Source organism: Cyprinodon tularosa, unplaced genomic scaffold (genome assembly GCF_016077235.1).
Source record: "Cyprinodon tularosa strain WSP-4 unplaced genomic scaffold, ASM1607723v1 ctg372, whole genome shotgun sequence".
Taxonomy (NCBI): Eukaryota; Metazoa; Chordata; class Actinopteri; order Cyprinodontiformes; family Cyprinodontidae; genus Cyprinodon; species Cyprinodon tularosa.
Window position 1 is genome coordinate 337,782 of NW_024039088.1, and position 72,089 is coordinate 409,870.

General features: G+C 35.7%; 3 protein-coding genes across 3 annotated transcripts in view; 2 read left to right on the top strand and 1 right to left on the bottom strand.

The window, feature by feature from the left end:
- The first annotated feature begins 3,033 nt into the window (after nt 1-3,033).
- Nucleotides 3,034-10,646, top strand: prokr1b (prokineticin receptor 1b). Its single transcript, XM_038296596.1, has 2 exons — nt 3,034-3,555; nt 9,878-10,646. Exons 1-2 carry the CDS (start codon nt 3,089-3,091, stop codon nt 10,575-10,577), a joined length of 1,167 nt encoding a protein of 388 aa, XP_038152524.1. The 5' UTR covers nt 3,034-3,088; the 3' UTR covers nt 10,578-10,646.
- A 23,531-nt stretch (nt 10,647-34,177) lies between these two features.
- plek (pleckstrin) lies at nt 34,178-42,354 on the bottom strand. The gene is made up of 9 exons (XM_038296589.1): nt 42,218-42,354; nt 39,894-40,049; nt 39,471-39,652; nt 37,872-37,963; nt 37,572-37,756; nt 36,114-36,218; nt 35,820-35,903; nt 35,667-35,736; nt 34,178-35,521 (listed from the first exon to the last, which is right to left on the bottom strand). The coding sequence occupies exons 1-9, from the start codon at nt 42,257-42,259 to the stop codon at nt 35,382-35,384; spliced, it is 1,056 nt and encodes a 351-aa protein (XP_038152517.1). The 5' UTR covers nt 42,260-42,354; the 3' UTR covers nt 34,178-35,381.
- A 19,881-nt stretch (nt 42,355-62,235) lies between these two features.
- The window catches only part of LOC119790846 (protocadherin-15-like), a 308,278-nt gene continuing 298,424 nt past the window's right edge, over nt 62,236-72,089 (top strand). The window contains exon 1 of the mRNA XM_038296569.1: nt 62,236-62,682. The gene's annotated coding sequence lies outside the window, so the exon portion shown is untranslated. The remainder of the gene's footprint in view (nt 62,683-72,089) is intronic.

A 72,089-nucleotide genomic window follows, 5' to 3' on the forward strand; every position in this document is an offset into this window, starting at 1 on the left:
AACTCTCTCAGTCATGAAAACAAAGAAAGGATAGTTTAAACATTTGTACTGTACTGCTGCTACTACACGGGTACTTTGTACTGCTTATAAATATGTCAAGTACAATGTAGGGAGATTTAACATGAGCTATGACATTGACACAGGCATAATGACATTGTGGATTCTATAAGTTTAGGTTATTGATTAATAACTATGACAATTCCTTAAACATTTCAATCTGTTTTGCTAGACAAGTTGAAATGCTGTTACAAATCTACTACTGATGGCGATTCCTATACCAATAAAAAATTCTAGACCCATCAAACTTAAGATGTATGTTAATTTACCAAAACCGCTTCAAATTCAAATTCTAAGGTTTTGTGAGTGTGTTACATAAATGAGATAAATAAAAAAAAACTAAATGTGTCTTGTGTATGTTTGAAATAAGGGCTGACATGTTAGGTACTGTATTCAAAGCTTGTGGGTAGGGAAACTGTCAGATTACATAACTAGAATAATTTCACATCCCACATGGTCAGTGACAGCAATGCAATATTAAATAAATTGTGTTTGCAGACTTGATACCTTATGAGTTCGGCTTAACATTCTAGAACCAACTGTTTTGATTTTAACACACCAACAGTCAACAAGCTTAGCAAATCACCTTTTTAAAGTATTTCTGAGTGAACTGGGTCAGAACCAACAATAGCCATGAATGAAGGCATAATCTGAGGTTAAAAATGGGAGCATATCATTTACCCAAAAGGGCTTTGCACCATTGCAACTCCTGCTGCAAGCCACAGTATTCCTTTTGTGGAAACAGTGGATTTATCACTATAAAAAATGGAAAACATGTTTCATATATTATAGGAGAACTTCAAACAACAGAGTGAAATCAAACAAAAAATGGATGCTCATTAATCATTGGGCCTTTTTTTTTAGAGGTCCACTGATATAGTGAAATTGGTTGTCATTTCCAGTCTTCAGCATCACATACATTTTGTTTTCCCTTCATACCTTGCTTTTTAGATAAAAACCTTCATTTCAGTGGAGTGAAGGTGGCGATAAAGTGGAGGAATGTTGCAGTTTGACTGGAAAGCAAAAGCATCCTCAGCTTTGAGGTTTAAATGCAGTCTTGAAAGATGATTGGCTGTGGTGAGGGCGTAGACCTGCAGTGACAGGCTAGAGTAGGGGCGCAAAAATAGGCAATTTGTAGGCAAGTTATACTCTTGCAGCGGAATTTATGCCTAGGCTTCATAACACAAACAGAGAACATATGAAAATAAGCATAAGGAGACACTTAAAATAATTTGAAACACTATCATATTTTAATATATTTTCAATATTTGATGTGCATAAACAGGACAGGACTTCCTGACAAATGGATTAGTGCTTACACTGAAAAATTTTATTCCTACAACCTACATGTTACCTGCTAAATAGCCATAATTCACAACTTAAACATTAGCTAAAAGTGTTGCAGTCAATGTGGAGAATAAATCCAAAAAATTATCACTTAGTTTCGGTTTTAATCAGAAATTAATCTGGCTCACATGACCTTGCTGATTGGAGAAGATGCTGATCATTTGGCAGGGATGAAGAATGGGCATCCTGGAGGAATGGAATTCAAAAGTATCACTTGATTTTAATTGAGGAATGCCATGAAAACATAAATCAGAAGATCAGAACAGTTGATTTTCTCATATAGGTGCAACAAATATTCAATTCCTATGCACATACTAAATGATTTGTCTGAGCAAACCGTGTTAATTAAGTGTTAATTAGTTTTAAACTAATTGTTTGAAGATTGTTGGAATAATCTTTAAAAATATTTAAAGAATTATGTCCATGAAAAAGCCATACTTCTACTCTTTTTTGATTTCTAAGTGAATAAAAATATTCTAATTTGACCAAGATTATAAAATTAATTCAGAGCATTTCATAGCCTCGACTGGAAATGTCTACACAAATCTGTGTAAAAAGGAAAAAAAAGAAGGGGAAAAAAATCTGATTTAAGAGATCCATACATAATAGCACATTTCTTTATGTTTAACGCGTATTTTTCTGCCACTAACACTGATGTGGTATATGTAGAGCAAACCAATTGTCATCGTGCAGCAAAAAAGGATCAAAGTGAACTCTTGCGTGTGCGCACCGCCCTTCGTGACAACTCACGAAAGACCGTTTCTTGGTCTTGGCAGCCGCCCATTTTATTTATCACTTTAGGAAGAGAGGCAAACGCAACTTTTTGCTTGAAAAAAAAAAAAAAAAGAGCCTGGAAAAAAACAAGAACAGCACCAGCAGAGCAAAGGAGCGGAGTGGAGCGCTCTGACAGCAGACGCGGGCTTTGAGCGGTCAGGCTGATGGTGAGACGTTCTGCCTCCAATCTTTCAAATGTTAATTTGAAGAAGCTTTGCGCAGCTTTTTAACCGAAATACATTTTAACCGGACAGATAAATTCTTCCAGGTAGGTAATCAATTAATTGATGATATTCATAATGCATACTTTAATTAAACATCTGTTAAATATGACTATATACATTTATATTAACAATCTGTCGAGTCCCAATTAAAAAAAGCACGATTTTTATTTAATAATAGATATCTATTTGTAAAGTTAAAAAGCATGGTTATATTCATTAATCTTTTTGTAATACATTAGAAAAGAATCTCAGATTTTCAGTGTTTGAATATATGATTTTTTTCTGATGTCCAAATGATTTCTTTCTAAAAAGTAAATATGTGTTATTCCTTTCTTTCATGCATTAACCTAGGGTTTTTACAACATAAAGTGGCACTTCTCATGCACTGACTTCAGTCTGTCTAAAAACAAGGAATAATGTAAAAGCAACAAGAAGTAATCACTCCACCCTTCATTATGATTCATCAGAAACATATGACACATCCCACTGCAATTATAATAACTTGTTTGCTCTAATATTGTGACTAAGATGGCAACTCTCTGTTTCAGGTGGAGATGGCTCTCTGTTTCTGAAGAGGATTCTTTTGATTGAGATTTTTAAGATTTTCATTTTTACACATTTTTTAATAAAAATTGTTAGAGTAAAGCTGTTCCATTTCTACCAAAAATAAAAGTGTACTGTAAGACATGGGGGATCAAAATATCAGCCACTGGATAGCAGCTTCTTCAGAAATTCAGTACAATCACCTGGATGACAACTTGGATCACTATACGGACAGCTATGACCTGGACTATGGAGTCCCTCCTGATGAGATTCCGGACACAACTCAGGGTCAGGCCTTCTATGTGGCCACCATTGTCATTGGCATTGTACTTGTGTGCATCATGCTTGTGTGTGGGCTTGGGAACTTTATATTTATTGCAACCCTGACGCGCTACAAAAAGCTGCGTAATCTCACCAACCTGCTCATTGCTAACCTGGCCATCTCAGACTTTATTGTAGCAGTGGTTTGCTGTCCCTTCCTGGTGGACTACTATGTTATGAAACAGCTTTCCTGGGATCACGGACTGGTGCTGTGTGCCTCTGTGAACTATCTCCGCACTGTGTCACTTTATGTGTCCACAAACGCACTACTGGCTATTGCATTTGACAGGTATGATGATGTTTTAAATTTCCAGTGTGCATGAGTTTGTGCTTGTAACCATTGCAGGTCTGTGAACATTTTCTTTGACGGGCTGCATGTGTTCAATATACCACTGTTTCTTAAAAAAAAAAAAGAAAATCTCTTGCATTGTCTACTGAGAGCTGGATCAATACAACTTCCCAACAGTGTTCGTATAACAGCATGCTCTCATTCAAGAACCACACACAAAAAACTCACAAAACAAAAAACAAAACAAAGACAACAAAAACAGTCAAAATAAAAACCCCTCAAAATATTCACATAAATTCCCATGGAGCTTTTGCTAAAAAGGCCACAGAGAAAAGTATTCTAGGTGAGAGTAAAAGAGTGTGTTGATTCTGCTTGTACACTGTGCTGGCTTTTCCAGCGTTTTCTCAGTCTAACAGTTGGTAGCATATTGTTTGGGTAATCCAAAATTTTTAGACATAAAAAAACACATGAAGGTGATAAAAAAACAAAACATGTTTGACCTTTTTAAAGTTAATTAAGTCACAGAGAAGATACATGAGTCACAAAAAAAGCAAGATATAAAGTCCCCTTCTGTTAGAAACTGGGCTGCCAACATTTGATTCCAGCTTTGACTGAGCAACCCTAAGGGCTCAGTGTATAAAGGAAACAAACAAAGCGACAAACAGAAAATGGATCATTTTAAACCAAAACAACCTTACTGAGGTATTTCAGTTGCATGGTCTAAAGAACATAAACTGACGCTAATCTCTTTCTGTGTTGCATGCATGCCTGATATCTATCTATCTATCTATCTATCTATCTATCTATCTATCTATCTATCTATCTATCTATCTATCTATCTATCTATCTATCTCTGTCTGTCTGTCTGTCTGTCTGTTCGTCCGTCCGTCCACCCTTTGCTTGTGGGAAGGCTGTCCACATGGTTTAGCAGTGTGTTTATAGAAATAGAAAAAGTGCATTTCTGAGGTCACACACTAATGTTGGACAAGAAGGCCAGGCTCTCAAGTCTCCACTCTAAATTCATCCCAAAGATATTCTATCGGGCTGAGGTCAGGACTCTGTTCAGTCCAGCGGAGCTGATTCTCACAAGACTTTGCTGTCCATGTCTTTGGGTGGACCTTACTCTTTGCACTGTGCATGATCATGTTTGGAAGAAGAAGGGACAAGCTCCAAAATGTTTTCGCGCAGTCGGGAGGAACAAAATGTCTTGGTGTCCTGAAGAATTGAGAGTTCCTTTAACTGGAACTAAGGTGCCAAGCCCAGCTCCTGAAAAACAACCCCACACCATGGCACCCCCTCCGCCTAACTTTACAATTGGCACAATGCAGTGAAACAAGTAGTTTTTTCCTGACAACCATCACACCCAGACTTGTTTATCAGATGTCCAGATTGAGAAGCATGATTCATCACTCCAGAGAATGCATCTCCATTTATGTAGTTATGTTGCATTTTTATTGTTAGATAATGTTGTATGTTACATTGTCAAAAATGTATACATTTATAGCCTAATGATGTAGATGGCTGGAAGAATAGCTGCTGCTCCATTTGTAGCTATTGTGGGATCTAAAATAAATACAAAAACAAACTGCTCTGGAGTTCAGTGGCGGCTTGGTTTAGACCTCCGGCACTCTGAAATGCACTTGTTGATGTATGGCTTTGATAAAGCTGCTCAACCATGGAAACTGTTTCCATGAAGCTCTCTGCCCACTGTTCTTGAGCTAATCTGAATGCCACAGGTGTGCAGTGAGTGAATCTGCATAGAGTTGATGACCTCTTCACACTATGCGCTTTAGAATGAGCTGACCCATCTCTGTCAGTTTACATGGTCTACCACTTCATGGCTACACCGCTGTTTTTCCCAAACACTTCCATGTTCTGATTATACAGCTGACAGTTGACTGTGGAATATTAGAACAATCTTTTTCACAACTAGATTTGTTACACAGGAGGCATCCTAAACACTTGATTCCACACATTTGTATAGGTGAGCAAATACATTTGTAGATAGATAGATAGATAGATAGATAGATAGATAGATAGATAGATAGATAGATAGATAGATAGATAGATAGATAGATAGATAGATAGATAGATAGATAGATAGATAGATAGATAGATAGATAGATAGATAAGGCCTTAGTACTGCAGCTTATCTGTTAATGATTTTTAATTTCTGTGACAACTGAGTATCTTTTTACCTTAAACAGCACTGAATTACTGATGTGCATTCAGGTCACGTTTGCATAATCTTTATGCAGCCAATCCCAGCCTTTAAAATGTTTGCACTTACAGACGAATTTGGCTTTTTAGCTAATAGGTTCAACAGATTTTAAACTAATTTCATTCATTAAGGCTTAAGCATTGTTAAGAAAGCAGACACACTGGCTGCTGGGTGAAGAAATAAAAAGATAAATTGAATTAGTTTATGAGCAAACCTGCATGCAGACAACTTGGCAAGTGTTTAGTCATATCCAAGTCAATTAAAGAGCATTATTGGGTTGCTTCATAATATGGTTACAAAAGGACACAACACTATACATTTGATGTACCTATTGTTGGTATTAAATAGTTACTGCAACAGTACGGTAGTTATGACAATTAAAAATACTTTCTAAAACCTGAAGGAAATTGGAGTAAGCATTTAGGAAGGAAAACAATTTCCTTTCTCTTGCTTTTATTATTTTGCTATAGTCTATTCCAGTGATTCACAACCAGGGATACGCATACCCCTAGTGGTCTGTGAGTGCATTGCAAGGGGTACATGAAAATATTTTATTTCTTAGGTAGTAAAATAAAATATGACTGGGATCTCTTTTGCTTTATGAGGACCCAATTGAACCAAGCTTTTATCAACCAAACAGTAAGTTTTTCTTATATGTTTGATTTCACCCTTAGATTTTACACACATCCAAACCAAGCAGAGGAACAGACTGGATGTAGAGAACAGCCTGGTATCAGCAGTTTTTTACACTCAGCTGTCTGAGCTTATCAAAGCAGCTCAGGTCTCTTGATGAAAAGAAAGTAAAACTAATTAAGTCAGTCTGACTATAATATTTTTTTCTGTATTTTGTTACCAATTCATCAAGTTTAAATGTGAATATAAGGGAGATACTCAGAGGAGCAAGAATAAAATGTCTGAGTTAAATGCTCAGGTTCAAAGATTTTGTAAAATAGTTATTTTTTTCCCTTTATAATCAGTTATTTTACTTCTACTTTTGGACAATCATCAATACTTTTGACTGAGAGGGGACACATGTCAAAAAGGTATTCCATTAAATACCAATAATATACATTAAACTTGTGAAAGAATGTAAAAGTTGTGTGTACAAATACTTTTACAACTCACTCCAAATACACACATAAATTATAAAACAAGATTTTGTTTTATTTTATGACATGATAAAATATTCACATATAGTATAATCGTAAACAGAAAAATTACTAAATACTACATGCAACCTCACATCTGAATGCCCTATTATATATGGTTTAAAATTATCAGTGGATGAGTCACCTCTCTAAGGGGAAGTCAAAAGACAACGCAAAAATAATGTATGTAAAAGTAACTTTGACAGAGTTAATGGGAATCTGAAGGGGTTTATTTGTAATGTGTCTAAAATGCTACAGAAAGCTAGATAATTGGTGCTAGCCTGTCAAACCCATTATTTGAAATAGCTAAACAAAGAAAAGCCTGCTGAGTGCAGTTTCATGTGGAGAATCCCAAGGCTTGCTGTCATGCAAGAGGGCAAGCATCTTTTTAGCTCTTTGTAGTGTGTGGCACCTATGAATACTTATAATATTCTTAAATATACTTATAACAAAAAAGAGAATGCACAGCACATAGCATTATGTTGATATTTTAGTAAATACTGAATCTATGGTGGCCAACACCATGCAAATCCAAGATTTAAAAACAATTATCAATTGCATGTGCTTCTCCGTTAAATGTGTTTTGTTTGTCGGTTAAAAGTTTGATTGCTAGTCTCATTTCTGCTTTTCCGAGTGTAATTTTTAAGTGTGCTAGTGAATTATTTGAGTTTTTGTTACCTTTGGAATTTGATTTGAATTAATAGATTTGTATATTGTTTGCATCCCTTGGAAATATAACATATCCTTAAAAAAATAAAAACCATAAAACCATATAAAACATATAAGTAAATAATAAGTTTATCAAAGGTAAAAGGCCAGAACATCACAAAGCTATCACCATAACAATAATCAGAAATGGGAAGTAACGAAGTACAAATACTTATATTTTTACTTTACTTTACTACTTATTTTTATGGCGACTTTTTACTTCTACTCCTTACATTTTTACACAAACATCTGTACTTTCTACTCCTTACATTTTAAAAAAATTGGCTCGTTACTTTAGTTTTGAATCATTTCAATGGAGTTACCGTTATTATTTTTCACGTCATCAATACCAAATTCAATCTAATTGGATGGGAATCTACGTTGCATTTGACGCACCACTACAAGATGAATCAACAGATTCGGCGGTATTCATTCACGGCAAATCATTGCAGCTTGGTGGCGGTGGCGTTAGCATAGTAGCATGGACGACGAGATGATTGAAAATGAACACAATGGAGATCTAGTCCTATTGGCAGACATCCATTTAAAATGTAGGGAACGGCATGAAAAAAGTGGTTTCTACTTTTACTTTTATACTTTAAGTAAATTTACAAGCCTGTACTTTGTTACTTGAGTAAAGAAGTTTAATCAGTACTTTCACTTTTACCAGAGTATTTTTTAACACAAGTATCTGTACTTTTACTCAAGTACGGAAAGTGAGTACTTTTGCCATCTCTGACAATAATATATATAAGAAAGGGAGACTGGGCAGTATGCCTATAAAAGGTATTCCGATTCTTTTTCTTATTGTTGAAACACAAAGTCTGATCTTAACTAAAAAGTTCATGCTTCAGCCTTTAAATTTATTGCCTCAGATTGTGTAATAGGTTATTTTGAGTTTTTTTAGTTTGTTGGTTCATCACAGTTACATGCTTTTTCTACTTGCTTATACTGTCATAGCAAATGCTGTGATTTAAAGACTGCTTCAAAACTTTTAAAATGACTTTTTATCTATTTCTAAAATGAATTTGATTTTGTTTCTTATCTGTTTTTGAATTTCTTTACATGGTCACAGGTTTACATTGGTAGATGAAGTGTTTTTGAGATCTTTAGCCTACCTCATGTTGTCAGGAAGGTTCTATTAATTTAATCCAGTTTATTTAAATAGCTGCATTTCACAACATATGTCATCTCAAGGCACTGTTTAGAGACAATATAGTCAGGTTGGTTGAACGTTTCTGTCAAGGAAAACCAGCTAACTGCATCAAGTCATTGACTTGCAAGACATACTCCTCCTGGATGAGGAGTATGGATGGATCCATCCTCCTGGATGGATCCTTGCGGCGACAATAATCGCCTTTTTTGTTATTAAGTCTTTAGCAATCCCTCACACTGAGCATAAATGTAGCAACAGTGGAGAGGAAAAGTCATTTTTAACAGGAAGAAAACTCTTGTAGAACCAGGCTCAGTGTGAGAGGCCATCTGGTGTTCAAGGAGGCAGAAGCAGAAATACAAAAGATAACTGTTAACCAGCTCTACATGTGGCCCAGTCCAAAAAAAGACACTACCAAGCAGACAGGCTCCAAGCTCATTCTCATGTCAGAGGATGAAAGAGAGCATATACAGTTCGTCGTAGTAAGAAAAACGGGACTACACTGAAAAACAGGCTAAGCTCCAGCATCTATAAACAAAGACAACAATGGCAGCAGCACAGCTAATATTTCAATCCGGGAAGGAGTCCCGGATATAAAGAAAAGGGGAGAAATAATTTTTTTAAATACTGTAGGTAGTATGGTTGTTAAACTTTTTAACCCTGAATTAAAAAAAAATCGCTGGGTATGGTGTAGTTTTTGTGTGTTTGTTTGTTTTTACTGAGTTTGTATTAGCCTTTAAAAACTAGTTTCGGGTGTGCTTTGGTGGTGCAGTGGTTAGCGCACACAACCCATGTATGGGGGCCTTAGTCCTCGACGTGGCCGGCTAGGGTTCAAATCTGACTTGTGGTCCTTTGCTGCATGTCTCTCCCCCTCTCTCAGCCCACTGTCCAAAAAACTGCCACTAGTGCTGTTAAAAAATAAAAAAAATAAAATATACTACTTTGGTAATAAAGACATGTAAGGACCAAACAGTTTTCATGACACCACATGTACTTGCACCAATAACATATTGGGGTTCGATGACCTATTGATTTTCATAAATGTATTTCCTGCCTTGTCAATGATACAATGTTTTGTCTCCATTCCCATAGGTATATGGCCATAGTACATCCTCTGAGACCTCGTATGAAGTATCAGACAGCCTACTGCCTATTAACTGGAGTCTGGATAGTTCCCATTCTGATATCAATTCCTTCTGCCTATTTTGCTTCTGAGACTATGTACCCTAATGGTGGCAACTCTTCACCTGCTCAAAAAGTGTTCTGCGCCCAGATCTGGCCTGTAGACAAGCAAGCCTACTATCGATCCTACTTCCTTTTTGTTTTTGCTGTGGAGTTTGTTGGTCCAGTGATTGTTATGTCAATGTGTTATGCCCGTATTTCTCGTGAACTGTGGTTCAAAAATGTTCCTGGTTTTCAGACCGAGCAGATAAGGAAGAGGTTGCGCTGCCGTCGCAAAACAGTGATGGTTCTTATCGGAATTCTGACAGCGTACATTCTGTGTTGGGCCCCATACTACGGCTACACTATTCTACGAGACTTCCATCCAACACTTATCTCTCGTCAGAGAAACTCATTGGTGGCTTTTTATATTATTGAATGCATTGCCATGAGTAACAGTATGATTAATACCTTCTGCTTTGTCAGTGTCAAGAATAACACTGTAAAGTATCTGAAAAAAATTGTTCTGTTGCGCTGGAGGTCAACGTATATCCCTAATAAGAGTGTCGATGAAATGGATATAAGAACCTCCTCCATGCCAGTAACTGAAGAGATTGAATGCATCACCTAAGTTGATAAAAGTAAACTTTGGTAAAACTTCCTTTGAGCTTTTCAACTGCTTTATCACATTTTAATTACATTTGGGCAGAGATGGGAAGTAACGAAGTACAAATACTTTGTTACTGTACTCAAGTAGATTTTTCTGATATTTTTACTTTACTTTACTACTTATTTTTATGGCGACTTTTTACTTCTACTCCTTACATTTTTACACAAATATCTGTACTTTCTACTCCTTACATTTTAAAAAATTGGCTTGTTACTTTAGTTTTGAATCATTTCAATGGAGTTACCGTTATTATTTTTCACGTCATCAATACCAAATTCAATCTAATTGGATGGGAATCTACGTTGCATTTGAAGCACCACTACAAGATGAATCGACAGATTCGGCGGTATTCATTGGCGGCAAATCATTGCAGCTTGGTGGCGGTGGCGTTAGCATAGTAGCATGGACGACGAGATGATTGAAAATGAACACAACGAAGATCTAGTCCTATTGGCAGACATCCATTTAAAATGTAGGGAACGGCATGAAAAAAGTGGTTTCTACTTTTACTTTTATACTTTAAGTAAATTTACAAGCCTGTACTTTGTTACTTTTACTTGAGTAAAGAAGTTTAATCAGTACTTCCACTTTTACTAGAGTATTTTTTAACACAAGTATCTGTACTTTTACTTAAGTACGGAAAGTGAGTACTTTTGCCATCTCTGCATTCGGGTTAGTATTTTGACACAACTTTTTCCTCCATATTTTAGAAAGTTCAGTTCAAAAGTAAATGAAACTTGAAAAAAGCCATGTGGAGCAGCTGTGACTGACAGAAATAGTAATTTTTCAATCAAAATTTTTCCCTCCTCACAACATTTATCTGAGCAAGCCACTTTATGTTACAGTGTGCATCTTGTGTAAAAGTGCTTTCTGTGGTCAGCAAGTATATGTATTGGGAACAAAAACAACACAATCTGCAACAAAAACAACAAAGTATAATAATAATAATAATAATAATAATAATAATAATAATAAATAGAGCAAGAAGTGGTGTACAAAGTTTGTGGGGTACTTAAATGTTAATTGTAATGTGAAAAAAGTGCAGTCCAGTTTTGTGGTTGGGTTGGAATATTGCCAATCTCTCATTACAAAAAAAAAAAAAAATAATAGAAAACATAATTGTTGTTTTTTAATGCTGTATCTCTACAAATATTTTTGAGCAAAACACCCAGTTATTAATTGCTCACTATTCCTTCTATATTCTCACTCTTTGAATTACTTGCACTTTCTTCCAATATAGTGATCTTATGTGTGATCTGGCTCTGTATAGTTGAATTAAATATATTTACCGGATTTATTTTTGTTAAGATGTTGCATGCCTTTTTGTATACAACAAGTTATGAGTTTGTTGTAATAAATGTTAACACACAAGAAGCAAATGGCTCCTTTTAATTATGTTTTTTTGTGCTTTTATTCTATACAAGTGAATTCACAAAACTTAATGTGTAACATTTACTTGTTTGATTCAGTATTTGTTTCTATTTTTAAGGAACCCTGGATGTGTTTCCAGTTTTGTTTTTCCATATGAATTGCTCTCCAAAGAAAAAAATCTATAGACTGCATGGGTCATTGCTATTCCCAGCCTACACAATGCAATGGTAACACAAGTTGTTCTTATCTCTGTAGAAAATCAGAATAAGTTATTAGCTTTTGTACAAATTTTGAATGAGGAGTGGATGCTACAAGCATTTTTGAAAAGTCAAGACATCTGTAGACTAGTGGTGGTGGTGGTGGGGAGGGGTGTTAAATTATGCTTTACAGTCTGCTTTTGTTCTGGACACATAGAGCATAATGCAATAATCCTCATCAGCCTTTTAGATCTCATTGTTAAAAATTTCATTAGAAGGTCTGCTCATGAATCTTCAATTCTTTATCTGTCGGTTTCTAAATCAAAGCAGCACCATTATTACTTTATATCTCTTTCTGATGACAGAATGGGGATATTCTATAAGTCACTGTTGCCAGAGTGATCGTCTCTACCACTAAGCAAACATGTAACTATAGAATTCACAAGAAGTAAGGATATTTATTGATGATTTAAAAAATCTGTCAATGAATTTAAACTTTAAAGAATTTTGGATCACAGCTATCAAGATTATTAACGTTCTGTTAATATCCTTTTTTTTTATTTAAACAATGTTATTACAAGTAACGTCTTTACGATTATAATGATCAACTTACAGTACGATATCGGCAGCTGCAGCAAGACAGTTTATTTCAATATGCAGTGAGCTATAATGTTAGGCAAATTTCCTTGCATCTGTACAACTTTATCAGTTGCACTGTCAGCTAGAAAAGTTATCCTGACAGATCTTAACCTATGCCTGTTTAAAATATGGATCTGTGATCTAAATTTTGTCTTGTTTTTTTTTCAGTTACTTAATAATTAGATTTATTGTTTGAAAAATCCTAACCTGTGACCATGTCCACAGGAAGGCCTGGAGTTCTGCTCATAGTCTTTTAGTTTTTTATTAATTTAAAGACGAGGAAAGATAAAAATCTGTATCCCACTAATTGGCTGTGACTGACCATCAAGGAAGACAATTTGTCTGATAAAGATGTACACCAGTGCTGTTAAAAGCAGATAGTCTATGTTTTTGGAAGTCAGAAAAAGGTAATGTAGTTACATCCTCTGCTGGACAATATATTTAACCTTAAATAATAATTAAAAAAGAACACTTAAAGGAAATCAGATCACAACTGATGTGTTTGCTTTGAACCTGAGTAGAAAGTAAATCAAAAAATGCAGCGGGGAGGACCGGAACACAGGAACGCAAGTGAAGCACACAAGAAAAGGAATTAAACTCATGCAAGCATTAAGATAATTTGGCAGTGACCGACTGTGAGAGGTAAATATTAATAGGCAGATAACGACTCAGAAAAATAAGGGTGATTAGGATAACAACTGGTGTATCCGCTCACTCTAGTTAAGGGAGTGGAGCACAGCCAGCCTGCCCAAATACAACAAAATAGAGGCAGGCTGCAAAATAGAACCACTTAGAGCTCAATCATCCGATGATCCCCCCCCCCCCCAACTTTTCTTTGCTTCTCTTCCATAGCCTGAGAAATTCAGTTTGCTGTTAATTCGTGATGGAATCCAATGGAATCCAAGGGTGGCAGTCTGGATTATATATTTTTGTAACAATGACTTCTGTTCCTTTTCAAAAAGATCTATTTGTAGTTTACCAGACAAGGCAGACTTATTTATTTAGAACACTTTCATATCATGACATTTCAAAGTGCTCTAGATGAGAATAAAACCTATGAAAGGAAATTGGACTGAGAGATTAAGTAAACCAAATAAAAACTTTTGGCATCATGAGAAACCAAAATTTGAATATCTAACTCATAGCTTTTGAATGTCCAACAGAGATGGACTGTGTTGTTATTCATTAAGTAATTATTACTCATCTTTAAAGAATGAATGAGTGCCAGGCCTTTTCTGTGAACATGGTCACAGATTTTTCAGTGTGTCCATTTCATCTGTAAGTAACTGATGGAAAATAACCCACTGATTACAGGATCCAACCGTGCAACAGGTAGATTTGTAAAGATGCAAAAGAATTTTGCTAAACTCCTTACTGTTTACAGCAAATTACAACTCACTGCACATAAAAACTAATTATTTTGCAGCAGCTGCCAGCATTATACTGCAAGTTGTAAACATAATCATAATCTTCATGGTATAATGTGCAATACACTATTCAGATTTGAACAGAACCTTGATAATTTTTTTATATCTGTGATCTCAAATTGTTGATGGTTTAATAAAAAGTAATATTTATATAAAATATTATTTTGTGACCATTATGTGGTTAAAAATTCAGGTTAGACCACACAAGTAAGGTTCTAGACTGGTTTACTGTATACCTTCAGACAACAATCTGATAGACATAATAAAAGTATTCCTTAGATAGCTAAGAAGTTTTATTGCCATCACAAGCACAGCCAACACATGATCCTGTCCAGGGAGCTGCTTTTGACATTAACAAGATGCTGCTGATTCTCTTTGTTCTTCTCTTTGCAAAATGGTCTTAGATTGAACTAGACAAACTGTTTATCCTGAGTAGTAAAAGGTAGAGTCTCCCCTTCCTTAAATGGAAATGTGACTACTTTATTGCACTGTTCATTTCTGTGCCTGTCACTTTGTATCCTTGTCACAATAATCCTCAGTTTCCACTTCAGAATCCATGAAATAATTGTTTTTACATTTATCCTTATATATGAGCAGCATGGTAACAGACACTTTCAACCTATTTAGAACCGAAGAAGCCTCTTGAATGAGAGGTTAAAACATATTAGAAAAACAAGTGAAGTGCAGCTGCCTTCTGTGTAAACAATGAGATTTAGCAAGAGTGTCTATTGCGACTGTTGTGGGGTTTTTTCTCTGCGCCCAAAGCTTCTGCTTTCCTTTCTAACCTCTTCAATTTCACCCATCGCTTCAATTTAAATCGATACTAGGTGAATTTCTTTCTACCCACCTGCTTCAACTGCCAGGATGTCACTTTGACTTATATTGACTTTCTTTTTTGTTACAGATCTCAAAGAATCATTTGATTATATTGTTTCTGTGATCAGCTCTGTGATAATAGTTACTTAACCACCTGTACTTCTCTTCAAGGAGAGCTGGCATTTTAAAAGACAACAGATAAGCAAACCTTCTCCTTTTCCTCATTTTAGCTTGCAGAACTGACCTTTTACTGTTTTACAGCTTTTATCTAAGACTTGGCTTAATATACCATGAGCAATGTATAGTGCTTACTACAATTCTATCCACAACCAATTGGATTAACTGTAGTGGATGGGAGAGAACTGGTCAGGATTTAACCAGATTACTCTCTGTTAGATCTCTGTTAAGCTAAATGATTAATTTGTGAGGATACATTCTATTGCTGATCCAACATCACATCTTCATAAAGCTGGAAGGTATTTTGGCTTCTGTGTCAGAGGTAGTAACACTCTAAAGAGTGGGAACAACATGAGATGAGCAAAAATTTGAGGCGCATATTAGATTCCACAGAATGATTTTAACAAACATTAGTTTATGTTTATCTGTTTTAGGAAAGAGGTCCAAAAAAAGACCGAATACAACTATAAAGGCAAAAACACCATATGTTGAGGTATGTACATAACACTTAAATGCATTAGTTATATAAATCAAGAGTGGAAGAGAAGGAGCACACCTTTTCATTATCCAGTTTGAAGGAGGACATGAAACAACAGCCTGTGTTTCAATATTGCTATGAAAACTGTCCTCTTTCTTTCTGTCCTCTTAGGGCAAACCACTATCAAAATATTTCATTCCCCTTTAAATGCTTACCTTGACCAGCCAGCAAGTAATAAATATTGTATTTGATAAAAAACAAATTAATTTTCAGTAGTGAATCTATTGAGTGCAGCTTATTAACCTAACACCTTAGGAACAACTTTATCAAATGAGTGTTTTGGTGTTTGCAACCATGATAACCTTTGTAACCTGCTTTACACAATTTACTTTTTTTTTTACTTTTTTCTTTATTTTTCTTGTAGAACCTGAGAAAATAAAATGTTTCCGTCAATATTTAGACAGCCCTTTTCAGATACCACCTAATCAGTTAACTGACAACTAGATGGCCTTGCTGTTTTTCTTATTTTTCTTGGAATATTTAAAGCAGTTCTCGTGTATTTCTCTGCCACATAAATAGCCTACAGATTTGCAAGGAAGAGGGATGAGTAACAGAAAATCCTTGAATCATCAGAAATAATTATTGTGCTTTTAGTCGCTGAATGTGTTCTCCTGTTTGAACAGTAATGTTCATTTAAGAGTTTAGATTAAAAACATGCCCATTTGTCTATTGTTTACTGTTCTGGTATGCATCCTGGCATGTTGATAAAAGCAATCCTTTCCCTTTGAGAAAATCAATGGAACAATTATAGATCATCAAGTCCTATTGTATGGACATGAAAATCACAGCAAAAACAGAATGATTAGAAATGGACTGAAGCCTGAAAAGCAGAACTACTTTCCAAGTACAGCTTAGAGTGGATCTGTATGAAACAAGCTCAACACTGTTTGTCCTTTCAAAAACAGGAAAGGATATTTACAGCACCAAGCCAACATACAGCATGTACTGTTGCAAGTGATAAATTGCTGTGCTCTTGTTTTTGACCCTCTCCAGCAACCCCTCTCAATTCAGCTAGATATAGTACAACTAGAGTCACTCACATTAGTGGAAAAGAGTATTTAGGCAAACTGCTTAGTATCATACATAATATCGACCACCCTCTGCACAGTGCCATCAACTGATAGAGGAGCACATTAAGTGGAAAAATACTGTCCCAATCCTGCTCCACATTTATATTTAGTAGGTCTTTTATCCCTCAGACTCGGTTCTTCTTTTCATCTGTTGCTTATTACTGGGCCAGCTATGGACATGGCATACAGTAGTAGCCATTCAAAGTTTCTTCGCTTTCCTTGATGGGCCCTTGTTTGGTCCTTGGCAGGTCCCCTACAATTCCTTTTTAAACATCAATCTTTGTACTAAATAATTTTTTTTTATCATTATTTGTGCAGCTTAAGGACGAAAGAGAAGCATCATCTCCTGGTAAGACCCTGTAATTCAGTGAAAGGGTGGAGTCAGAGTAAAAAAATATGCACACATAGCGGCTGGAAGTTGGAGGGGATTCTGCTGGGAGTCGCAGGTAAGTGGGCTGCCATTCGGCTGGCATTTGACTGGGAAGAGCCATTTTGAATGGCTGCTACTGTACTGTAGGTATTACAATATGGCTTCTCCAGCTATATGGGGTTTCATCTTTATACTTAAATACTCCCATGCAAATAAGGTATTTGGTTCCTTGTAGACTAGCCTTACTCAAAGTTATACAGGTATGTATATGCATATAACATATACATCAAACGCTTTGCAACATCTCTATGAAGCCCTATGTATTTCAGAAAAAATATATTATCAATTTGAAATGAGGCAGTGTAATCATACACACACACACAAAAAAATATATCCAAACAAGTTCACACATTCATTTGAGGTCAACACAGTAACATAGTTGTAAACGGACATATGCCAGTCACAGAGGGAAATTGAAATGCAACGTTTTCTATTAAAAAACAAAACAAAAACAACATCAAATCAAATGTACACGCTGAAACATAAAACATAGGATTTTTCTACTCTGGGACCCATTAAAAAAATCAACCCTGAGTGGATGCAGAACCTAAAAAACAAAATAGCTCTGTGGGTACACCTAATCTCGTCTCTGTGTTGATCTGGCCTTAGCGTTGTAAAAAAGATGCTGCAGTCACCCAATAAATTTTATAGCGAGAATATTCAATTTGTCAACAGAGTCTTGCTACAGATAACCTTCTTCTGAAAAAACGTGTAATCCCAACATCAAATGAACTGTTTGTCATATCTTTTTTAGTCAATTATTTGATGAATAAAAGCTGCCCATTTAGCAGGTAAATACAAAATGTCAGGAGCTGCTAAAATGCATTTAACATTCAGATAGAGGAGAAATATGATGACAGACATCTAAAAAAGGCTTTTACCAAAAAATAAGTCATAAGTTATCACTGGGCAAATACCATTCAATTTGCAGCGGCAACAAAGTTTATACTTAATAAAGTGCATTCAAAGTAGGTTCAAAAACTGTGGTTGATTGAGAGATTATTTGAAATATTCTAGTATATTCTAAGAATAAACAACCCAATTAAAGTGTTTTCAGTTTCAGTGTTTTTTATGTAATTCATAACATGTTTTTTGACTTTGAGATTTTTATCAATAAGAAATAAGTATAAACATTTTAATTAAGAGAGATTAGTTCAGAAAAAAAGGGAAGAAAACTTTGTTTGGAAACTATTTAGTTTGTTGTAAAAAGGACAAGTTACGTCTAAAATTAGTTTAATATTATTCACTGATTCGGTGTGATATGGTTTACATTACCATGCACTGTTTAAACATATTCCAGTATTAGTACAAATAATGCTTTTCTACATCAGTCCAACTTTACCATCACATCAATCAGATCAATGTACTGTTTAGAACTTTAGGCCCATGAGGCACAAACTCAAACAGGAACTGTCTATGCAACAACGCCTTTAATTCTAAATGCGGCCTTAAACTGCTTATGACAGCCTGTCAAAACCCAGATTTTAGCTACTCTGGAGTATCAGAGAATGGATGGATGAGTAAACAAGACAAAACATTCTCATCACATAGCAACACCCTGCCAAGGCCATCAATAACAATCTCACCACCTAAGATAGCAGCGGGATTTGAATCTTTGTCAATCACTTCTTTCATTTATTGCTGTGGCCTGCAAGCTTATTGACAATCATGAAGAGACTGCACTGATCTAGTGGATGAATTACTTATGGCATGGAGAGAGAGCTGTCTAATTCACATTAGGGAAACCTTCCAGAAATAATGAAGGATCACAGCAATGTCTCACTGTAAATGATGAATCCATGGCAATTGGCAAGGATGTTTTACTGTGTTATGAATGCTTTATTTACAGGAAATTCATGCTTTACTTAATATATATGGAAAAAAATATTTCTCTGTCCTTCTTACAAAATATTGCAGCAGTGGTGTTATTATAACATTGTTTCCAATGCTATGCCAATCATTTACATTCCTGGCCATTGTCCTGTTTGCTAATTAATTTAGCTAATAAACACTTAACAAAACGGGGTACTCGTAGAACATTTACATTTTATTTCCAAAAAATAACAGTAGACATTGATGGCATGGCTAAAGTAATATATCTTGCAATCTTGATTTCAAATCACATACATTATTTGAAACTGGAGCTCATCAAAAGATATATATATATATACTTCAAAGATGTGATGGGATCACAAAAGCCCCCTCATTTCTGTATATTTAGATCCCCATTACCCATTTATTTCTAAGACGTTAATGTCTATGAAAGGATTGAAAGGTCTGCTGGCTGGATTTTTTAATAAACATTTGTAATCTAGCTCATCAAAATATTACAGGTTAAGTAAGTTATTTGAATGTAAATGAATGCTAACAGTGGGACTGTCACTTTATGTCTTTATGTTCAAATGTTAAATAATTAATGGACTGCGGGATTCATTGCAGGGCTAATAGGAGATTTCATTTAGTTTACTTTTAATGTTGTTTTCAAGCATCTTGAATAATGAATTTTCAATATACAAATATATATATATATATATATATATATATATATATATATATATATATATATATATATATATATATATAAATATACAAATATATATATATATATATATATATATATATATATACAAATATATATATATATATATATATATATATATATATATATATATATATATATATATAAATATACAAATATATATATATATATATATATATATATATATATATATATATATATATATATATATATTTGTATATTTATATATATATATATATATATATAAATATACAATATATATATATATATATATATATATATATATATATATATATATATATATATATATATATATATATATATATATATATATGTATGTATAGTATATACAGCTGGTGAAATAAGTATTGAGCAAACCACAATTTTTCTCAGTAAATACGTCAGTAACAATCCATGCAATCCACGCATAAAAAGAAATCAAACCAGATGTCCAGAAATTAAGTTATGTGTAATAATGTAGAATGGCACAGGGAAAAATAATTATTGAACATAATAGAACATAGAAGGCGGTGGGAAAATGCATAGAAAACCAAGGCATTAGGAAAAATCTCGCAGTAATTAGAAGCAATCCTGACCCTTGTCAGTGCAAATTAATATCAGCTGGTTCAGTCCAAAATGATGGCCTAGAAAAAGGTGTCTATGGTATGAAACAAGAAAAATCACATGATGGGTAAAAGTAAAGAGCTTTCTCAAAACCTTTGCAACTCTATCAACGGTTGTAAATCATAATGATGGCATTGGTTACAGAAGTATTTTTAAAATTCTAAATGTTCCAGTCAGCACTGTTGGGGCCATAATCCAGAATTGGAAAGAACGTAATTTTACCATAAACTGACCATGACCACATTCTCTGATAGACGAGTGAAAAGAATTATCAGAAGAGTTGTCCAAGAGCCAAAGACCATTTGTGCAGAGCTTTAGAAAGACCTGGAACTAACAGGTACAGTTGTTTTAAAGAAAACAATAAGTAATGCCTCAACCGCCATGGCCTGTATACATCCTCACCACACATGACTCCATTAATTATGTTATTAATCTTGTATGAGATGCAGGAACAAATAGATGCCACAGCTATTTAATTCATTTAGCTGGAGAAGTTTGGGTTCGGCGCCGGTCTGATCGCCAAGATCAAGGTGATGTACAGTGGCATTGAGAGCATGTTAAAGATTAACGGTAACCTGTGTGCTCCTTTTAGGGTGCGTAGAGGTGTTCGGCAAGGCTGCGCTCTGTCCGGGATGCTCTACGCGCTCTCCCTGGAACCCCTGCTTCAAAAGATACGTTCCAGTGTTCATGGTTTGGTTTTACCTGGTTTTAACAGTAGAGTGGTTTTATCTGCCTATGCTGATGATGTTGTTGTTTTTACCAGAAACCAACAAGATGTTGACAAACTGACCGAAATGACAAATAAGTTCTCCGTTTTATCTTCTGCGAGGGTGAACTGGGGGAAAAGCGAAGCCTTGGCAGTGGGTGAATGGCGTGAAGGACTCCCAGTTCTCCCTCAAGGACTTTTATGGAGAAGAGATGGTTTTAAATATCTTGGTTTGTTTTTAGGCAACGAAAACACTGAAAAAAAGAACTGGGAAAACCTGGAACAAAGAATAGAAAGTAAACTTGAAAAGTGGAGATGGCTACACTCCCACATGTCATACAGGGGAAGGGTTTTAGTTTTAAATAACCTTGTTGCTTCACAGCTGTGGCACAAACTCTCCTGCCTGGATCCACCTTCCAATTTGTTGGCCAATATACAAGCCAAAATGGTCGACTTCTTTTGGAACGGGTTTCATTGGGTGCCACAGTCTGTATTGTTTTTACCCAGAGAAGAGGGGGGACAGGGCCTTGTTCACCTAGCCGGGAGAACGGCAGCTTTTAGATTACGTTTTGTTCAAAAATACCTGGCAGGGCCACTCGACTTAGTGTGGAGGGACGTGGCCAGCTGCGTTTTAAAACGCGTTAATAACCTGGGGCTGGATGCGGCTCTGTTTTTAACAGATTTAAGTCTTTTAAACCTAAGGGGGTTACCGAAATTTTATCAGGGCGTTTTTAAATCATGTGCCCTGTTCAAACTAAAACCATCCCAAACGATTAACTCTGCACTGGCTTCTACAGGAGCCCTTGATCTGTGGGTCGAGGCTGGACGTGTGCGACCGTGCGGGACCAGGGCTGTCGGAGGCGCTGCGCCGCTCCAAGATGACAACCTTGAAACAGCTGGTGGAGACCGCAGGACCGTCCCTCTCCAACATCGAGGCCATGGGTTCTGTGATGGGGGTACGGTCCGCCAGGCTGGTGCGGCGCTTCCTGGACCTCTTGAGGGGAAAGCTGTCGGCCAAGGAGAGGAGCCTTCTCTCTGACTACTGCGAAGGACTGAGCCAACCAGACCCAACGGACTCCTTTCCTGGCTTGACCCTATACACCGAGCTCCCCAACCAAAGTGGACCTCTGCTCTCCAGCCTGGACCCACAGAAGATGGTTTTATTCAACATGGACCAAAAAACTGTTTATCGAGCCTGCTCAAAAATGATGACTCAAAGACACCTTGACAACCGCGCAGTCTGCTTATGGACGGATAAAATTGCTGGCAGAGCACCCCAGTGGAGGACTTTATATAAGCCTCCAATTAAAAAAAGAACTGGTGATCTCCAATGGAGGATTCTGCATGGCGCCATCGCCACAAACTCGTTTTTATCCGTCATCTATCAGGGTGTTTTAAACGAATGTCCCTTCTGCAGTCTGTCTGAAAATGTTTTTCATGTTTTTATGGACTGCGTCAGACTAAAGACAATTTTTAGCCTTTTAGCAAATGTTTTTAGTCTTTTTAGCTCCGTTTTTACAACTTCTCTATTTATTGGAGGAGTGTGTCAAAACAAGGGCAACAAGACAAAGGCCAGACTTTTAAACTTTTTAATCAGTGAAGCTAAACTGGCTATTTATTTGTCCCGTAGAGACAGACTGCAGGAGAGACCTCACCTTGACGCTGTGGCTCTGTGGAGGTGCAACCTTAAAGCCAGGATCAGGCTGGAGTTTCACTTCCATAGAGCCACACAGAACATTGAGGATTTTATTCAGTTGTGGGGTTTTAAAAACATTTTATGTACTGTGTCAGATGATGGAGAACTGCATTTTAACAAGCTCCTTATTTAATGATTTTTAACTGACACTTGTTCTACTATAATAGTGATTTTAACTGACACTTGTTTTACGTCAATTGTATATATGTTGTGTATTTGTGTGAATTGTGTAAATAAAGTATTGTTAAAAGTCACATGACTCCATTGCTAAAAGCAAAAGCATGTTGAAGCTTGTTTAAAGTTTGCTGTGCAACATTTATACGAGCAAAATTGAACTCTTTTGACTCCATAATAAATATCATGTTTGGAGGTCAAAAGGAACTGCACATTACCCCAAAAACACAATACCAGCAGTGAAGGTTTGAGGTTGGAAAATCATAGTGTGGGGCTTTTTGTCAGCATATTGTAATGGTAAACTTAAAATAATGGAAGGATGAATGGAAACATGTTCTTGATAAAAAACTCTGCTGCCATCTACCAGGATGATAAAGATGAATCATAGATGGACAGTTCAGCAAGACAAGCACCTCAAACACACAGCATAGAAAACTCTTACTTGGCTTCAGAGAAAGAAAATAAAGCTGCTAGAATGGCCCAGTCAATCACCTGGATTGAATCCAGTAGAACATCTATGTAAAGAACTAAAGATCAGAGTTCATAGAAGAGGCCTTCCATTTAAAGACTGTTTGTGTGGAAGAATGGGCCAAAATCACACCTGAGCAATGCATGCGACTACTTTCTCCATACAGGAAGTGTCTTGAAGCTGTCATTGCCAACAAAGGCTTTTGTACAAAGTCTTAAATACATTTCACAAAGTGTGTTAAATACGTTTCCCTGTGCCATTTCACTTTATAAAAAATAACTGTCTGGACAACTATGGTTTGATTTCCTTGTATGTGTGGATTGCATGGATTGTTACCGACATCTGGTGACAATATCATGCCAAAAGGAACCGTAGAAATTTATTTACTGAGAAAAATAGTGGCATGTTAGATACCTATTTAACCCGCTGTATATATGTATTTATATGACCACTATAGATACCTTTATATGAGCATTTCTGGTTAAACAACTCAATATGGGCTGTCCATTTATATCACTATTAATGTACTGTTATATTTCTCCAACATCCAGAGCTTCTATTCTTGAATTCTTTTCTTTTTCAAAATCCTGTTTCACAATACAGGATTATTTTCTTATTTCATAGTTTTTTTGAGTTGAATATCAAACACAAATTAACACAAAAATGAAATATTCCACTGTAAAGAAAGGTAACCTCCCCCCAAAGTTGCTTACACTTTGAAGCTTATTCCTTGTTCTGTTGCTTTTACTCTTTAAATAACACTTTAAAACACTTTGAACTTTTATGTGATTTTAACTACGTTTTGGTTAGAAAAATAGCACAACATTTCAGCACTGGGCTCATGCTTCAAAACTGTTGTCAGCAAAACAGTTCCTGTGGGTTCCTACACCTCAGTCCCACCAAGATGTCTTTCTGACAAGGTCTATCATTATTAGGCATTATTAGGTATCCATCCCTACAATGTAAACGGAATCCTCCCTCTTTGAAACCATGGCAACAGACATATGACATATACCTGTATAATCAAATATATTTCTATAAGCTTCCCCTAATCTTCCAATTTTTTTCTCCTGACCCTAGTGACTCCCTCAATGAAGATGTTTACTTTTATCCTTTTTAGAAGGGATCACTGATGTAACTAATTTGACTTGTGTGAGACATTAAATAAATCAGTGGGATTTATATAATTAACTATTGGTAGTAAAAGCTTTAATTGATGGGGAAGTATACACATCTCTATATTTAACAAACTATGTATTTTAGTGTTTAGCAAGTCCTTTTATAAAGATTATTTCTCCCACAACACATTCAGAAAAAATAATCAGAAGATGTTTATAATTCTTGAAATTTTTTTTGTCTCTGTCTTTTGAGCTATGGTGTACGAATACTTAACTGTTTGCTCAATTTTAAAATATTAACATATTAAAATATCACTTTGCTCATCATATCACACATCTTACCATAGACCAGTAAGCAAAAGGGTCTGTGTGTGGTAGTGAGTTCTTCGACAACTTTACAATGAGAATTATATCCTATAAGGAAAGCTAATCTTAACTTGATAGGAATGCTGGATACTTGATTTGATTCCCTTTATATAATTTATGTTCTTTATTAAAAGGAATCTATTTTGTACATGAAAGTCAGATTATTCAAGAAAAACAAAAACAAAAGAACTACAGAAGGGGTGAAGTAGTGCTGAAAAGTTTAGGATTGTTGTGTTCCTTACATCACAGGTTGTTGTATTCCAAGATAGAATTACAGGTGCTGGTCATAAAATTAGAATATCATGAAAAAGTAGATTGATTTCAGTAATTCCATTTAAAAAGTGAAACTTGTATATTATATTCATACATTACATACAAACTCATACATTTCAGATGTTTATTTTGTTTAATTTTGATGATTACAAATGACAACAAATGAAAATCTCAAATTCATCATATCAGAAAATTAGAATATTACTGAAGACCAATAAAAACAAAGGATTTATAGAAATGTTGGCCAACTGAAAAGTATGAACATGAAAAGTATGAGCATGTACAGCACTCAGTATTTAGTTGGGCCTCCTTTGGCCTGTATTACTGCAGCAATGCGGCGTGGCATGGAGTCGATCAGTCTGTGGCACTGCTCAGGTGTTATGATAGCCCAGGTTGCTCTAATAGTGGCTTTTAGCTCTTCTGAATTGTTGGGTCTGGTGTATTGCATCTTCTTCTTCACAATACCCCATAGATTTTCTATGGGGTTAAGGTCAGGAGAGTTTGCTGGCCAATTAAGAACAGGGATACCATGGTCCTTCAACCAGGTACTGGTAGCTTTGGAACTGTGTGCAGGTGCCAAGTCCTGTTGGAAAATGAAATCTGCATCTCCAAAAAGTTGGTCAGCTGCAGGAAGCATGAAGTGCTCTAAAACTTCCTGGTATGTGGCTGCGTTGACCCTGGACCTCAGAAAACACAATGGACCAACACCAGCAGATGACATGGCACCCCAAACCATCACTGACTGTGGAAACTTTACACTGGACTTCAAGCAACGTGGATGAAGTGCCTCTCTTCTTTTCCTCCAGACTCTGGGACCTTGATTTCCAAAGGAAATGCAAAATTTACTTTCATCAGAGAACATGACTTTGGACCACTCACCAGCAGTCCAGTCCTGTTTCTCTTTAGCCCAGGCAAGACGCTTCTGACGCTGTCTGTGGTTCAAGAGTGGCTTGACACAAGGAATGCGACAGCAGAAACCCATGTCTTTCATACGTCTGTGTGTGGTGGTTCTTGAAGCACTCACTCCAGCTGCAGTCCACTCTTTGTGAATCTCCCCCACATTTTTGAAGGGGTTTTGTTTCACAAACCTCTCCAGGGTGCGGTTATCTCTCTTGCTTGTACACTTTTTTCGACCACATCTTTTCCTTCCCTTCGCCTCTCTATTAATGTGCTTGGACACTGAGCTCTGTGAACAGCCAGCCTCTTTAGCGATGACCTTTTGTGTCTTGCCCTCCTTGTGCAAGGTGTCGATGGTCGTCTTTTGGACAACTGTCAAGTCAGCAGTCTTCCCCATGATTGTGTAGCCTATAGAACTAGACTGAAAGACCATTTAAAGGCTTTTGCAGGTGGTTTGAGTTAATTAGCTGATTAGAGTGTGGCACCAGGGGCCATCAATTTTGAACCTTTTCACAATATTCTAATTTTCTGATATGATGAATTTGAGATTTTCATTTGTTGTCATTTGTAATCATCAAAATTAAACAAAATAAACATCTGAAATATATGAGTTTGTATGTAATGTATGAATATAATATACAAGTTTCACTTTTTAAATGGAATTACTGAAATCAATCTACTTTTATCTACTTTATCTTTTTCAACACTCTGTCTCTTTTAGCAGAAAAAGCCTCTTTGTGTTGGTGCTTTTCAAAAGCATATGCTGCTTCTTTCATGAGGGCTGAAAGTACAAGCTTTACATTAATCCTAGTATCGATTTATGTATGTCTGTGTCTGTTAACTTAGTGTGATGACATGTATTTTTTTGTATATAATGTTTTACATCATTGTCCATATATGAAAAATAGGTGTATTTTTCACTAGTTGAATGTAGGTCACTGAGGACAATGTCGCTATATCACTTTTTATAGGTTCCTATGTAATCAGTTTAGGATTTTTTAGGTCTACTTAATTAGTTAATTAATTCCACTTTATTGAGGTTATATTTCAGCGTCTCCTAAGCTTAAAACTTAAGCTTATAAATGTATCTGTGTTTTTGTTTGTGACATTTTAATATATTTCAAAGAAGTACCAACATATTGTGTTTCATTACACAATACCTTCAACCAAATGGCGAAATGATAATCATAAATGACCTAATGATAATATTCAAAATGTTATGTAAATGTTTAAGCAAATAGTTAAGAATCTATCCTGCTTTTCATTCTTGCATTATAGGTTACTTATCCTTATGACAATAAAAAAAAATCTATATACAATTATTTTCTTAGTTTAAAATGAGAGGAACAGTGATATGTGGACATATAGTGCCCTCTGGTGTTTGAGTCATAAGGTGAAAATGCTGCTAAAGAAACTGTCAGCTTGATATAATCTCCAAAATTTTAATCTTTCCTAGAATAATACTAATACAGCCATTTATGTTACTGAATAACATTAATATAAAGTAAAAAATAAAGCACATTTTGATGAAAGAAAAATTTAATAAATGGCTTTAGTTGTTATTTTAGGTCCACATCCATTTGTCGAACTGCATTAGATGTATTCGATTTTAACTGTCAATTCAATACAAAACCTAAAACCAAGCTGGTTAATCTACTCAAAAAAAACACAGTTGAGTCATCAAATTGTTTTGTCTTATTTTGCAGCATCTTATTTTCAAAGCATTAAGGATGTTTATTTGTTGAGAAATGCTTAATTTATTAATTTTAAAACACAGATGAGTCAGAAGATAAGGGTCTGTCCTATGACCGTTGCCCCACTTCATCTGTATTAGTCTTTGTGGCTTTATGGCAAGACATATCACTTGCTTAGCCTTCTGTTTTCTTGGTAAGAGTGCCCCGTGTAAAGGGACCAAGCTTCTTTCCCTCCCACTTAGCTATGGTTACAATGTGCTTTGACACCATCACTGGTGATGATTCTCACAGTGAAGCATGAATTCCATGATTCACCCATCACTGTGAGAATGGGGGAATGACTGAAGGCAGAATTACATGCTCTGTAGTCCTTAGGACTTGATTCCTTTAAAAGAACAGGCCTTTTACCATTAAGACTATTACTATGGCTATTTTAATAGAAATAACTAAATATGGTTATTTAACTATATACTAATTTTGATACTGTTAACATACACAATCCCTTAAAACACCCTAACTTTTCCAAATTTTGATGAAAATGAATATGTTCAATATTCAGAAATTGAAGCATAGTGCAGATAAAAAATTGTATTAAAAAATAAATAAATCATGGTTTCAATTTGTAGACAAAAATATGTTCTAAAATAATGACTCATCAAAGCTTCCACTGCCATGAGAAAACAACTAAACTAGTTGAGGCATTCTTTCTACAATAGAAATAAAATATTCAAAAGGATTTTCCCAAAACTGTTGCAGAAGTTCCCCTATATATGGACCATATGTAGGACGCCTTTATTTTCACGACTAAGTCCAGATCATCCCCTACCAACTTAGGGGGTTTAAGTCTGTAGACTCTGCTGGCCTCATCATTTTTTTTTTTCCCTGAGGAAGTTCTGTGATAGTTGGAAATTATGTTTTGGGTAATTTTCCTGCTGATCAACTTGGTGCATCCCAGTGTATATTACATGGTGCTGCAGAATGCTGTAGTTGCTCTTTGGTTTAAGGTCCCTTTTTATAATTCCTGGATCTAGGAAAACAAACAGCTGATGTCAGATACTGTGAAACCTTTCCCCTACGTGACAGCGTAAAAAGAGCCTCCGTAGTGAACTACATATTGTAAATTGTGATACATCAATCCATAATACATTCCTCTTGTTTTTAGTACACTAGTGGTGTTTTATAGCCTAGGGAAGCCTTTTTGTCTTATTCTGTGTCTAATGGCTTTTTCACCACAGCTTAACGTCTTCTCTTCACAGGTGAAACTGAGTCTGGCTTGCTATGACTAGTATTATGCCGTGCTTTAAGCTGTTTTCTTCTGAACAGCCAATTGCATAAGCTGATGATTCTCAGAAACATATGTTTTACATGTGGCTTTTGGTCTGCCATACCTCTTCCTCTCAGAGTTTCCTCCAGTTTCTACAAGCCTTTTGATGGTTAAAAAAAAAAACGTTACTCGCTGACACGTAATATGAGAAGACGCACACTTCTTAGTAGAGATATCGTGTTACAATGGTAACACGATATCTTCTCTTCTCTGTTGTTTGTTGTCTTTTTGTTAACATTTTTGTAACATCTACTCCGCTGCTGTTTAATGCTGTCCATTTCCTTTTCAAGAGGGTATGAAACCACAATGTGTTAAACACCAGTTTCAGGAAGACAGAGGGGGCTTTACACAATCAAAAACGCTGAAACACGTGTAGGAAAAGCCCAAAATTCTACATCCTCTATTTTTACCCAGCTAATGTACACTGATGTCCTCTTGTCCCCAGATAATAGAGCAATTACTTATTTTAATTAATGAGAAAGATTTCACATTCACCGTAACTCCCCTTAACTTCACTGTCCATCAGGGCCGTGCAGAGACCACTAAAGGGGCAGGTGCTCAAAAAAAAAAAGGGCACATCTTATCGCATTTTAGGACAGAATATTAACAAAGTCACATAGCTTTCAGAGTTTAATGAACAATGATAAATTACAAAATTGTGAGACATACAATCAAAGCTAAGGGAAATCTCTACATAGAACATAGAACTATGCATATGTAAAATATTTTATTAGTAATTTCTTTCTTAAATTATAGTATTACAATATTCAAACCTGCAATTTAGCCAAAGATGTAAATCAGAGCTGGACCACCAGACATATTTTGTCTTTACAGAATTAAACTGTTAAAAATGCATACAAGGGCACAATGCAACCTTTTAGTGTACTGTAATCTATAAAAAAGAATGTCTGCCTGGTTTGCTGTACTGACAGTGGAGATGGAGACGGTCCATTCAGAAAAGCAGAGCTGCTGCATCAAACTTTAACGTGGAACTGCAGAAAAAAAAAGAACAAAACAAACATTTTATTAATGCATGTCACCATGAGAAAAGCCTACTCTGTTTGTGTCTTAGTGTATTTTGTAAGTACCTATATACATTTTCTTCAATCTTTCCTCTTTGTTTTTTCTTGTCAGTTTCTCTTTTGTTTTTTTCCTCATTGTCTCATCTTTTCTGTGTTGAGTGAAGGTCAATGTCTTATTTATTTCAGTCTCTTCCCTTTCTTTTTCCCCCAAACTAAATCCAAGATTATGATCCAAAAACGTATTTTCCGTCATGGTGATTTAACTGTTTAAAAACTAATTTCCAACTTTTAAGCATTTTTGCTATTTTTGTTCTCTTTTGATCACAGCAGCAGTTTTCTGTTAGCCATGTCTTTAAAAATGTTAATAACCTCACTGTGAATGATTGGCACATCCTTCTCGATTGCCAACAAAAGAAGGTCTGACAACCGATCCTCCTTGCATAAGCTGCGCAGTTTTGTTTTCACCAGCTTCATACATTATATCTATCATATATCTATCATGGTAGTTCTGGATGAGTTCTCCTTCAAGATACATTTACCTAACACTAGAATAAATGAAATGTACATCATGCAGCAAAGGAAATTAGAAAATCAGACATATATCCATTATGGAGATGAAAGTCATTAGCTAGCAGCTAGCTCATAGCACAAGAACAACAGCCTAATGTCTGTATGATAAAAATACTGAATCGATAGATAAGAACAGCTTTTCCTCACCTGGCTGTCTCCTCCCGCTCAGTAGTTCTTCAGAGAAAGGCGCGCCGCGTCCTATACTTTCCTCCGTTTAAACCGCTACTCTTTGCTAAAGTAGAGAAATTATACAACGTTCAAAGTTTTCCGTTGTCTGACAAGTAGCAAGCCTACTCCAGTATTTTCACCAAAAATTATGTTTTTTAATTCACAAAAAAACTGTTCTGTAATCATGACAGAACAGTTTTTTGTGAATTAAAAAACATAAATTTCAATGTAAAAGACTAAAAGCACAGAGTAAACAGTGTTTTAGATCAAACAATACTGCATCATCCATGGGACTCATTTGGTTTCACTTACATCTCTATTCAGGTTGACATTGGAGAGGCGGTGCAGACTGAAGACATAGCCATGCGTCCGATCATGGTTGATCTTGCTTAGGGCCAAATGAGCAGCGGCCACAGTGTAATGTGGAATGTTCGCTACCTTTAGCTCCGCAGTTAGCCGCCTTATCTGACTGTGCGAGAGGCAAGTGCGTTGTCACCGGCAAAAGGTCAAAGGTAACAATGTGACCGGAGGGCTTATTGTATTGTTTTTCTTGCCAAAAAAAAGATAATAATAATAATTTCAGTACATGTGTCAAATAAAAAAAAAAAAAAAAAAAAAAAAATAAAAAAAGGGACCAAAAGGGCACATTGGGATCATGGAGCAAAAGGGGCAGGTGCTCAAGCCCCCTTAGCCCCCCCCTCTGCACGTGCCTGCTGTCGATAGAGAAGCTCTCTATCCTGCACTGTCAAATTCAGAGCAGCTTGAGTTTTCTGTTGCGCTCCTCTTGGCTCCACCTCGTTACCACAGATTCCGTTGATATTTCTTTTCACATACACATGGAGGCAGTCTGCAACTGATAAGGCACGGACAGAAGCAGAGGATGTAGAATTTTTGCATTAGTTGCTCCCACTTTAAAGGCTTGATTGACCTTCATTGCTGCAGAACAGCTTGAAAATAATAACCTGTTTTGAATTTCCAGTCTTGTGTTATTCTGAAATCGACATTGTCTTTCAGTTTTTGGTCATCATGCCCTTTTTTTTTAATCTAGTTCTAGTTCTGAGATGGTTCAGTGTACCCCAACCAGTTGTTTCAACCTGTGAGAAAAAAGACTCAATTAAATTTTTCTGCTTCCAGAATGATAAAACTCTATAGCAGGCCAAGTGACCATCCATACTCGGGTGACTACTTGTGCAACAACCATTTCGTAGGAGGCTCCCTCAAATAAAAGCCTTAGATATCGCATTTAATTGGTTGCATGCCGAAACCTTAGGAGCTTTTACTAGGAGATGTCCTGACTTTTTTTATCGATAAAAGACAGGCAAATGAAAAGGAGGAAGACACTAAAGTGAATGGAACATTTGTTTTAACACAGCTGAATCAAATAATCAGGAGAACCTTAATCTGGAGAAGCTACATTTAACAAAGGAGGTAATTAAGGCCTTTGCGTTGGACCAGAGAGATATCCAAAATACCTGCACGATACTGGCCCTCGAGGACTTGAGTTTGACATCCCTGCTCTAGCAGTTGGTGTATCTGTTAATTTGTAAGTTTTCTTGGGGCCTCCAATCTGGCAGAGGCCCCAAAGCAGTTTGCTTTTACTTAAGCCAATATGTATATATATATATATATATATATATATATATATATATATATATATATATATATATATATATATATATATATATATATATATATATATATATATATATATATATATATATATATATATATATATAAAGTATTACTAATAATGGCAGCCACTGAGATGTCTACAAAGTTACATTAGTTTTTATTTTCTTTTTCTGTATTTGTAAATATTCCAAAAGTATAAAGAAAAACTCAATACCGAGATTCAAATAATGTGAAAAATCAAACCTTTGTATTATTATTATTATGTCCTTCATCTCAGCAATCTTTTAAGCTGTGCATTTTATAAGCCTTTATTCATGAGTATTTTTTACACTGAACCGAAACTGCTGTATGAGAAAGTCAGTGGGTGTTAGGTGTTAGTGCATCTGGTTGCATCGAAGTGACAGCTTTATTTAAGTGATTTGAAATGCCTCCCTGAACCACAACGGTTTCACAACAGAAGATGTTATTGTGGTTAAAGTTAAAAAATGGGGTCCATTTCACAATGCAGATTTAACAAACTCAAATTCTCAAATTACTTATTTTAATTCCTTACTCAAATCCTTACTGTAAATTGATCTAGCCTTAGGATGGAAACTGAGTTTTCAGCTTCATAAAAGCTTCTGTGGGTTAATCAACTCTAAATAGGTCCACTCTGGGTGGAAAACATGCGTCAGCCATTGTCAGTGGAGCTCGACGAGTCGCCGTGAAAACAAACCTAATGTGTCTAATACACCCAGTGAATGTTTTTTTTTTTTTGTAGAAACAATACTACGACAAAAATTTCCTGTCTAAATTATGAAATAAAACAGTGTGATTGGGTCTAAGGAGAGCAAAGACAAAGGAAACTCAGGGCCGGATCTATCAAAGGTTTGCGTGTATAAAAAACGTGAGCTATTTCACTGCGCACGCTAAAAAATGTACAAACTGATCTATCAACAGCGTGCTAAAAGGATTTGGTCTTTAAAACGTGCTAAATAGCGCCTCTTATCCATTTAGTACTTTTTCTGCAATGAATATGCAATATGGGGCGTTTACACGCAAAAATGCGTCTTGTGGGAGGATAACATGTAAATATATTAATTTAGCACTCGCAAAGTGATTTATCAAACCTGAAAGCAATTTTGCTAACGGTATCTGACTCTATATTTAACATGTTTCAAAAGAAGGTGCAAATGGTCTGTATGCGTAATTGCGCACACATGGCAGCGGTTATTGTCGCAAGAAGGAGACATGGAAATGAAGCAAGGAGATGCAGAGAACGCAATTTTTCAGTTGGGGGAACTCCGAATGGATTTGGAGCCAGCCACAAGGAGGACCCACGCAATACCAGATATCACAGAACTCCTTGCAACATTGCACTTTTTTGCATCTGGGATTTGGGATCTCCCAATCTCGTTTTCCAGAAGTGCTGTCCGACGTTCTAAATGCCATGTCGCCCTGACGCCCTAACGGAGAAACCAGACCTCCCCCTGCGCCTGTGGAGCAACATGCCAATGTTGCTCCACAGGCTCCACAATCTCATCCAGAGTCACTTCTTGTGAGCCATTTGGTATGTGCAAATCACTTCACGCAAAATTGAATCTTGATAAATCCGGCCCCTTAGAGTTTACTGAAGAAAACCTGCCCCCAACCAGGTTAGCTCTTGGGAGAATGCTACCAATGGTAACAGAAATACTGTAGAGGTTGAATAAACTCTCTTTGTGAAACAGAAAACTCAGATTCCCCCTGATTTCAGGGTTAGAAAACCTCTTTTCAATAAACTTGCTTTATGAAATGGACCCCAGCAAAACATATTAATAACTCTAACTGAAGTAGAGGTTACATTTATTTAACCAAACCCTAGTTTTCTTTGCTCTATTTATAAAAGGATTTAGTGACTCACATGAAAAAAAGAACAACTGGATTGTAAACTAAGTACACCCCACTAAAAAGTCCATAACTGAGATTAAAAATATCACCCTAGTTAAAAACACCAATGATGAGAAACTCTGCTCTTTGCTTCCTGTCATTGTTTAATTTTTAAATAAATAAAGTAATTTCCTCAAACCTAAAAGGATTGCCAATTGTTTTATAGTATTTTTTTTACATTCCACCCACTTGCCCTGCAAAGTAGAATTAGAATTACAAGTTAAATTCTGCAAATTATAAACTTTGCACTACCCTTAAAGGTCATCAGTCATGTTTTTTTGGGCAGTCATCCTAAAGCCTCGATGAGTAATTTTTGCAGCTGAAATACTGCCACATGTAGACAGTGACTTTTGGAACTTTGCAGACAGAATGCAATGCATACTTTATTCACACTCAGGAGCTGAGAATTTGCATGATACCAGAAACCTTTGTAAGAAAAAATATATGTGAAAGAATTACAAGCTTAAAAAAACAGTTTGCTCGTCTTACGAAGCACCATTATCCTTGTCATTGCATGCAAAATTCTGTCATGCAGCAACTATTGTATGTGTGAGACTGGCTTTGAAAACAGTTACCTTCCTGTTTTTCAAACCAACTTATTTCAATATATGCATTTATTGAAAGAAAGAACAACAATATACCCTTCAATAAAAATGGAAGCATCCTTGTCATTCCAAAGTATGCAACCACAGATACAGATCCTTTCAGTGTATTAATCCAATATTAATATATTTACAAAAAATGTTGCTCTTAAATAAATTGTGATTAGCATAGCATTGAATGTATTAACATATGTGTGTATAAAAATGAAATACTGAAGTTGTTCCACAATAAAAGACAACAACAGAAAAGTTTGATAGTATATCAAGTTCAACACAGCAGTGGCTGACAGATACTCCCTTGTTGATCCACCACTTTTGTTACTTTCCACTTTTTGACACCACCTGTACTGCTTTGATCCATTCCTTTCTCTCTTCAGCTGTTGCAGCTTGCAGGAAATAGTGAGTCTCATCTGAGGTGATGATCTCAAAAAGGTTGCCATCAATGTCATATTTTTTGGCTGAAACAGAAATTAAATAAACAAAGAGGAGTTTGATGTGCTTATTGTCGAAGAAACTATATTGATAGTACATCAGAGTTAAATTTTTTGTCTCATTGGGGAAGAGATATGAGCATCATATCTGAAAAAAAAAAACATCGCTCACCATCAGGCACATACTCAACAGCTGTAACCACAGCACCTCTGAGATGTATTGAGCCCAGGGGGTCATCTCCCTGACAGTTAGAAAGATTAAAAGGGTTACATATTTGATCAAAAGTGTAAGTTCCTACAGCATTGGTGAAATCAGTATATTTACCTTTGAAGGATCATAATAGTGCATATAAGCAGGGTCATCTCGAAGTATAAACTTCCGTACCTTCCAGTTTTTTCTTCTGTGTCCCTGTGAGAAAATAACTTTTCATCAGGTATAATAACGCTCATTACAAATTACATCTAAGCTTATAGCTCTGATAATCTGAATGCTAAACTACAGTACGTTTCTTTTTCAGTAACTGCTGTTTTTTTTTTCCATGTTTGCAATGTTCATGAAAAGTGTTTGCTAGTGAGAGAATGTTAAACATTGGCTATAAGGTTTGCTTTTATGGTTTACCTGTTTGAGCAAGCAGCCTTGTTTTACAATATTTCCCCTGAATTCTTCCTTCAGAAGAACATCTTCATCGCTGGAGTAGCCCTCACAAAAGAATCCACTATCGGCCTGAAAGCACAAAGATGCACATAAATATGATCTACAATAGCAGTGGTCCTTGGCAAAACCGATTATATCCCTTTAATCATTTCACATTTTGGAAAGTCATAGCAAAAAATGTAAATAGGTCTTATCGGGGCTCAGTGTGTAAGACTGATTGTTAATCAGTAAAATTGCAAGGTATAGAAAGTCTGACATCATCAGTTTTCAAGTCTAACCTCTACAGTAACTGACCTTATTTTAAGGGTTATTTTTCAGTAAAGTTCACCTCAGTTTCAGCTCTTTATCATGTAGAACACTTTGCATTGTCTTTGTACTAAATTCTGCTATACAATTACATTTGCCTTGCCTTGCCTTTATCAGTCTCTAAATTTTATTATCAGGGTTGTCCTTTAAATGGCTAATTCCATACTCCCATCGTCTTTGACCAGTTTCCCCTGCCCACGCTTATAAAGCACAACCATATAGGATGATGCATTACCTTTTATGGTGTTGTGTTAGTATGATGAGTAGCGACAGGACAGATCTGTATAAAAACATTATTCTGCCTGGTGAAAATGTTATCATTTGACTAAAGCAGCTACTTTAATAGAGTATATTTGCTGTTTCCTCTACATGACATTTGACGTTCTTTCCATAGGAATATTACAGTCACCCTTGCAAAAAAAAAGCCATATTTGCCCTGTCGTCAGGTTCTTCCACCTAAGTTTTCCACTCTCTAGAGTAACCAATGCCTCTTGGCTTCTCTGAATATTGCTGTCTTTGCCTGGCCATCACTTTAGGTGGGTGGTCAGTTCTTGGTGGCTCGTGGTGTCATATTCCTTCCATTATCAGAAGATAAATTGAGCATTGGACCATGCATGAGGTGTTAAAAGCTTCGACATTTAAGACATAGTGTTGCGTTAAACATCTCCTTTGAACAACTTTCCTGAGAATTTTGTGTTTGTTAGTCTTTGTGTTTCTGTTTGTTCAGTATTTTTCACTAATAAACCTACAAGGCAGCCACAGGACAGCTATATTTATGCTAAGATTAAAATAAAAACACAGCTGAACTCTTTTTGCTAATTGTGGGAACATCTAAAGACAGCTGTTTGCTCTTGAGTTTATTTTATTTGCTTTTAAACTAAGAGGTGCTAAATATAAACACATACCTTTGTTTTTATAAGATATAATAATATATTATGATATTTTTGGCAAGGTAATTTAGAAAACAATTTTATTCATCTTGTATATACCCTGTTTTGAGCTTATCAATCAAGAATTGCACATAATACCATACTCTACAATGGGTGAATACTTTTCAACCAATTTTGTTTAAAGAAAGAAACATTTCTCCTGGGTACATTTTTAAGTTGAACTCACAAAGTAGTACAGAGCTTTTGTCTGATCTAAGAAGGTTGTTTGCTCTCCACCCTCTGCTCCCTCTTTTGACAGGTCATCCGCAGGCTGAAGAAAGCCTTCATTTAGAAGCCCCGCTGCTAACATGAGTGCTTCAGAGCTATTTCTCGCCTTCCCTTTCGAAATCAGCCACTCTACCACTGTCGCACCTGTGCAAAAAATGCAGAAGTGGTGGAAAAAGATTAAGCACATTTGAAGGTTAAGAACAGAAAGAAACCTTACTCCACACCTGTAGTAACTTCCATAAATCTTAGACTGCAATACCCGTGAAGCAGTGGTTGAAAATCCGATTATCTTGTTCGAGTTTTAGTTCCTTCACTCCCTCGTCCTGGTCTTTCATCAGCATGTACAGCTCACTGAGAAAAAACAATGTAACCACAATTCAAATTTCTTGTTCTTCTGTCTCTAACCAAAAGCAATTCACAGCTCACCAAACCTTGAATTTAAATATCCATAATCTAAAAGTATTAAGCATTAACTAATTAAGCAGTCTCACTAAACTAGTGAGGCTGCAAACATTTTGCATGCATGATATTTATAGAGATCAAATGAGGTTCTAACACTGCCTTGAAAAGGTGTTAATATCCCATTAATTTTTATAACACCTTTTGTTATGCTCAGTTACATACTTAAATTCATTACTTGTAGATATTTTTATAGTAAACCAACACAAATCAGTGCACAAAGAAAATACATTATATATTCATATATATATATATATATATATATATATATATATATATATATATATATATATATATATATATATATATATATATATATATATATATATTTTTTTTTTTTTTTTTTTTTACAAATAAAACTCTGAAAAGTGTGGGGTATATATTTTACTAGCACTACCTTGGGAAATACCTTGTATTACCACAGCACTGCAAATATTTTCAAATATGTCTAGAAACAGACAAAATTGGCTTAGAATAGCTCTAGCTCACTTAGATAGGGTGGAAGGTGTTGGGGCCTATGCTGTGGGATAAGCCATAGCACTGAGACCCCTACCATATTCTAATGGATTTTTTTCCCTTTCTATAAGGTGAACTTTCTTTCAACTTTTAAGAGCTATTCAGTCTATAATAGATTCTCTTCCAGGATTACCCTAAGTGGAGAGAAATGAAAGTAACCTTCTGGTCAAGTTTCATTTCACCTCTCATACAAGAGGCAATCTCAGTTTTGAACATGGGTCTGGGTATCCGGCTTTAACTTGTAGGCAGAACCACAAAGCCTGTTGGCGTCACAGCCCTACAGTTCAGTCGGTTTAATGTTAGACTTTTATTGCTTTAGGGTTTAAACGTGTTATAAAAGGATGCCACCGTATTAGTTCTTTAGCCACTTTGTCTTAAAGAGTGAAAAGCTCTGATACAAATATCCAAACTGGATGGTATGTCATGTTTCAAATTAAGGTTGGTGTGTTCAGGGGGATGGAAAATACCATTTTAAGGTTTGCTGTGTCCTCTGCATGACCTGTGACAAACTACCAAGATGGACATTTTACTAACTTTCTTTTAAAAAAGGGGTTCTTTCTGGCAGATTTGTGGATTGACATCTAAAAGCTGTCCTTTTAACAGATTATCTATCTACAGTACAGACCTTCTTCGGGAATACAGTGAGGCCCTTTGCTTCTTGTGAGTAAATTAGGCAAATGCATGGAATACTTACCAGATTTGTATTTGACTTTGATAAATAACCTTGTGCACTTTTACTTTCACTCCTATTAATGCTCGTCTTTGTTTTAGATTACCATATATAATCCCAAACAAAATCATTAAAATTTATGATTAGAACATATAAAATTTTTCTGTAAATGTTTTGATTGATACAAAATAATATGAGATCAATTTTACTTACGCAAGGTTGACTTTGTCTGGTAGGCGAATGGAACGCCTGGTAGACTTCCTGGCAAACTTTTTGCCATCTTTCAAACAGGTTATGGATCTCTTGATGTCTTTGACCCAAAGTTCTCTCTCCTCCACATGTGAAGCTTGAAAGAAGTGATCTTGTTTCTTCTCTGTAGTAATCTTGAAAACCAGCTAAATCATGCAAGTTGAGTTAGTGTTATTTTCATGTTTTAGGGTTATTTTAATGAATAGAGGAAATCAACTAAACTACTTTTCTCTTTGTAACCAAATCTTAACATTTTCAGTTTTTATTTTCTAAGCTGTTAAACTGTGATAATAATAATAATAATATTATTATTATCATTAATAATAACTGTATCTATCCTACAGTGCTTATAGAAATGCTGATGGTTGCAAATACATTTTTTTTTACCATTCTCTTGTTAAAATCCTGACAGGGGCTGACGAGTGTTGCTCCTTTCAGTGGGATCATCCCTTTCGGTGAACGATCTGTTTTCTTTTTATAGTAATCCAAACCATCTTCTGACAGCACCACCCACACTGCACTCCAGGAGTTCAGCACTGTACCCTGAGGATCATTAATACAAAAGACAGTTTTGAGCAAAAGTACAAAAGCTCTAACTCTGTATGTACTGTTGTAGTGCATTGTATGTTAAATAAATGTCTTAATGTCTATTTTAGGATAACTTTCTGTCACTCTGGATCTTGCTTGCAATTCTTCAGATCAATTCACAAAGGTTTGTGTATCATATTTTTTGCAACAATTATTTACTATTGCAATAGAGTGCAAAAACGTAACTGACATTGCAAAGCTAACATAAAACTAACATTCAAGACAAATCTTTAAAGACTTTTCATAGGATACAACAAGGACTTCTTTGAATAAACGGCTTAATTGACCTCTAAAGACAAGGGAGATTTATCTGTACAGCATGCTCAGTTACAAGTAAAAAGTTGAGGTCAAACAAAATGCTTCTGAACATTTATTTAGTTATTTTGTTTCATTTTAGCTTCTTTTTTTTGTCTTTGTTTTGTTTTTTTGGAGGCTTCAAAGGTATTCAGGTCCAGAAAACAGAATTAAAAATGTCTTTGTTAAAAAAGAGGTCATATATGCTGTAGATTCAGGAGAAAGGATGAAACATTCAGCAGCTCTTCAAAGTGAGCAAGCAGAGAATCTTGGCCTATCACCATTCTTACTTCTTTATTACAGCTTGGATTCTTCTCTTTTCCCTTTACACATATAGCACAAATGTAAATGTTAGATTATGTCTGACAGATTCTATTGTTTTCTTCCAAGACAGTACAATGTTTAAAGATATCCGATACAAGTTTTCATCTAAAAAAAAAGAAGTTGGCTGGAAGCAAACCTAAAATGTATTTGTAAAAGTGTAATTTGTGAAAGTGTTGTATTATTGATGTATCTGTTGTGTTATTCATTTTTTGAAAAAGTCCTAGTAGAAACAGAAAAAACCCCAGAGAAAATAAGTATATTTTTACATCTTTGTCATAGCTGTAGCTCCATAAGTGTAGTTGTGTATAAGATGTGATTGCTAGTTGAAGGTCGAAGACAGAACTTACATACATTTTTCCAGCAAAGCTTCTCAGCATAATTACACAGTGATACTAATTTATGAATACATGGTGATTCAGTTATTCAGCACTGCTGCCTTGCAACAAGAAGCTTTAAGGTTCAAACTCTAGATAAGAGCTTGTGTGAATGTAGTTTTCAGAAATCAATTGAACTGGACACAGTTCTTTGGTATTCTCATGGACTCCAAAGACATGCATGCTAGGTTAGACCGCTATAAATTTGAAACAAGGTGGGAGTCCATGGTTCTCTGCCCAAGTGTTGCCCTGGGATGGAGTGTAAATCTGGGACCTACCTCTGAACTGCTGGAGATATGCATCAGCTCAACACATATCACATTGAGTAAGTAGATATAGAGGATAGATGGAATAATGTTACTTTTTGTGGTGTCTGAGGAAAGTTAGAGCATTTTACTTGTTTGAAAAACGTGTAATGACCTGTATGAAAACTGTTCTGCATAGAGGGTAAAAAAAATATATCCTTTTAAAATTTGTCTAATCCACCTGTTTTTTTTTTATTTTGAAAAAAAAAACAGCACTTAATTCATTTAATTGTAGGAGAGAACTGAAACAGAAATAATATTATAATATCTAAATCATCTAAACTTTAAATAACATCCAAATGAGGTGCAACAAATGAAAGAAAGATATGCCAAAGCAAACATTTTACTTTCTACTATAAGCAAGAACTGGGTTTCTGTTTCACCTTCCGAACAGAAGTGGATATTTCTGTGTTGTGCTGCAACTCCGTAACATCTGTTCCTCAATTGAAATGTTTTCCTAACTTAGTGAAGTTAGAACATTTAGTATGTCCAGTGTTATAAAATACTTATCTTCAAATGTCTATATTCTTGGTATAGCAGATTTTTTTTTTGTGATTTTTTTTTCAGAACGACAGTTGTAATATCTAAATGTGAAACTATATTGTAGTGTGTTAGGCTTAAGACCATGACTCTCTAAAACAACAAAACCCGTTAGCCGTGTAGCTTCAAGGGTAATTATTAAATTTCATGAGGCAAAATTGGATGTTTCTAAAAAGTGTCATCAGTACAGTACTGTCAGGTGAAGAATAAATATTTTAAAACCTTGATGTTGCCTGAGTAGAACAACAAATTAGGAAGGAAAGTGTATTTTTACTGCTATTCTTACCTTTTTAACAAGATATCCTTCTCTGATCTCTTGTGGCTCCATTATTGGGCTCTCCACTGCTCTGTTCTGTAGCTCCTCACTTTTTTTTGGTGACTGTCAAAAGCGTTTGACATCAATTTAACCAACTCACTCCCCACACTCCTCCCCCTCTCTTTCTCTTTTTTGCCCTGTCTCTGTGGGCGTATGTGTGTGTGCTCATTGTTGCATGTCAGTGAAAATGTATTTTCCGTATTTAACCAGTGATGTGAGAACTTAAGTGTGAAGTTAAGACCGTTTTACATCACCACCCTTTTTTACTAGGGGTTAGGTTTAAGGTTAGGTTGTTGTTATTTTTAGGCATGTACCTGTAATGCTCAGGTTTAGGGTTATTGTCAGGGTTAAGACGTAGAAAAGGTTTAAAATAAACGGAAGTTAATACAAGGTCCTCAGTAAGTCTGTAAAACAAACATGTTTGTGTCTGGGTGTGTTTCTGCATAAAACACCAAGACTGAAACACAGAAACGGGAAATGTGAACGTTGGGTGTGATAATGGTGATTGGTCAACCAGCTTCCTGTTGTCTAATATGCTATTTATAGCTGGAGATTGCTGGGTGTCTGTGAGTTTTTTTCTGTTTAAATTTAATTATGTAGCTCAAACTTTCAGCAGTATTTTATTATTATTATTATTATTATTATTATTATTATTATTATTAATATTATTATTATTATTATTATTATTATTATTACAGCAGTCAGAGTAAAACTAGAAAAAATGTCCCAAAATGAAAAAAATGCATTCATCTAATATCTGCCACTGCAGCCACATTCCTATCTTAATTAATTGTATAGGACTTTAATAACACCTTTAAGATCACATTTCTTTATTGTCTTAGTTCTCTCTTTATTCAGTTTTTAGGTATTATATAGACAGTACAGTGTCAAAGTGTCCTTCCTCTTTGTTTATTCACATTATAAATTAAATTCAGAGGAATCAAAGGCATAGCAAATACATTTCTGAGCTAGTCAGCATCACACTTTAAGAATAAAAAGAAATGAATAACTTCAAAAAGCAAAATTAAAATCTAAAAGAGTGTGACTGTTTAAATTTAGCTACATGTGGGTGCACCCCCAACAACTGCCCTGAGTCAGACGCTGTATTTCTGGAAGTTCCTCTTTTCTAATTGTGTTGCCATTGCAGTTAAACGCTGTACTAAGTGGAGCATCATATTTGTGGAATATATTTATCATGAGGAAGCAGTTGCTGTCCAAAGCTTCCTTTTACAGCATGCGGGAAAGCTGTCATAAGTCTGATGTATGTTGCTTTTATCATGGTCAGCAACTGGTTCATTTAAGGACTCAAACGTCCGGTAATGATTAATAAAGAAGGATTTCTTTATTCCAAAATGTTTAATACCTTACTGCTTCTTTTTGGGCCTCAATTTAGAATAATTTTACTTTTGGGTGTTGCTATTATACCTGTAGAGGGCACTGTTAGTGCATTCAAATCAAATTAAAGTGGTTATCAGATATATACTCTATGTGTGTCTAAGTGTAAAACAGCAGGTTTATTAATTTATTTAAAAATATAAATCTTAGAGATTTATAGAGCTCTACATTAAACTAAATATTTTTGTTGATTCAGATGATTATCACTTACATTGAAACTAAGCCACAAAAAGGCATACTGATAATGAAGTCAACTCTTACATATGAAAGGCAAGTAAAATGGCATCAAAATGTGTGGTAGCAAAAGGTGAACAAAGAACTGGTTCAATTAGCTTTGAAATGATGATCTTAAAGGAACGATAAACATCCTGGAGAGACACTGTTTGATTGTGGAATGTATCTAAAGAGAAATCCATCAAACTTTTGTCATTTTTACACTCTTTGCTTTTTTTTTATTTCATTAATAAACCTTAGAGTAGATCAGTATTTCTTTAAGTTTCTTCATATGGAGTTTTTTTTTTTTTTTTGCTCAGGTTTAATTCAAGAGAGGGAAAACCTAAAAACAATTGACAACTGGCCGTCTCGGTTTGAGACAGTAAAAGGTGAAACACACACAAGCAAGATAAAAAAAAAAAAGATGTAATACTTCTTCTAAGTCCATCACAACCTCAGGATAGTTAGATGGGGAGGAGCCAGTACCACTAGAAGGGGAAACATAAGGTACTGTAAGTATGATGAAACTGAGGAAACAAAGCTACTGCTGCCTTGAAATAGTTCTATTATTTCTGCCTCGCTCCAGCAAAAATAAATTTTTCGGTCATTTTGCAACTCCAAGTAGAATGTAAAACTATATGTATATATATATATATATATATATATATATATATATATATATATATATATATATATATATATATATATATATATATATATATATATATATATATATATATATATATGGATGCTGGTGGATCACAGCTGTGGCACATAAGTGTAACAAAAGTTTATGTTAAAAACAGAGCTATTTTTTGTCAAAAAAATATAAAAAATATGACATTTCAGCGATATTTAAATACGATTAAGTGTTCATACCCACTAAACTTTTTTCATAATTGACATGTTAGAAACCCAATGTTCAAGTATGTTGTTTTTTGTTTTGTTTTTTACATGACATGCTGGCAATTTGAATTAAGTTTATTTATATAATGCCATTTCAGAACCCATGTTACTCAAGCCGATTTACAAAGAATATTCAACCAGATAATACAGCCAGATTGAATTAAAAAAAATTATCTGAGGAAAAGCAGCTGAATGCATTGAATTATTGACTTGACAGCAATCCCTCTCAAACTCCAAAAGAAACCTTCAGCAGAACCGGGCTCACTATGAGCGTCCATCTGTTGTGACCGACTGGGGTTTAAGGAGACAGAAGTGGACAAAGAAAAGGAAGAGCTACAAAAGGTAACTGTGGTCTTGTTCAGGAAAGACACAGCCAGGCTGAAGAGCTCTGAGCCATTTTATCCATGTAAGAGGGTGAAGAGAGTACATACTGTTAGTCAGAGTAAGAGAAACAGGACTACACTGAAAAACAGGCCAAACCCCAACAATTATACATAATGGTGTTGACAGCAGCAGAGCAGCTGATATTGCTCTCCAGGATGGAGTCACAACCAAAAAAGGAATAGACCAGATGAAGCTATTATGATGAGAAAAAGCAGAGAGAGCAAATCATTAGAGGTCATAGTACTAACTAATACTACAGAATGGGAAAAATAGATAGTATGAAGCAGATGATGTAGTGAGAGGCCTGATCACTAAAGAATCTGCCACTAGGAACAACAAGCAAACCTGTAGATTGAGAGTGAAGTGTTCTGTTAGGAACAATCAGGTCCCTGATATAAGACAAGAGTTTGGCCATTTTGGGTTTTAAATGTAAAAAAATAGGGTTTTATGATAATTAAAACTTTGCCTTTTCTTATTAAAAAAATAACTAATTGCCAAATTAGCTCTTGCCAAAAAAGGGATAGAGAGCATGCATAAACATCAGTGTTCTTCAACAATCATTGCATATTCTTGACAGGACTATTTTTAAATAAAAATAATTTGTTTTGGCTCTTTTTATATGTTTAGGTCGATAATTATGCTAGAACATAGTCATACGTTTTTTTCCATATTCTTAAAGTTTTTGTTTGTTTTTTTTCATTACTCCTCCAAATTCAGCTCCATCATCTCTAAACAGCTTCCACAAACCTGCTAAAACATCATTTAATCAAAACCAGAAAGACCTTATTTTCTTGTAGTGCTTTTACACATGCAGGTCATTTGTTTTGGTAATGAGGTGCAACACATAGACTAATAGATATACTGAAAACAAAAATAAATAAGGGAATTTAAGGAATTAAAATAAACAAATGCACTATTTATGTAGTTATTAAACTACAAGAACTAAATCTTGAATGTAACATTTCTGAAAATGTCAGTGTTGCCATTGTTGAATCAGAATGACTGGATCCACATATTTCCTTTTGTGGCTTTGGTAGGTAAACAGAATCTTTTTCAATTGTTTGCTTTGAACAGCTGATTTCTTCCAGTCAATTCTCATAAAGACCAAATGTGCAAAGGTGGCAATAAGAAGTTATGACATCTGATTTCCTTACCTTAGCCATATATCTTTTAAGCTCCTTGAAGATTTGATTTTCATATGATTGATGGAACGGAGCTCTGTGAGATGTCCAAACCTTGCACTATTATTCTATTGCTATACTTCCATTAAAACCTCTCCCCACCTTTTTCCCTGTTTACTGTGTTCCTTTTCTTTATATGCTCTTTGTTCTCTTATGTTCTTGAACAAATCGTAGGAATTTACAAAACAGAGAAACAGCTTTTGAAGAGGAATTTGGACTCGATTTGATAGTTAAGTTAATCCTGACATATTTGATTGCACTGGATTTTATTAAGAGGAACCAGAGTAAAGAAGCCAGAATGATTTTATCATTTCTAACAGCAATGATAAAATCATAAAATATAATTTTACTGCCACTTTAGTTATGCATTGTGTTGATCTACTACACATTGAGAAAAAAAGGTAAGACAGCTGTAGTGGTACTTATATCATTGGGGGATCTGTATATTTATAATTGCATGGACTATAATTATATCATTGGGGGATCTGTATATTTATAATTGCATGGACTATAATTATCTCCATTCACTAGTTTTTTTCAAACAAGGAGGGATGGCTTTTCTATGAAATACCTATTTTACAATGTCTTTTTTTATTTACGTCATACACAGTCCTAAACATATGTGTTATCTTTCTATCAGCTTGCCCAGCTGTCCCCATAGCTCTTGCTTTGCAGCCCAGGGATTGAGACATCTTCATCTCGGTCCTTTGTATCTCACAGGCACTATCAATTATTCGGCTAAAGAGTGCACTGAGCTGAAAATGGGAGGGATGGGTGTGGTGGTGCCAGTTGATGGCTTTTCCCAAGGACACTCAATCTCTCTCCACCTCCCTCACTTCACACTGTGCACCTACACTTCCTAACATGACCTTCTGAAATGCTGTTTATCATTTCCATGTTGACAACAGGAGCGTGCAAGCACAAGGCTTTTAGCCCCTTTAATAAAGGAGAAGCAATCACTACAAGCGTCTGATGTCGTTAATAAGCAAACATTTCCAGATGTGTTTATTGGGGAAATGGCTATCAGTGGCATCCACAGTTAATCTTTGAAACAGAAAGAAAGAAAGAAAGAAAGAAAGAAAGAAAGAAAGAAAGAAAGAAAGAAAGAAAGAAAGAAAGAAAGAAAGAAAGAAAGAAAGAAAGAAAGAAAGAAAGAAAGAAAGACTAATATGATTCAAAAAGGGGTGAAAAACAGTAAATTGCAAAAATAAGAAAAATTATATATTCAGAATTACACATTAGGTTTTTTTAAACTAGATTTTATCATATTAACTGCATAAATAATTCAGCTTTAAAATTGGCTTATTAGTTAAATCTAACGAAATATGTTTTTTGGTTGTTTTTAGATTTCTTTGAGATACACTCTGCTTTGTCTACCATAAGTTTAATGGTAATCTGATGATTTATGAAAATGTATTTTTTTATGATTATCTAATGAAGAGATAACTTTCCAATTATAGCAGAGAGGTCCCAGGAAAAAAAATACACGAGAACAGGTCAGTGACATAATGAAAATTGACCTATTGACTGAATTAATTTATAGCTATATTTAAAATAGTTTTATATTGCTGTAGCACACATATACATGTATGCTACATATACATTTAAATGTTTAGTAAGCAAATGAGCTAAAATAGGCATAACTGAGTATGAATTTAAGCACTGGATGAAGGCCAAGTGCTTCCAGTTCGATATTATATGCATTAACACATACAATATATTTACTCTTGATCGTTTTACTTGAGTTAAAATGTTAGAAACAAACAAACAAAACATTTATTGTCACTTTCTTAGTACTGGCTAAAATTGAATGTTTCTAACAAGGTAACTAAATTATTAAAGTTCGAATTAATTAGTTTACAACATAAATCTAACTGTTGCTTTCAGGAATTTGAGGTAATGGTTTTTACTAGCTAGAATTCTAATGTAAAATGAAACATTTCTCTCCTCTTGTAGGCATAGACTCGCCTTAAGGACCTTTTACTCCTGGCTTGAAGCCACTTGAAAAAGAAAAGTTGTCTCAAAAAACTGCATAGCGAATCAGAACACTTAGGTGATGTTGGACATTTATATTTTTCTGAAGCGGATTCTTTGAATAAAGATAAAAAATAAAAAAAAACAATAATCTACTAAATTACAATCATTTTCCAGACATCTTTAATTGCATAGAAACACAGTTTTAAATTTCATAGTTTACAAATATTGTGAAATATTCCAAATGGTAGCTTATTATATATAATTTTACATCTTCATTGGAATAAAAACCCTTTACATAATGACAAATATTTAGAATCTTTTGTGATCACAGCAAACAGTCTTATTTTGAGATCTCTGAGAATTTATTACATAGTAGAGAGGTTCCTGTGACTAGATCTAAAAGGTTGAGCAAAAACATTTGATACCTGGTTGAAATAAATTCCTGTCAGTGAAATTGCTAATAGAAACTCTCGTCACTACATGATGTACATGATGTTATCATTGGGTCAGAATGACCTGTTTGTATCAAAACAATTTGATCAAAAATGTCTCATGAAGATGACAAACTATTTTGTTCTTCCCTTTGCAAGATTTTCCATTTGTTACAAAATATCTAACTGATCCATTCTTTAAAAAAAAAACACACAAAAAAACACTCTTTTGCTGGTGCCTATTTATTCATAGTAATTTTCTGCATAATTAATTACTCAATTAATTACACAGTTTTTATTATCTGGAAGCTTATAGAAGGTCTTGTTACCTGCAATGGGATCCTTTCTGTGTTTTGATCTATTCATGTTTTGCCAAACCCTGTAAAGCAAAGTATTGTCCGAAACTGTATACATCCTAGCGGTTAGGAGGCCCCTATGCCAATTGAGCTGGAACTAGGAAGCAATGTGCTTCCTGGTCCTAGCTCCTTCCTTTCTGCCAGTACTATTTCTATAGCACTGATAATGGCAGCTGTGGATGCGCTTTTACTGATTCTTACTGATCTGAGGTATTCAGTTAAAGAACGTCTTCACATCTATGAATTGGTTCTACTGACATCCTGCAACTGATGATCTTCAGAGCTAATTCATCTGCACTTGTACCCCAAAGGCAAAATTTTGCTGTTGTTTCTATCACATAATCTACTTTCTGCATGCTCTTGTTGACCAATTATGGGCAAAACCAAAATGAAAACAAACAAAAAACAAGTAGCTCACTCATATTTCAGTCAGACTTAATCTCTTGAACTAAATACGTAGACCAAACAAATTAGCCGTTCTTTACCTGTAAATAGCAGAGTGCTCAAGCATGCAATTTATAAAAGAAGTCTTTGCTGAGCCAAACAAAGCAGCAATAGTCGTAGAGATTTAACCTTGAAAACAAGCAGTTTTGAAAGACAAAAATTTAACATTTTAATTGTCCAAAACCTTCATTTACAGCATGACAGTGAGTGACTGAGTTACTATATATATATATATATATATATATATATATATATATATATATATATATATATATATATATATATATATATATATATATATATATATATATATATATATATATATATATATATATATATATATATATATATATATATATATATATCTTAGAAACTTTGTACTGTAATTAAAAGAAAGTCACTCTTTTCCCAAATATATGGATTTTTTACTGTTTTCCTCAGTTTCATGGCACGACAAAGATATTATGAAAAATTATATGATTAAATGAAATTGCAGAATATATAAGGGTGAATCCTAAACATGCTTTCTAGCATGTTTCTTTTGTGTTCCTGCTATAAATGTTATTTGTTGGGTACTTTTTTTGTAGTATGTAATACAGGTCTGATTTTCTTTAGCAGGCCAGGTTTAATTAAAGGAAAATTGTCTAATAACAATATGCTAAAAATAATATCAATAGGTGTGTCAGAATGTATTTTTCTTATTAATTAATTTTGTAACCTCATTAATCTCAGAAATTAATCAGAATCACAATCAAGTCTATTGCCCAGAAGGTGTGCACTACAAGGAATTTGACCTGGTGTTGATGCTGCAGACAGATGGTGGACTCAATGATGGAGGAATAGAACTGCACCATCATTGTCCTTGGCAGGTTGATTTTTTTTTCAGCTTCTGCAGGAAGTAAATCCTCTGCTTGGCTTTCTTAGTGAGGCAGTTCATGCTCAGCTTCCATTTTAGGTCCTGTGAGATAGTAGCTCCCAGGAAGCGTAAAGACTCCACAATGTCAATTGTGGAATGACAGAGGGTGATGGGGATAGCTGGGGCTGAGTTCTTCCTCAAGTCCACAACCATTTCCACTGTTTTTAGAGCTGCACCAGTTCGCCAGATGGCCAATCGCCCACCTGTAGGCGTACTCGTCACCATCATGATAATTAAATTCTTATATGTGGAAGCATCCTTTTTTATGTGAGTGTTTGGCTAGGTATTAGAAACTCTCCATTATGACTCAATTTAAAACAACTAAAACCATAAACTGCCATCACCTTTTAATACCATGCTAAAAGATGTGCAAAGAAATATATTTAATGATAATTATAGTGTTCACAGAGGAGGCCGTAACCCTTTTTATTTTTATAAAGAACACAAACTACGAAATTATATTTCAAATAATAGTAAATAATAGTAAATAAAGAAGAATGAAAATAAAGAAAAGATAATTGTTACTAAGGAAAATAAGAATGATCTATGGTGGAGACCTAAAACAAGTATGAGCCTATCAGACAGCTGGTGAGTGCACTGAGAAAAGACACAGAGTTTTGCTACTGGATAAATCACTGAGCGAAAGAGCGAAAAAGTGTCAGTCACAAAATATAATACATATTAAAGTAAAATACAGCAGACAATTTCAGAAATTAAATAAACCCAAAATAGGCTAAAGATAAAATATTTCAACAGATTTTGACAGCTAACTTGCTATAAAATAGCAAGTAACTTTAATAAATGAAGAAAAGGGTTTGTTTTAATCGAAAATGCAGCGGACACTTAGAGTTTATATTAGTAAGGCTTATTTTATATACATAAGATAAATGGTTTTAAAGTTATAAAGTAATTTTATATCTGCTTACCGGTAATTTGCTTGGCTACAGTGAATAAATATACAGTGAACAGCTTATATTGTCATTACAAAGCCAATCCTATATTGTCCTAATATAGAGGGAAAAAAATCTGGAAAAATTTTTTCCTTTGCCTTATTGTGGGATAGTCTATGGTTGAAAGGGTACCAGTCAGACATGTCACCAATAGTAATAATTTTCCTACACATAAAAATATAATAAATGTGAAAGTTAGTTTGTTTGTCAAAATACAACATTTATTTCCTTCAACATGCTTAATTAAAGAGGCATTATGTAGTTTTCTAATGATAACACCACTTGTGGTCAAAACACAGAAATGCAGCACTCCTCTACTGTAGGCTACTTGTTTTTGCTGCTGTCTGAGCCGAGCTGGATTCCACTATCTTCTGAGTATCCACAAAATCCCTCCTGAATATAAAACTTCAAATGTTTGCTAGGCAAAACCCTTTTAACATGGACGCGCTTCATGTCACATCAGCCAAGCAGGGCAGGAACCTTTAACCGGAAGTACATTTTAAAAAGATAGGTCTTAGGCTTATAGATGCATCGGCGCTGAACTACTGAGGTGTCAGTCTGCTCATCAAACAATGTTTTAATCATAAAGGCTCAAATAAAAAGCCTATTTTATAGATACGTCTAAGTAGAAACTGAATGCCCCATAAGCTGAGCTACCAGGTATCAGGACCATAAATTACCGTGAGCACGAAGTAGTCCAGTAACTTTAATAAAATAAAATAAAATCTACCAGTCCAAAATTAGATTGTGCTGTTTTACCTTGTCCATATTGATATTACTTGACAATCTCTTAATTCTGAAAAATGGCTTGAAATAAGTGCCCATTTCTGCTATAGGACCGATGCTTATGGTGTGGAATAAAAAAACATTTTTTATTAATTTAATCTTCAATGGGAGTTACACAGCTGTTGTCTCTCTAAGATAGTATAGAACTACCTTTTCTAGGACTGAGACCACGGCCAGGGAAGCAGAAGTGGCTGATAGCTATCATATGTCTCAGGCAATTTCCAGGACTAACTAACAGCATTATCTTAATGCAACTCCAATTCCTATACACCCAGCGATCCCAGTTTTATGTTGTTGTTTTTTTTTGTTTTGTTTTTTTGCATTAGCAGCAAAACGCTTCACTTTCACTGTTTGGGGTTACCTATAACAAAGCCTTGGCTCGTTGTGAGTTTTTAGGTGTAAATACATTAAATGACACGCAACTAGGAGTTGCTGGAGCATTTTGTAGTGCATTTAAGGTGGCAACACCTTTGCACAAGTATTTTTATTTTATATTTTATACTTTATAATGAATGACCCCATGGAAACCCCATCCTAAGTCATTACATATAGGGGAAGAAAATATGGCTCCCCCGGGTTTTTTAAAATACAAAAACCACCACTGCTGCTGGAGGCCTAGTGCAGAGATTTTATTTTCATTTCATTACTTTCACACCCTTCCAGAGCATTAGTACTGTAAACTTAAGATGTACCGGTAGTTAGATTACATGTCATCCAATAAGCAATCATTTTAGAAATATAGGCAGTATAGGGAAGAAATCGCCATGTTATTTTAAATTCAAGAGTTTAAGAAAGGATATTCTAAAACTTGATATATTCTAAATAGAAAAAGATAGCAAGTTATGAGATAAAATGCACTCTGGTCCTTGTCAATGGCTAAAATTACTTTTATCAATCACATCGCATTAAGTCTTCCTTTTTTTGTTTTTGCTCAAGGTATCTCCTGATTTCATCTTCAGTCAAGGATTTAAGGGGAAAGATAACCAGGTGACAACCCGAAATTAACAGCAAAGTGAAACAAATGACTTGCTTGAAACAAGACCCAACAGTGGTGGGACGGATAAACCTGCAGGCTACCTCAAGAGGGTTGGAGTGGGGGGGCTCAGCCATCTGCCAATTAAATGAGGAGAAAATTAATGGGTAAACAGTTTAATTTGGGATTAAATAAGGGGGATGGGGATGGGATCCCTGCAGGGGACCTTAACAACATTACAACCGCCACCCCTGGTGCTTTAAACAGTCTTCAGAAGAAAAAAAGCAAACTTCGTTATAACAAATACTCTTTTTATCAAACTGCTCCATGTCATTGCAGCCAACTTCATTTATTTAAGAAAATTATGCAAGTAACAACAATGATATTTTTCTGTAAAGAATAGAATAGTTGAAGAATGTAGATACTATAAGTTTGCATATCTTTTTGATATCCACCAGTGTTGCTGCCAACTATTGTGGCTTTTTTGGGGGGGTTGGCAGTTTTGCCCTCTCTTTTGGAATGGTTGGATACACTAACACAGCTATAATGGCTATATATTGATTTTTCTTCATCTGTGTAAATTGTGCTTGTAAGTAGTGAAACAGCATTGTGCACTAAGCCAGCAGAAAGGTTCTGTGTGTTGCCTCATCAAAACCCTTTTAAAAGGAATTCACTTTGGAGTAAGAGCCCAGCGGCTCTGAGGTGATTTCCTTTCCTCACTGGACTTAAGCACTGATGAGCTCGATCTGTACAGCACATCGCTCTGTCTGAGTGTGCCCTCAAGACAGCTTTTACATAACATATATTAGAAATGTAGCACCTGGAAAACTTATGTGAAGGGAACCATCTGGATATAACCTCTTAGTTCCTGAAAATAAATGCTTCTCTTTATGTCAACAGTTTCCATCTGATCCAGTGTGCTAACATCAGCGATGTATAAATGTTAAATGATCTTTATTTCAATAAGGTATGCATGAATTGCTGTTCTAGACATGTAATTCTTATCCTAATGCTTGACATTTCTTACTTCAAGCCACGATAAGCAACCTTCTGTTGCTTTAGAGGTATTTCCAGAGTGCTAATTTTTCTTTCATTTATTTTAATCAAATTACCACCTAAATAGAGAATGATTAACTTGTTGCAAAGCTATGCATTGCTCTGAAATGATCTATCTAAAACTGATATGGATCACTGATAATAACTTATAACTTTATTTACATAATTTCTTATGTTATGTAAGTTTAATCAAACACAGGTGTATGGGACTGAGTGAGAGCACTGATAAAGAAATAATATGTTTTGATGGGAAGGCCTGGTTTACTCCTTCTCTTGGGTACAAAGGCTAGCAGGGAGTGAGTGGATGCCAAACAGCAGACTGAGGCAGGACATAAATCAAATCTCCCTCGAGATAATAAGGCTTGCAGCATTACACACACGGCGTATACACAGCTTTTTCTTAGGTCTGCAGGAGCATCAGCACCTCAGTCAGCAGGTTAATGACTTTCAAACTGCTTGAACAGAAGGACGCTGAAGTAATTACAGAAGGACTTATAATCTAGATAGCATGTGTGATATTTAGATTTTGGGAAGCGTTCTAAATTATGCAGTCTTGTGAAATTCAAAACATTTGATACCCTAATTTTTTGTTTCACTTCTTTGGGGGTAAAAAGGCCAGACTTTCAAGCAGCCTTGATCGATACTTACTTAAAAGCCATCCTTGCAGCTGCTTACGAATCCATGCAAGCCTGGGGTCCTGCACATGACATGATGTGTGTCACAAAACAAAAAAGAAAATGCAAAACGCAGATGCCCCATTTAGATCATGGCTCCACAATAAAGACTCAACGATAAACCCCAATTACAGATTGCTTTGATCTTTCACATCACTAAAGTTGTTCACAAAGATCACAGGCAATATTTGCTTACAAAGCATGCTGTGTGATTATGGATCCAAAAGCAATGGTTTACAACTTGCAGCATTTACCTGAGTAATGCAAAACAATACATGTGTGGGATAATCCCCAGGAGACTGAGTTTATGTTACTGTACAAATTCAGGTTGTAGATCATAGAACAAAAAGACCTAAAGAGGGGCTTAAAGAAGACATATTTACATTTATAATGTCAGAATCATTATTTAAATGTGTCTGCTTATTTATAAGTATTAAAAACATTCTGATTTGCTTCTACTGGTCTTTATTGATCAGAGAGTAGCGGCACCTTTTCCAGTGTTTTGGCCAAGTCTGTGCAAGGTTCCACTTTGATAGTCTGCACACATTTTAAATACAAAGTTCAGATAATATTTGATCAAGTTTTTCTTTTTGTAAATATCTTATACAGATTGTTTTTTAAGAAGAGAGCAAGGTTGAATTAGTAAGCATATAGATGATCTTGGGACATGGCTGTCATGGTTTATAAAGATATACTACCAAGTAAACACTTTAAGCTGCCAGCTGCATCTGATTTCTGTGTTTCTAGATTTTCTGAGAGCAGAAATCTGATCAACACATGTGTAAAAACACTCTGAAGATTTTTATGTAAAATTCTCTTTTAAACCTCTATAATTAACTTTTTTAATGCTTAAGCAATTGTAGTGCCCAAATTTGAATTAAATGGAAAATACAGATGCATATTCTTGCTAAAAGCACTAAGCAATTGGTAAACAGTTTAAGTATACCTTAGTTATTTTTAAGCTTTTTTCCTTAAAATTGTTAGTGTAATGTGAAGAAAAAAATTTGAACTGCATCCAAATAAGGACTATACTTGTAAAGGAATTCTGCCTGATGTTTTACATTCAATCTTAGGCACTGTATGTAGGATGAATATTTAATAATTTAAATAACATCTATTCTATTATAAGAATCATTTAATAATCATTTAATAATTGCTTAATTATCTGAAAATTCCAGAGCAAAAAAAAAAAAAAAAAGAAAGAAAAGAAGATTTACCATGGAAATGCTGAGGGGAAGGTCACAGGTGCTCTGGTGGCTGATAGGCTTAACTGTTAAATAGCAACTATATCTGACAACTAATCAGCTTATTTTAAAGGTTTTTAAAAAAAAACATTTTGCAAGTTAAACATGATTGTCTATGACTATAGGAAATTACTTCTTTGGTCTTTGGTTTGCCAGTTATTTTGAATCCACTTATTAAATGTAAACCTAAAAAAGGCAAGCCTTGATCTAAGGCAGAGCATAAGGATTTTTTTATATCCTCACATTTTCTTTTTTTTAGTTTTCTCTCAATTATGAAGGGCTGCCTTTCCTCCACTGCCTTCCACTCCAGCTTATCCTCTGGAATCCAAAGAGGTTCTGAGGCCAGATGGGATAATCCCTCCGCTGTGTCTGGTTTGCCGTAAAGTTTTATCCAGTTAAACTTGCCTGGGAAAATCATTCACTATAAAGTAGAAGAAATAAAGCTGTTTACCTGTCCTTAACCAGTGTGATCATCTAATGTAGAACATACAGAGATGGACCATTCATATTAAGCTCTGGAGTCACACTGCCTCAAGCATGCCTCTGTTTAAAAGAAGTATTGATTAGGCTTGAAATATTTTTTCTACTCCCTTTCTCTAATTCTCTCTCTCTCTGTGTGTCTCTTACTTCCTCTCTCTATCCCACATCTACTATAGCTTTTTGTTCCTCTCACCAAAATGAAGAAAGTTTCACAGATAAAATTCAGCATTTAAGTCAGAAATCTCACAGCAGTGTCAGTTAACATTTGACTTTAAATGTTTCACAACAAATTACTATCTTTTCCACACAAAAGCATTAAACTAATATAATAATTTTTATATCGAGTATCTTGTTTTTGCAAACATAAGAACAACATTCGGATATAAGACAATGATTATCTTAACATGTTCATGTCATGCAAAAAAAAAAAAAAAGACCATCTCTCTTACAGACTGCTGAGCAATTACAAAATGGTGATGATATAGGCTGTAAAAGGCAAAAGAGCATTGGGACTAACTGAAGGGACTATGCTCATTATGAGCCTGTCTGCCAGGCGATCATTTTCAGTGGAGGTAGTGACTGATACTGCAGTTTAGCAGGATACACGTTTCTATTTAAAAATCATTGAAGGTAATCAATTATCATTATAGCACTCGTTCAAGCCACTTGATTTTTATTTGAACCCTTGACACATGATTATGGCTCAAGCTCTAAAAACAAACTTAACCACACTGAATATTTTTGAACCATAGAAGTAAACCCTCCTATCCAGAGAGATCCCTCTCACAAGGTTTTAGATTTGCTGTTTTGTTTGTATGAAGAACGTGCAAATCAAATCATAAACAGCAGAACTGCAAGGCGATACAGTTTTTTAGCTAACAACTGTTCCACCTGGCAGCCCTCTTTGTGCTTTACTGCAAGTAAATCTTTGCTGAAACATGTTATCTTATAAATAACAGCTGAAATGTTTTGGTGAATACAAACAACTTTTGATGAAGTTTGATCTAAAAAATGCACCTTCAGAGAATGGATCAGAAAGAAAAATGGAAACTGAGAGTTTAATTAATTTTAATCTATTAACATGATCAGATAATATCATCTGATCTGACAAAATGTTTGGAACCTTGCTTTTTGGACAGTAGGTTTTATCTTCATGAAATGCAAATACAACAAAATAGCTAAACAAGTAGTAACAGATCATGATATGCTGCTCTCAAGGGGGGAAACCTGTAAGTATTAAAATTTGTATCATTTTACAGAAAACTTCGGAGCTTCAACTATATAATAGTACTGCGTTTTTTGTTTTAAATCTTTTTCTCTCCAACTGGGCGGCTAGATGACTTTCATTGTACAATATAAATAGGAAGATTAAAAGTTACTGCAATATAATGTTTTTGTCTTACAATGGTTAAAATGATCTATTTGAATAGAAAACTAGAACTGTAAATACATTAATTTCTGGAAAAAGAACGGAAAAGATTCAACACGTTAGAAAAGACAAAGCTAATACAGTATGCAAAAAAAAACAAATGACTTCATTTACAAATATGAGAGCATGAGGGAGTTTTTTTATGCAAATAAGGAGTGTTTTTAAAGTGAGATACACTATATTGCCAAAAGTATTTGCTCACCCATCCAAATTATTGGAATCAGGTGTTCCAATCACTTCCATGGCCACAGGTGTATAAATTCAAGCACCTAGGCATGCAGACTGTTTTTACAAACATTTGTGAAAGAATGGGTCGCTCTCAGGAGCTCAGTGAATTCCAGCGTGGAACTGTGATAGGATGCCACCTGTGCAACAAATCCAGTCGTGAAATTTCCTCGCTCCTAAATATTCCACAGTCAACTGTCAGCTGTATTATAAGAAAATGGAAGTGTTTGGGAACGACAGCAACTCAGCCACGAAGTGGTAGGCCACGTAAACTGACGGAGCGGGGTCAGCGGATGCTGACGCGCATAGTGCGAAGAGGTCGCCAACTTTCTGCAGAGTCAATCACTACAGACCTCCAAACTTCATGTGGCCTTCAGATTAGCTCAAGAACAGTGCGCAGAGAGCTTCATGGAATGGGTTTCCATGGTCGAGCAGCTGCATCCAAGCCATACATCACCAAGTGCAATGCAAAGCGTCGGATGCGGTGGTGTAAAGCACGCCGCCACTGGACTCTAGAGCAGTGGAGACGCGTTCTCTGGAGTGACGAATCGCGCTTCTCCATCTGGCAATCTGATGGACGGGTCTGGGTTTGGCGGTTGCCAGGAGAACGGTACTTGTCTGACTGCATTGTGCCAAGTGTAAAGTTTGGTGGAGGGGGGATTATGGTGTGGGGTTGTTTTTCAGGAGCTGGGCTTGGCCCCTTAGTTCCAGTGAAAGGAACTCTGAATGCTTCAGCATACCAAGACATTTTGGACAATTCCATGCTCCCAACTTTGTGGGAACAGTTTGGAGCTGGCCCCTTCCTCTTCCAACATGACTGTGCACCAGTGCACAAAGCAAGGTCCATAAAGACATGGATGACAGAGTCTGGTGTGGATGAACTTGACTGGCCTGCACAGAGTCCTGACCTCAACCCGATAGAACACCTTTGGGATGAATTAGAGCGGAGACTGAGAGCCAGGCCTTCTCGTCCAACATCAGTGTGCGACCTCACAAATGCGCTTCTGGAAGAATGGTCAAAAATTCCCATAAACACACTCCTAAACCTTGTGGACAGCCTTCCCAGAAGAGTTGAAGCTGTTCTAGCTGCAAAGGGTGGACCGACGTCATATTGAACCCTATGGATTAGGAACGGGATGTCACTTAAGCTCATATGTGAGTCAAGGCAGGTGAGCAAATACTTTTGGCAATATAGTGTAGTTCTTCAGCTCTAGGAGGGTGTAATAATTTATTCAAGGCTTCGCTGAACTCTGCTTCTTTGGAGATAAAAACAGGAACAATATCTGACATCTCTATCGACATAACAGAGACAGAAATGTATTTTATTCATCATGGGATTTAGAGATTTGTGGTTCGGCCAAGTGCAGCATGTTGTTAAACTTATGCCATTAAGCATGTGTATCTTTTTGGATTATTGTAGATTTATTAAGGTCTAAATAGCAATGTTTCACCCTTCAAATCTGTTGCCAAATGGATTTGATTTACAAGCAAAAATAATTTTTTTCATTTACAAAGAATTGTCATTGTGAATCCATGACATTTTGTTCTATCTAAATCAATGAACTAGATGGATATTTTTTTTTATTATTAAGTTCTCTGTTTATAAACAACTGACCTCAAAATCAATAAGGACTCTCTTTAAGAGCCTTTTAAAATAAATAAATAAACCTCTGCCGCATGATAAAATGCCAAACCTTTCCACACAGTGGCCAGAATTCAATATTGGTAATTAGCTGGGCTAAGTACTTTTTTTTTTTTTTTTGCCTTTCTTGCATTCAAATATTCTTTTAAATAATGCATAATATTTCCAAGTAAATATCGCAAATGTTCTTTGATCTAGTAGCACAAAATCTGCCCTTGAACCACTTAACTTGTGTACAAAAACAACAGCAAAGTACTTACATTTTTTGGGATTCAAATATCCCTTTAAATAATGCAAAATATTTCTACATAAATATCACACATATATTGTTCTTAATGTAGTAAAACACAAAGTCTGCCCTTGAACCACAGCCTCATGCTATTGTTCTTGAGATTTTGCGGTTACTAACAGATATGACATACCTCAAGAAGCCCATTTATTAGCCTTAGTGTTTATTTGTCATCTTCATACAACTGCTTGTCTGTCTACCTTGTTTTTGTAATCAGAGGTTATGATCTATAGTTGTTTTTAAGGGCATTTGGAATGTCACCAAGTGTGTATTTTAATTCAGACATGTCCTTGTCTTCTGCTTTTAGTAACAACTTGATGCACCTTTTTGCATGAACCATATTCATCAATTTGCACTGAGCCTTGTTCTTTGTGCTCACATTGTTTTATGCCCTGAACATCTTCACACTCGAATAATACACAGGGGGCATTTGTAGAGTTCAGCATTCTGGAGAAATACTTTTTTTTATGTGTGGAATAGAGAAACCAGGGATCAAATGCTGACCTTCCAATTATTGTGGAAACCTGCTCATCTTTATAACCCCTGAACCCTCCATGCTCCCAATACAACCTGCTTTCCAGACAAAATTACACAAGCAATGCTTTTTTTGGTTTTGTTTTCTTTCTGCCCCCTGATTTTTTTTCGTGGAGAGTTACTTTTTTTTAATCTTCTTTTAATCTTTTTTAAAGCTCTGGTTAACCAAACATACTGGGTTTGTGTGCGTCCATGTTTAATATCTCAATAACTATACAAAGATAGAATTAAAAAATAACAATCCATTGCAGAATACAAACAACTGTCCACACAAACTCATACATTCAATCTAGAGTAACCAATGTGCAAAGCAGTCAGGTTTTATGGAAGGTAAGTATCGCTGATAGAGGGGAGAACATGCAAACCCAATGCTGGCTTTCAAACTCACAGTAAGACCTTCTCAATACAAGGCAACATTGCTGACAACTGTCCCACTATGCAGCTCACAGCATTTAAATTATTATAAATAAAAAGTGAGACTTTGTTTATTAAGCCATTTTTCACAAGATATTTTCACAATGTGCTAAATACATAAAGAAAGAAAAAATGATGCATTTATGCAAATTATGCATATAAATTGCTTTATTCTAATTATGCAGGGAGTTTTACAGATTATATGGACACTACAATGTAAGTAGAACAGGAAAGGAAAAACAGAAAAAAAGGAGAAAAGATGAAAAAAAGAGGAGATAAAAGGACGATAACGATAAAACTCCTTCAGTCTGCTTCATCACCTGCAAAGAAATGTAAAAATAACAGCACAACCAACGGAAATGGTACAAGACATACAATAAAAATAACACCTAGATACTATCGCTAAGGTACAAGTAGTATTATTTAATCTGACATGTATTCTATGTTACCTGAGAATAAGAATATGGGCTTTCTGTGTGGAAGTGAATCTCTAAGTACCTGGAACCAAGCACCTGTAGTTGTATGTGAAAGTGCACTTGCGCATGTAAAGTATATCCAAAGAAAAAATGCTCAATAGTGGTTGTGAAGATCCGCCACCCCCACCCCCAGAGCCCCGAGGTTCTGTCTTTCATTAGTGAAAGGAATGACTAATCCAGCTGTGTCTGGCCATGGTTACTTAAGCAGTTATAAATGAATGCTTCCTAATAGGGCATCAATTACTGTAGGTCGGATGGCCAAAAATGTAACAAATATGTTCCCAAATAAATCAAACCCACCAAACTACATTTTATTAGCAGACCAGTTCATAAAAAGAACCATAGGCAACAACTGCAAATAAGTTCAGTTGTAGAGCAGCAGGAAAAATAGCTTTACTTCTAACCTTGAGTGGAAATAAAACATGAGGAACCAGGTGATCTGATGCAGAAGGTCTGAAGTTTGATGATCCCATTTCAACATAAAATACAGTTAACCTGCTGGATTCAGTAAAGGATAAATGAATCCCAGGCTTCAGTGTAACTTTGGGTGGCGCCAAAGTGCAAGAAATGATGTGATGGGTAACCAACCAGTCCAAGCTATCGATTTATACACCCGGAGATTCGTTTTATACCTCTGACCGTCTCTACATCGCGGCTGGATGATGTGTGACTTCTTTTAGCGGGTGGTTGGATCTGCCACCCATCAGGAGCGGTCTGTAGGCATAAGGACTGCACCGATTACTGATTACTTTTTTTTCCCTTTGCATTGGAAAACCGTTAACATCTAGTCGTTGGGCTCCTCTGCCTTTTGAAAAATGATCATGGGCAACTTTGTCATTTTACGCAGGAGAAAGTGAGCAGAAAGCTTAAAGTGGGGAGACAGAGCCAGAGCGCACTCCCTTCCCTCCGAGGACTAGAAAGGCTTGACGATGTCTGAAGGACACAAAGAACGGGATTAGATGATCTGCAGTCTAACATACTTCTCATTACTACTGCTGTGTCCTCTGAAAATTTACGCAATGACCTTTGGCGACTTGGAATAAAGCGCTGCGCCCCTGAGGTAAGATGATTTCACTCACTGATTAGTTTTCATGAGGCTGTTTGAATTAATTCTGTAAAGATGGGCCACATATGGAAATGAACTAAAATGAAAGCTATTATGATGTGGTTTAAAATGTTTATCTGCTATGCTTACCACTTCTTTCTTACAATAAATGTCTATACAGTGCAGCCGTGGACCTGCAAAGCATGTAGAGCAACTTTACCCACAATGCGTCCGGATTCCATCTTTATTTTTTCATTTGGATAATGATTAAACATTCACAAAAAGACCACACAGTTCATGTGTTTATGCCTTATCTACTCTGAATTGAACTCCAATGTATTATAATGATTCACCTTCACCACCAGCAGCTGTAATTTGGATCATTATTAACTGTCCACACTGTAATTGGTATCCTGTTTTCTTGCACTTTAACACCTTTATAAGGCAAAGAAAATCATTTTATGTTGTGTTGGCTTAATTAGCAGGTTCTCTTCATTCTGGAGTTAAATAACCAGGAGTTTGTATGCTTTCATAATTAATGTAAAATTAGCTCTATAAATAATAAATGGATATGCCGCTATTTTTTCATAGTTCATTGCAAAACTTGTTGGAATCAGGGCTAATGAGGCTCAGATAGAAGGGTAGTTGCTCTGTGGGTCTGATTCCAGCACCTGCCACATCTTGATGTGCCCCTGTGCAAGGAATTTAAGCTCCAGTTGCTTGTGTACCAATGTCTAAACGAGTGTGTGCGATTTGGTGAATGCAGGTGCTTTTAGTGGTCAGCATGACCAGAAAAGCGCTACGTAAATTAAATTGACTTACCTGCAAGTTTTGGCGAATAGAAACCCCTACATGTCTCAAACTGATGAGATCAGCTCAGTTTGAGTTTCAGAGCTCCCTTTATACACTTATTATTGCCCCAGTGTGACACATCTTAATTTGACTCTATTTGTGTTAGGGTAAGCTGCTGGAGGTTGGCAGGCTTTCATCTGGCTGGACACAGTCATGCTGATGCAGTCTCCTGAAGCATGTGCACAGTGCTGCTTACAGTGAGTGGATCAGCGAAAGCCACATGATCCAATTAGATGATATTTGAGGGATCTGTTTAAAATTCTTTCCTTTTTTTCCCCCCTCCCCTCTCCCCATGCCTGCTCAGCTCTCCTCTGCCCTCACTTATGGCATTTTTTATTTCTTTATTTTCTGTGTACTACTTCTTCCAACAGCCGCAGGTTTGGGCAACGCTTTAGAGGTGTGCAGGGAATATTTAAAAAGCCTTGCTGCAGGATGTCTTCCTCAATCTAGTGTTGGCCTGTTCTTTCCAGAGGCACACATTTGGGAAATGAGAGATGAAGAGCACCGTGGCTCAAGCCAGTTGGAGTCCATTGATATTCTGCCTGAGTCCTGCTCCATAGGCAGTCCATTGTCATGGCTCACTCAGTGGGGTAGTCTGTGATGACTGAGGTGTTTGAAGGGGGTTAAAAAGCAACATGTGAATAAAAAATAGATTTGCACACTTATAAAATAAATAATTCCTATTCTTTGTCTGCTCATAATCATATGTAAGGGATAATCTAAATTATCGGTGCTATTTATTTATAAAAATATGGAAATAGGTTGCACTTGTTCGTTTGCACAGTAGAAATGTCAATTATTGCCAGATGTGAATGAATGCTAATTTTCAGACACAGAGCAATTTTTTTATTACTTTGAATGTAAATTGAAGCTCAAAATCTTAGATTAAACTCTAATTTAGCAGTATTAACTTTGTCCACAATTTTTTAAATTCTAATATATTTGGATATGTCAAGGTTTATTTCAGAGCTGAAGTTATTTTATTTATACTGGATTTTATATTTATATATTTCTATTTTTTTTTTTGTTTACATTTTTTTTAAGGCACAGGAAGTATACACACATTAACTCCAAATACAGGTTCATGCTTAATTTAATGCAATATTACATTACCTTATTTATAAAAGTTTCAATATAAATTGTTCTTCAATATACAAGTAATGAACTGAAGCAATCTAAATTGTATAAAAATACCATATAGAATGCAATCAGAAAAACTTTTGACTAATAGATGATTGTCATAGAAATGTATATTATTACTGAAAATAGATTACAACCATACACTACATACAGTATGTAAATGTGAAGGCTTTTATACACTTATATACATACAGATCTTAATAATCAATTAAGTTATTATAATGTATTATACTGTAACCTATTGCCATCTGTCTTCCTTTTTTGGGCATGATAATTTTATGCACTTTTGAACATAATTGTGTCATTTATTTGTTTTTGTTCCACATATTTATCTCACAATATAAAAAAGTTGTATTTTTTAAAGTTAGATGGAAATAATGTATTTTGAAGCCAAGTAACTTCACCTCCTTAAGCACAATCTTCTCTTCCACTGGGTCATTTTTACAAATTTCCTGGTATAGTTTTATTCCAACAATAGTTGAGTAGATCAGTAACCTTCATGGTCTTTGATTTAAAAAATAAATGCTTTATGTGAGCCATATTTTCTGCATTATCATGCTGCCTGCTTTTTTTTTCTAAAGAATTTTAAAGGTTTTATGACAGGGTGTCACCAACGCGGTGCCCGCGGGCACCAAGGGGCCCTCAAGGGCCACATGGGGTGCCCTCTTCGTCTTCTGAAAACAGAAGAACTCACTCAGTGGGTTAAGTTAAATTTTTTTTTATTCTGTTGCTCTTCTTTTTAATCATTTATGTATTATTTCATCATGTTAACTATTTCATCATATTTCAGTGGTTTCAAAATGACAATATTAAAAAGAAAATTAGAAATGAATAAAAGAGTAAAATAAGAATAAAAATGAGTTTTTATGGATGAGATTTACTGTAGGTGTACACTGATCCCTCCAGTTCATAGGTCAGTATTGGTAGCCCTTCCTATGACTCGGTAGCCGTGAAGTAGCCCTCGGCCTTAAAAAGGTTGTGACCCCTGTTTTACGATTAATTATATATGGGCTATCCCAAATCTCTGCACAGTGGGTCATACAGTAGATACCATTGAGAAATAAAGTATGGACTGTGATTTATAGTTTAAGAAATGAAACCATTTTAAGATGTATGTGAATTAGGCTGAACAATTTTGCCAAAAAAATTGGGATAATTTTGAACCAAAAGTGCAATTGGGATTTTATTTCTATTTTCCTTGTACTAACCCCAAACTTGTAGATGTTTTCCCCCCAAGCTTTCTGTTTTGGAAAGCTTGCTTTCACAAAGTCCATTGTTACAGGTTTTTACCATAACCGTTGTGTTAAAAAGGTTTTATTTCCACATTACTTACATGCATGGATCTGCGTGCTAGCTGCAACTCTCTACCTTTCTGGGACAAAACCTATTCAACTGTTTAATTATCACCTAAAGAGCTGAAGGGAGTAATTTAGTGTCTTACTGTTGTTAAATATACAGTAGTGTGATTAAAAATTAGTGCCTCTGCAATTTGAAAATAGTGTTTTGTTAAATGGCGATTATATTGCAAATGCAATTAATTGACCATTCCTAATGTAACTGGTATAACAGCGACAACACTTAACATGTATGAAAAATGTCACAGAATTTTCAAAGATTCCTATTTTTCTAACTTGCTATGTGGCTTCCCCACAGTGCCTGGCAATGCCACTTGTGGCTTTTGCATGAATTATTTAATTTTCTTTGTACCTTGGAGACTCAAAAATGTGTACATGCTCAACACAGAAACTGCTACCTTGACAAGAGTGGAGAAACAATAAACAGCCGAAACACACAATTTTTTTTATTTTTTTATAGCTGAGAATAGAGAGAGTGTAAGGATCTTTTTCAACTTTTTTTGATGTTATTATGTTTCCTTAAATAATAATAATATAACTTTATAGATCTCACATTGGAGAAATTTACCTCTGCATTTACAGTGGGGACTGGTTGGAAATGGACGGTTTCCTGCGTGATTCCTGTGTGATTCCCACGTGAATCACGTTGTATTTCCTGAGGCCAGTTTTTTTATTTCAAAAAGAACTGCAATGTACCCGGACAACCACCAGGTGGCGCTTGGGACCTCTGCCGTGCTGAGGGTGACGCTTGTGGGCCTGCAGTCAACTGAAAAGCAGGTTTATTGGGGATCTTGGTGTGATACTATGCTATTTTATTTTGTTTTTGATTAAAATAAAGTTAATGAATTAATTTAACATAAGATTATGCAGTCAAGTGACTGCATAATCTTATTTTATGAAAATGGTTGCGTAGTTATAGATACACCTCCGATCTTATCTGAGAACTGTTATTTCTATTTATCTGCATCGCTATTATTTAATGAAAAATAAAATTAATTAAGTTGGAGCCGGGGATACGGACTGTAGCGCAACCAGAGAAAGGCGACAGAGACAGTGCTGCGGCTGGTGATGTTGAAATTAAAATCATATCCAAAGTTGATTCCTCATTAAGATAAGCCAAAGTTATTCAAAAGGGTATGTAAGAAAATATATTTTCTTTAGTTTTGTAAAATATAAGTGCCGTTGAAAGCTTTGTTTTTGTGTGTTACTTTCTTGCCGTGCAATACGTGACACCCCTCCCAGTCTGGTCAACTAGCAGACTGGGAGGGCTGTCACGTGTTGCGAACTTATAGCGCAGTGGTTAAGCTGAGTGGTCTTTGGTTCAATAGACTGTGGGTTCAATCCCAGCTGTGGCCGAGTTGCCTTAAGTGTTTTTTTTTTTTTTATTATAATTATTATTGCTTTTTTATAAAGTAATGAAAGTTAGAATGTAAAGTAATGAAACCAGGTTTTCTATTTTTGAAACAACAATTGGAGTTATTCGTTGGACATTCACGCATGAGCCTGTATAAAAAGAGGAGCTGACCAGCTCCTTTAGTCAGAGACACCGTGTCTGTACGTTTGTGGGCCTGCAGTCAACTGAAAAGCAGGTTTATTGGGGATCGTGGTGTGATATTGTTCTATTTTATTTTGTTTTTGATTAAAATAAAGTTAATGAATTAATTTAACATTGGGACTGCATAATCTTATTTCATGAAAATATTTATAGATAGATTGATAGTAGTTATAGATACACCTCCGATCTTATCTGAGAACTGTTATTTCTATTTATCTGCATCGCTATTATTTAATGAAAAATAAAATTAATTAAGTTGGAGCCGGGGATACGGACTGTAGCGCAACCAGAGAAAGGCGACAGAGACAGTGCTGCGGCTGGTGATGTTGAAATTAAAATCATATCCAAAGTTGATTCCTCATTAAGATAAGCCAAAGTTATTCAAAAGGGTATGTAAGAAAATATGTTTTCTTTAGTTTTGTAAAATATAAGTGCCGTTGAAAGCTTTGTTTTTGTGTGTTACTTTCTTGCCGTGCAATACGTGACACCCTGCTACTTGACCAGACTGGGAGGGCTGTCACGTGTTGCGAACTTATAGCGCAGTGGTTAAACTGAGTGGTCTCTAGATCAACAGCTCGTGGGTTCAATCCCAACTGTTGCCGAGTTGCCTTAAATGTTTTTTTTTTTTTTACAAAGCATCTTAATGCACCTTTTTCCTCCCTGTTTGCACCTCCAGTAACTTCTATGCCAATATGTGACGAGTGAATTTCTCCGCTGTGAGATCAATAAAGCTCATCTAATCACATCTACTCCAATCTAAATAAATAAATAAATATACACATGTTCAATAAATAAATAAGCATTCAATTAATTACCCCCAATAAATGGTGAAATGATATGTTCTCATAATAAATAATTTATTTAAAAAATGCTGTTATGTTCCTTTTTTTTTAATTCCTTTTAAAATGCTTAACTATTTTTATTCTTTTATTTTCTTTCAAAAAATCACTAGATAACCACAAAAAAAAATAAAAATCTGTAAATGAATTGTCTTGACAAATAAAAACATTTTGAAGATATAAAAACTGTAAAATAATAGGAAATAAAATATGACTAGAAAGGATTCACAAAAAACTGAATTTTAAGTATTAAAAAATTAAATATATAAATGTTAAAGTATTGCAATTGTTTCCAAATTAATTTTTCTTTGCACCAACCAAAGGGGAAAAAATAGAAAAAAAGCATCTGAATTTTCTTTTTTTTTTTTTTTTTTTTTTTTTTTTTTTTTGTGGGTATCTGCTGCGGACATACTGTAAGTGGACTGGTCATGTTATTGTCCGACTGATGTGTGGGTTATACAGGCCAAACATCTTCCCTTGCCAACCCAAATAATGAAATCCGTTTTTTTTTTTTTTTTTTTTTATCTTGACGAAAACCAGAAATATGGTCTGCCTGCATTCATCAACAACTTATGTTTGTGAGACCCCCTACCCCTCAGGACCCCCGCCTAATCAATGCAAAAAATAACGACAAATGGCTTTAGCAGGTTATTCAGAGTTGACGCGGTACTTTGCAGACAACTTACTCTCTTGTTCTCTGACAATAGAATTCAACCACCACCATTTACAGAGACCCCCTCCCCCTCACAGCTCAACTTTGTGGTTTCAACACTGCAGCGAAAGTTTCCTGATATGGGGAAGAGTGACTTGAAGGACTGCATTGATAAGATCAACGAATTTCTCCGTACAACACGCAAATCATCCCAACGACTCTCAATGTAAACCTGTTCAGTATTCATCACAATAAACACATTTTCCCACATGCTCTTTTCCCACTTTGTGTTGTTTTAAAATCTAATCTGAAATATAGAAATAGAAATTATAGAAACAAAATGTTTCACAGCAGTTTTTTCAGGAACAGAATCAGGTTTATTGACATTGTCAGAGAAGGAGTTCACAAACTAGGGATTTTTTTATGGTACAATCGTGCAAGATGACACATATAAGGGTAAATAGAATTATAAAAATATCTAAACACTGTGGCAATATATAAGCAATATCTATACCGTATATCCAGGTCTGGGACGGATTTTAGCAGGGGCTTACCGGGGCTGCAGCCCGGGGCCCCGGCATTCCCGTAGGATTTATATTTTTGTGAATGGATAGTGTTAGAATTTACCGTATTTTCACGACTATAAGCGCACATAAACGTCTTTTTATCCCTTGAAATGTGCGGTGCTCCCTTTGGTAAGGAGACCAGGTGGGGGTTTTTTCCACTCATCAACATCGCTTTTGATGCAGAAGCAGCGAGTTTAAAAATAAAATAGGGAGCACCGATTGTACCATAAAAAAATCCTTAGTTTGTGAACTCCTTCTCTGACAATGTCAATAAACCTGATTCTGTTCCTGAAAAAACTGCTGTGAAACATTTTGTTTCTATAATTTCTATTTCTATATTTCAGATTAGATTTTAAAACAACACAAAGTGGGAAAAGAGCATGTGGGAAAATGTGTTTATTGTGATGAATACATTGAGAGTCGTTGGGATGATTTGCGTGTTGTACGGAGAAATTCGTTGATCTTATCAATGCAGTCCATCAAGTCACTCTTCCCCAGTGGCGGCTGGCCCATAGGGGGCCCATAGGGGGCGCTCCTACCGTCTCTGTTCTGGGGGCGCTTATCAGACTGACCCACATTTGCAGAGAATCTGTCAATCATGTACTATTGCTAGGTGAATTTAATGGCCAATCAGCGTCTCGGAACTTTATGGTATTGGGGCGCTGAAAATACTGCGCTTTAACAGGCTTCTGCACCCAAGCGCAGGTGCAGACAATTAGAGGGAAGATGGCGAATGTAAAGACCGAGATGCAGCTTCCACCAAATTCGGTGAGATCCTTATTTATCTACCCGTTTGCCAGAAGAATATCCCTGTTGTAGGATATGAACATTTCATGTCATGGTTATTGTGACTGTGACGAATCCACCTCGTCGCTTAAAACAACCTCTCTAACTTTGCGCACCACACACATTCCTGTTATACTGTGTTTGTGAGGACCAATACACTCGCGCTGAGACCAGTAGCTCCATGAACTTAAAACACACAAGCTGTTCCTGGTTACCAGCTGGCATATTGAGGGTGCACACTTAATATTTCAGTGGGGTTAGCCGTGTGTGTGTGGGGGGGGGGGGGGGGGGGGGGGGGGGGGGGTGTGGGTGTGTGTGTGTGTGTGTGTGTGTGTGTGTGTGGGTGTGGGTGTGTACGTGTTTATGCTACGGGGACTTGTCATCTTCAGTCTGGCTGCGTCTTTGCTGGGTTCAAACCCAGTTTGGTGTAATTGAATAAGTCAATGAATCTGTGTAAAAGAATTAATAATAATAATAATAATAATAGATTTTATTTGTAACGCACCTTACATTTCAAAGAAATCTCAAAGTGCTACAGAGACCAAAAGAAGAAAAAAAACAAAGACAAAAATAATAACAATAGTAAAAAAAAAAAAAAAAAAAAAAAAAAAAAAAAAACTGTAGGGCTTACAGCAATACATCCTACATCGAGCGGCACCAAAAACCAACAATTACCAAAAAATAATAATAATAGTAATAATAAATAGTAATAATAAAAAATAAAGAATAAATTGTAGGGCCCACAGCAACACATCTCGCACCAAGTGGTACCAAAACCAACAATTGAAACCAACAATAAAAACCACAATTTAAAACAAAACTTACAGTTCTAAAAAGGCCTGTTTAAAAAGGTGAGTCTTAAGACCTTTTTTTTTAAAGGCCTCCAAACCTTGTGGGGCTCTCAGGGACTCTGGAAGGGCATTCCAGAGCCGTGGAGCTACTGCCTGAAAAGCCCTATCCCCCATAGTGGCAAGTTGGGTCTTAGGTTGATGCAGGCAGTAAAAGGAGGTGGAGGAACGAAGCCTACGAGAAGTAGCGTGCGATGAGAGGAGTTCACTGAGATAGGCAGGAGCAACTCCATGGATGCATTGATAGGTAAGCAGACAGAGTTTATAATGTATTCTATGTTTGATCGGTAGCCAATGAAGTGAATTAAGAACAGAAGTGATATGGTCGAATTTGCGCCTCCTCATCAGGACCCGGGCAGCACAGTTCTGAATGTACTGGAGCTTTTGCAGGTTTTTACCAGAGGTCCCAAAGAGGAGGGCATTACAGTAGTCCAACCTTGATGAGATAAAGGCATGGATCAACCTCTCAGCATCCGGTTGGGAGAGGGAAGGGCGGAGTCTGGCAATGTTTTTGAGATGGAGGAAGGAGACTTTAGAAAGATGATGGATGTGGGAGTTGAAAGTGAGGTTAGAGTCAATCCTAACTCCAAGGTTTGTGACGGTGGTGGAAAAGGGAATGTTAAGACCAAATATTGAAATATTACTGAGATTAGAGGACTGAGTTTGATGAGGGGTGCCAAGAAGGATGACATCAGTTTTATTACTGTTAAGTTGAAGAGAGTTGGCAGTCATCCATGCCTTTATCTCCTCTAAGCAAAGCTGAAGTGAAGATGGAAGAACTGTAGGAGAAGTGGAGTCCATTTTCATATACAGTTGTGTATCATCAGCA

Coding starts and splice junctions, on each gene's coding strand:
- prokr1b (XM_038296596.1), top strand. CDS start 3,089: ATGGGGGATCAAAATATCAGCCACTGGATAGCAGCTTCTTCAGAAATT. Junction 3,556..9,877: donor CTGGCTATTGCATTTGACAG/GTATGATGATGT, acceptor CCATTCCCATAG/GTATATGGCCATAGTACATC.
- plek (XM_038296589.1), bottom strand. CDS start 42,259: ATGGAGCCACAAGAGATCAGAGAAGGATATCTTGTTAAAAAG. Junction 40,050..42,217: donor AAGGATATCTTGTTAAAAAG/GTAAGAATAGCA, acceptor AATGATCCTCAG/GGTACAGTGCTGAACTCCTG. Junction 37,757..37,871: donor TTTCAACCACTGCTTCACGG/GTATTGCAGTCT, acceptor TTTTTTGCACAG/GTGCGACAGTGGTAGAGTGG.